Source organism: Cavia porcellus, unplaced genomic scaffold, assembly GCF_034190915.1.
Source record: "Cavia porcellus strain 051 isolate PalLab524CR breed Dunkin Hartley unplaced genomic scaffold, mCavPor4.1 scaffold_18, whole genome shotgun sequence".
NCBI classification, from domain to species: domain Eukaryota; kingdom Metazoa; phylum Chordata; class Mammalia; order Rodentia; family Caviidae; genus Cavia; species Cavia porcellus.
Window position 1 is genome coordinate 32,277,670 of NW_026947501.1, and position 72,089 is coordinate 32,349,758.

Consider the following 72,089-nt stretch of genomic DNA (forward strand, 5'->3'; position numbering starts at 1 on the left):
AGACTCGTAGGGGGAAGCACAGATACCCCTACAAGCAACACTGCGATGCAGAAGCCCAGAGCGTCATCGCATTCAGCTGAGCTGAAACTCCTTAAGAAAGCAATCTGAATAACCTTGTCACATCCATTTTTCACACCTTTCCTTTGGCAATTGCTTTATGTCCCCTTGAAGCCTCATTTCCCCATCTATTGCCAAAGGCTACCATTTCATAGCACACATCAAAGCATGAGAAATGTCGAGGTAATGAAAACTGACACCATGGCAAAAAGAAGGTGAGCCACAGCCATTGTGGAGAACGCTGGGTCAAGGGCCTTCGCAGCAGAGCACCACATCGCTCCAGCTCTTCTGCAGCTGCTCTCCTCATAGCAAGAGCTGGGTCTACAGCATGAAACACTTCTTGAGTAGCAGACACGAAAACGGAGGCTGTGATTCCAAGTGATTCGCATGGCAAGATAGGCAAAACAGTTTCTGCATTAAAAAACAAAACCACCTATGACCTTGAGGGGTGTATCAGACCTTCATAATATTCTTGCTTAATTTAATAAGCTGCTATCGAGTTTTGTGCATGCTTCTGCTCAAATAAATTTAAATCTTTGTTCAAGAAAGACATGCATTAAATCATGAGTTTGGCATATTAGCCACCATTTGCAGAAAATTGTAATAGAGTCAAACAGTCTGAGAGTGCAGAGGTTCTAGTTTCATGTGCAGATCAAATGCTGATAGACACTGGGTTTTTGGCCAAGGCATGAGATTTCTTCCTTCAGGTTTCAATTTCAAAGAGTAAAGTCCTTTTCAGACCCTGAACTTTTTCTATTTCACCTGCCAGGGATTCTCTTTTGCAAAGCGAAATGTTGGCATCTACTCAGAAGAAAGGACACTGGGACTAGTGATGTAGTTAAAGTAATGAGAGCTGTGCGTTCGGAGCGTGCTGATTTCCACAGTGCACTCCCTGCCACAGACCCTCTGGATGCCGCGCAGCCAGGCGAGGCCACTGATTAGATGCTTATGTTGCTCACAGGCAAAACAACTCTGAAAGGAGGATAATTTTAGGGCTAAGAAGGTTAATATCCTCATGTAGAGTAAGGATTAACTCCTGATTGAACATATAAAGGTCACATCTGGAATAAAATACTTTTGTAGCAAAACAGAAATGGAAACAGAAAACTTAGTTTTCAAGGTACATATGCCTGAAAAGGACAGTTCCCTAGCTTCCCTTTCATCTGCCTCTTCTTCCAATACTTAGTCCCTTATCAAATTTCCTATCCAGATATATTCCCTTGTCTTGGGATACAGCAAATCCACATTCTCAGGTCTTTAATATTGGATACAGGGCTAAAGATGAAGCTCAGCGACACAGTGCCTGGCTAGCAAGCACAGGGTCATGAGTTCAATTCTTAGTACCAAAAAAAAAAAAAAAAACAAAAAACAAACTATATATATATATACAACAAAGCACCAGATGTAGGACACTGCCTTGCAAATAACTGTATCCTAAGACCTTCAAATGAATTTGCTATTCCTAGTTCCCAACCCACTCATGGTCTATGACTTCAGCAATGGCAGGCATAGCCAAGTGCACAGAAGTTCCCAGGTCTGAGTTAGGTCCATTCCCCAGGTACCAAGGATGCTTTTTTCTTTCCTTTATATTTTCCCCTTCCTCATCCTGGGAATAGAACCCAGGGCTTTAACTATGTTCCATGTCTTAGCCAAGTAACCAAGAGCTGTATCGTAACCCATAGTAACCAATCCTCTGATTCATTCAGGATATCAAGATTGCACTTGTTATTGTACTGCCCTGGGGTCATGACGTCACTCCACACAACTTATCTCCCCTCCCACACTACCATCCACAGCAGTCTCGCTGCTGCGTGTATCACTTTTACTACACGAATTTGTTTTTCTCTCTCTCTCTCTTTTTTCTTTTTTTTTTTTTTTTTTCTTCTTGGCTCATTGAATCACCTGTGTCTCCCCTACATGGTACCTTATTCAAGTAGTTTTTATTTAGCACTGGTCAGAAAAATAAAGAGATAACCCTAAACATCTGTCCTTTAAATGAGGCCAAAGTCAGGAACTGATCCAACTGGTGAAGAGACAGATTAAGAATGAAATGAAGAATCAAAGGTGGTATCAAAGACAAGTGTTATCCTGCAGTAAAAAAAGAATGATTGATATATAAACAACCTGTGGGCATGACAAAGGGTCCTAGAGATCGAATCAAATCCATCCAAAATTATGTGTCTTTCTACTAAGGAGAATTTTACAGCTACACAAGGCATTTGCAATATGGCAAAGAACTGGGAACTGCTGAGTCATTCTGTTATCAAAAGAATGATACTTACTTCCTCACACGGAAGTAAGCACGTGTGTAGAAAAAGAAGAAACCAACACGAGAAAAAGCTCCTTGCAATGGACTTCTTTTTAGTTCACCTCCTTATTTTATAAATTTTACTAAAATGGATCTTCAGCTGCATGAGGCATGGAGCTAAGGATAGTTGGGTATTGAAGATATTTGAAGTCCACACCCTTGGACATTAAGTCCTACTTATTTGCTTCAGCTCCTTTCTCTTTTAAAGGGGTTGTGAGGGGTTGGTGAGGGAGACCTGGAATCCTTCCAGCTCTGTAGTTCCTAGCCTTCTGTTGTTGAGCATCTCCCAGGAAATGCTTTATCATCTGAGGCAATGGAGATATGTGAGGCCTCATGTTCCCCGATCACCTTCGTCATCCTGAGAATGTGCTGGAAGATACTGCTTTTCTGCAGTACACACACTTCATTCCGGGGTAGCTCTGCAAGGACTTTCTAAAACTGGCCCTGAAAAATAACAGGGGCACTGAGGTATCAGCAAGAACACATGGCAGGGAAAAAACCATCTCAGTCCCCAAAAACAAAAACCCTGAGATCAAGTACTTTACCAAACCTCCTTGGCTGTATAGGGAAAGGAACTCAGCCACTTTCCGCCTTTCCCAGAGCAAAGAAACATTTGTGCGTTACTTGTTTCCAGGCTGCATGGGGGCTTTTCATGAACAAGAAACTTCAGGGACACACTGCCACCTCCTGGTCCTATTCTTAACAGCAAAGAATGCTTTCGAAGGCCCACGCCATGGAGATTTTCTTACTCAAGCAACAAGAATATTTGGATACATCAGAAAATATTGATGTAACAGACCTATTAATTCTGTATGTCAGCTCAAATATAGAGGATTCTATAAAGTACAATTTTCAAAATAATTCCCTCTCTGTATCTTCAAACTCACACAACCAAGAGAAATCTTGACTAAAAGTAATAGATGAGGTAATTGGGGAATCCTTCACCCGCAATTTTCAATATTATGTTTATATATAATAGAATTTTTTGACAAATAGGAGTGTTTTCAATACATTATGTTATATGAGAGTGTTGAGTTTTTACAGTTGCACGTTTCACACGTGCCACGTGACAATAATGTAACCATGTTCTTGTTAAACACTTCTGACATTTGACATTGTCAGTAATTCAGATCCCCCACCCCCCGATTCGCACGATTAACTTCTCTGATTAATTTTCTACTATTGGAATGGTGCAGAGGCTAAAAGTTAATATGGATATAAATGAAACAAGCTCTGTAATTTTATCAGGAAAGTGGTTTGAGGCTAAGAGTTCAGGAGACTTTTATTTGAAATGGCTTTTGTGTTTCTCCATCACGGGCAGTGCTCTTTGGTTCTGGAACCTCTGAAAGGTTTTAACCCACTCTGTCTACTGTTCAGAATGCACGGGTGATCAGTGCATGTGTGTGTGTGTGTGTGTGTGTGTGTGTGTGTGTGTGTGTGTTGGTGAATAATGCTTGATGGTCAAGTGTCTATCTCCCCTTTTCACTTTGAAATGCAGGCCATAATAGAAATTATGTTTTAATTGCTACACAGGAAATACTTAGCTCCATTTTGCCTTGAGTTGTTCTGCGGTGAAACAAGGTTTTGGCTTGGGGATTTGCCTTTGTATCACCCAAGGGTCCATTCAAATGTTACATTTAACCCGCATATACCTTTAAAAAAACCTATCCCTAGAGCAACAAGGAAAAAAATGTATTGGCATTTCTAGCCAACAAGGCTTTTAAAAATATTGATATTCAGGCTCAGATTATGCAATTTCATAAACCTAATGGAAGAAGAAAGAGAATGTACCCATCTTCCTCTTAAACTCCCCTTGGAGTGCCCTTCTGAGTTTTGATGTACAGTACTCTCCCAAGTTACAGGGCCACAAAAAGGCCAGATTTGTAGATGGCCTTGACATGGCTAAAGATGGGACCTTCCTTCATGAAAGTCCCAGCAAGAGGAGAGCAGTCTCAGGTGATGGTCAAACTGAGCACAGGACTCAGACACAGTCTAGACCTTGCAGTCATCTCCTGTTGGATGCCAACCTCTTGTTCACAGGACAAGATAGTGTGCTCTGGTTGGGAGGTGCAGCAGCAGCAAGGGCATAGCCTTGACCTCTGGAGAGTGCACAGACAGCTCATGGACACCTCCTACCATTTCTTGTCTCTGGAGTCCTAGGAAAATCCCTTGGGACTTCGAGGTGCCATTTTGTCATTTGGAAAAGGGAAACTACCTCTCACCAGTACTAAAGCCACAAGATAACATCCCAGCACTGTGCTAAACACATTATTATCATTCTCCTCACTCTACACACAGGGCACTGAGTAAAAAGCCTGGTTTTGACATTTCCCAAGAGGTCAAGAAGCTCAGATAGAACAGGGCTGAATTCTGGGGATGAAGCTCATTTGGGGATGCAGTCCTCTTAGACTAGACAGTGCTTACCAAGTAGTATGTGCACACACACACACACACACACACACACACACACACACACACTAAGGATTATGCCAGCATATCACCTAGGTTAAGTTTCTGACTTCATATCATTCTTGACATTGCACTCTGCACACAGAAAATTTTAGGGATTATTTCTTGTTTTAATGAATATTACAAAAATACAGGTATACATGTAAGCACATTCATTTAACCCACGTCTTTCCTTGGGATATCATCAGAGTTCAAGTAACTGGGCGGCTTAAAACAAGAGAAGTGTATTTTGTCACAACTATAGCAGAGAAGTTTGAAAATAAACTGATAACAAATCCATTTCATCTCTAAAATGATTTGAGGAAACTGCTGGTGTTCTATTGTTTGTAGATTTTCTTTGCAATTCTCCATGTTCACAGGGTGCTCTCTATGTCTCTTTACATTGTTGACTTCTTGTTACGCCACCACTCACAGTGATTAGGGCTCCATCCATTTCACTATTGTGTGATCTTCTCTTACCTAATTTCACTCGCATGACTCTCCTCCCAAACAAGATCATATTCTGAGCCTCTGAACTTCAATATATCTTTTGGAAGAGACACAAATTAACCTATAAGAAGATCCATCCCTTCCTATCTATACCTAGAAGATCTTAAATGAGCAATTGCAAATAAAGAATGCAGAATCAGGTAGGACTGGGTTCACATTGTGTCCATTTCTGAATCTGCTACCCAAGGACATGAATAGCATGTACCACAGAGATTGCATGTGACTTCTAAATAACATGCATAGAAAGCTGAGCAGTGCATGTGGCACACCGTGAGCCCTCAAGCCCATTGCTTGTGTGTATTCACTGTCTGTGGTATCCCCCAAAAAGCACTTCTACAAAAATGGTTTTTATTCCCATATAGGCGAATGCCTGGAGCCTTTCGTCAGGCAATTATATCTCCAGACTTTCCTGCAACCGTCTGCTCTCCTTTGAAAGGCCATGAAACATACCCACTTACCCATCACACAGTCAGAATAATCACTCTGATTTAAAAGTTAGCAGTTTGACTTGGCATTATGGCTTGGAGATGTAGCAGCTCAGACTAAGTCGACTCTGCTTCTCATTATTGTCAAATCTGACTTCTGAGCTCCGTACCGTGTGACACAGGAATTGGCTGCAGCAAGAAGCTATCACCAGAGCAACTGCAGGGCAAGGGAAGTGAAAATCGGTGGCTTCAGACACAGCAGCTGCAGAAGCCAGCAGATGAAAATTAAGGTGCCTCCTTAATCACAATGCTGCATCCCAGAATCTGCGGCTGACAGAAATAATAATCATTTGGTTCATTGATTCTGGGATTAATCACTGAAGTTAATCTTGGCATGTATTGATTCCATTTCTGCTGGCTGTAACTAAAAGTGCTCAAATTCCTTATTCCAACTCTGACAGGAATAGGTTCCCAAAACAAAAGAAGTCAAAGATAAGCTATTACACCTGACAGCCTGCAGTACACCTAGTGACAGCACCCAATACCCATCCTTGGGCAAGAGGGGCCTCTAATAAGAAAGGATCAAGCACCTGTTCCTGCTGTTTTACACTAGTGTTCACAGAGTTGACCCATCAGTGTCTTGAAGAATTAGAAGTAGCTTGATTTTTAAAAATCTGAATTCAAAATCTGGCTGTCAAGGAAAGCGAATCATACTAGCAAAACAGTAAAACAGACCCAATGCACCAACTTGACTTCTACTGGGAAACACCAGCATCTGTTTCTTCCCGGTCCTCCGTAGTTGGCTAGTGGTGTTGACTGTTAGCCAACTTTCCTGCAAACGTACAATTTGCAAAGTGATAACAGGGATATTGCCCTTTGCATAATTTGTTTTGTGAACCTCTGGTCTGGTAAACACAACTGACTCTTTTTTAATAGGCATACTTTCCAAATGGGACATCAGACTTTTGTGTATTTTGTAAGACTGTGCTCACAAAAAAGCAGTGAAAGTCTCAATACATAATAATGCCAGACTACAGGGAAAAAATGATGGGAGGAGGAGATCTAAGAAAAAAAAAAGAGCTATAGAGTAAATAAAAAGGGAGGATGACTCTAAGCACTTCATATTGATCAGACAGAAGAGTAAATTAGTGTTTAACCCAAGGTTTATTAACCTTGGCACTGCTGACAGTCTTGGCTGGATGGTTCTTTTGTGAGGGGCTCCCCTGACCATTGTAGGGTGTTTAGCAACATTATTGTCCTCCAGTGAGTGCATATTTCTACCCTTCTTCAACATAGACAATATTCCCAGGCACTGCCAAATATCTCCTGGGGCAAAATAAAATCTAGTTGAGAAGCACTAACTGAATTTAAATTTTTCGCCTTTTAATGTTTATTCTTAGTACATATCTGTAATACATAATGATTACATGCATGGGGGGGGGGATTGGTGCATGCGTGGAACGCGTCTTCATTCTTTTCCCTTCGCCTCCCCACTTCTCCCTCCAGCCTCCCTCCAGGTCGTGGTCCCCTCATTACAAAGGATCTGACTCTTTGTGTTCTATTAGATAATTTTCATCCTTCTCTTTACTTATACTTTGGGTTTTGTCATGGTTTATGTCTGTGTCCCCAGGCCTCAGGAGTTTGCATTGTGCATTTGTTATTCATTCATTGTCTAGTGCTTGGATTGATGGTGTCAGTGCTCCACCCACATAGGGATGGAGCCAGGATGTGATGTAATGGCAGGAAGAAGGTGTGTCTTGCTATTTGCTGGTTCCAGCTTGCTGTTTGCAGCCACCATGAAAAGCAGCCCAGGCATGCCCGCCTTCCTGGGAGCCAACTGAGTGTGGACTGAAAAGTCCAAAAATTATAAGAAGTAAACCTTTCCTTTCCCAACTTTGGGCTTCAGATATTTTGTCTCATCGACGAGTAAAAAGTAACTAAGACAGGTTTCTTATGTAAAAGCGATCATGTCATATTTAAGTGTGTGTGTGTCTGATTTATTGCACTTTACATCATAGTCTGGAAGAGCATCTATTTTCATACAAAAGATAAAGATATGTAGTGAAATTTTGAGGACAACCAATAGAAGAACTACATTATAGAAGTTCAAAACAAATAGAAAGTCATAGGCTAAGAAATAAAGAACATAAGCCCCAAATGCATATAAAAATGGGACACATGTGTAAACACAAATGCTGGCAGAAAAAAATCCAAATGTGTCCACCATAATCCAGAGTTCTACTTGCAAAAGGCAACATGGGAAGTTTTATGGATTCACTTTGCCAAAATCATTTATTTTAAATTGTAAGTCTGCAATAATTGTCGCATGGAACATACCAAATACAAAATGGGTTTGTTATTTTTTTTTAATCTAGCAAATCTTGGCAAAAGTTGTGAGAGTCAGTGACACTGAAATATAAGACCTTTCCTCCTCATCCATGCCCTACAGCCAGCCTATTGGACGCATAGGAAATGGAAGCTATGCAATCAGCCACTTCCAGAGAAACTCAAAACTACAAGGTAAATGACATTATTTCTCTACTGTATGAATACAAAGGTAAAAAGAGAAAGGCAACAACCCAATTTTTTTCCTTCCTGATCCAGGTTGTTGCAAAATTTGATTTTATTCTCAACTTTCAGGATAGACTCTTTGGCTTTAGTTGAATAAGTTTATCTAGAATCCATGCTAACTCTAGTATGTGATTCTCAGATGACTGTGCAGACCAAGGATTCTAAACAAATAGGACAGAAACAAATTACTGAATTTCAGGGACACAAGAGTCAATGGCACACACCTGAAATGTCATTTGGACATTTCAGTGCAAAAATGTAAGACCTGGAACTGTGGCAAGGTTTTTAATCACAATGGAAATAAAGCTAAATACTAAGCCAATACCTGGCTGGTATCCTCTGTCTTAAGTCAGTTTCTGGGTCTTGGTTTTAGCTGCTACATTCTTGAGGTAAAAGGACATGCAGTTCTTCTGTCTTCATCCAGGAGAGTGGTATTATTAGTAATAATAAACCCAAACTAACAATAATGCAAAACTCCTTGCCATTGTCTAAAAAAAAGTGCAATTTGGATATTTATCCTAAATCTTCTATGTTCAAGAACTGTATTAATCATAACTTAATAATCACTTTCGCAGAGAATTATCATTGGATTCAGTGATAAGATTTTCTAATAATTTACTATTAGGTTTCTTTTCTGGTTTCCTCTTCTAAGTTTGCTCTACGTGCTAATTCCCACTTACTCTCTTTCAAACTTTTGAAAATTGTAATACATTATTCATTTTAATGTCGTAATTCTATACAAACACATGCATTTGAAACTAAGATATACAATTTTAGCTTTCTGATATTGGCTGTTTTAACCAATGTTTTTAAACTCTAATTACAAATCACCCAAATGATTTCTCTGCTGATAATGTTTAGACAACAAATTTCTAAGGAGTTTAATGAGCTATAATAACTGGAAATCTCTTCTATGATTTTTATTTTCAAATTTCAACTTGATTATATCTAGTCTTTAATTCTTCCTATTGACCTTGAGGAGACAGATGGGAAATTTCTCAAATAATGTTAAAACTTTTATCCAATAAAAATTGACTTTTTGTACTAGGTTTCCTTAACACAAAATGTTTTTATACAGCCTATATACATAACAAAATTTAGTTCATTATGCAATTTTATAAAAAATATTTTTGGCAATTTGCAGTCATTATTCCCAGTTGCTTACAATATTAATTCACTGTCCCTTGCTGTTTAATCATTTCAACATTGCTTGTTTTCTGCTTGCTTTTCCACGATGCCCACACATCATTAGTGACATGAGCATAAAATCCACAGGGCGATTTTCATTTCCATAATCATTGCCTACAGTTGTATAACACTGCTGCCATAAATTTAATTTACAAATATTTCAGAAGTTCTCCAATTCACCAAGTGACTGCCCTTTTCTTTTTAATTCCATCTAACTAGATGTCTATAAAACCCATAAATCTGACAAAGTGCACAAAATGAAATATTCATTAGAAACTCAAGTAGCATGCCAAACTTTGGTTTTTAGCCATATGTTCCAAAATCTCAAATTCCTTAGCATTCTAACCTTCATGCAAATTGCAGTACTGTATTCAAAGAAATCTGTCAGTCTATTTCTAAATTAAATTTTAAAATGAATCAAAAGCTTTCAACTTTTCTCCTGGAACCTAGGTCTGCAGAATAAGCAGCAATCATGCTGACTTGCTGCAGATTGGCCAAGCACTGCTTGAAGGAGTCTTACATCCACCAATAATCAGTGAGTCTAAAGACTGTTTCCTTGGTAGAGGCCAAGGAGTTTGGAGCCTCTATAGCAGATTCGGAATGACCTCCAGCTCTATCCATGCATCAGTCAGTTGTCATTGGAGAACTTCATCTTTTATTTCCAATAGTGTTGTAGTCAGGGATTTGCAAAGGAAACAAGATAGTACAGGACACATACTTTACAGAATTATTTTATAATAGTCACCCAAAGAGTTCAACACAAGAAATGCAGGAAATCTGTCCACACACTATGATCCAAGGAAACCTGCTGAGGGCCTAAATCCCACAGTAATATCCTGCATGAGTCCAGCTGAAGATCTTGAGCCCAAGATAATGCCCTCCCATGAATCCAACTGGAGGCCTAGAGTCCACGATAATATCTCATGCATGTGTGTTTCATGCGTCTGTGCTGGAAAGGACCTTAAGTGAGTCGTGGAAGCTATAAAGTTTGTTTCAGTGGGATGAATGATCTGTGCCAGTAGGCTGAGGGTCCTGCACTGAAGCCAGGAAGCAACACTTAAAGCAAGAACTTGAGCTCCTCTGAAAGGTACCACAGCCATCCTCACCGACAAGAAGGTCCTGAGGTCTTCTGGTGATGAAAACAGCTGAGTTCAAATCAGGAAGCCAGCATGACAAACTTCTCCAGGAGACTGAACAGCACACCATCTTCCCCTCTGGAACCAGGAAGTGATGCTCAAACAGCCCAGTTCACATCAGGAAAGTACCTCAACAAGTTCCTCTAGGAGAACCCGTGGCAACAGGAGAATCAACAGCCCTTCTTCAGTTCTCCTTTTATGCTGGCAACATTCTCAGGTGGGCCATCCATGCTCAGCACTGTGATGATGCAGTTCAGCTGGCCTTACAATCTGGCCACTGGTTATCAGTCCACTACCTAAGATTAACCTTTCCTTTCCAGTCCCAACTTCCCGCCTTTAATAATTCTTCACAAATTCTAGGCTTAGATTTTGCCTTCACTCTTAGTGGCAGTGAACATATATCCCAGATCTACTATCTGCTGTGAGCTGAATGCTTATGACCCCTCAAAATCCCTACGTTCAAACCCTAGTGCTTATTGTGGGGATATTCTGAGAAAGGCCCTTTGGAGAGTCATTAGTCTATGAGGAACAGTCTTTACGAGATTAATGGCCTTATTAAAAGGGGCAGGAGACAACTTGCTTCCTCTCATTTCTGCCACAGAGAGATAAACTAAGCAGGCGCCTGGCTGCAGACCAGGAGGAGGTCTTCATCAGACACCACTTGTTCTGGCACCTGAGTGCGGGACTCGGCAGCTTCTCAAACTGATGGAAACGCGTGCTTGTTTAAGTGACCCAGTCGGTAGCACAGTATTTAGCATGAAATAAGACTACATCTAAGTTTGCTTTTACACTTATTAATTCACTTAACAGCCCTAGCACGCAGAAACTCTTAGCATCTTCTTTAAAAGATGAGGAAACTGAATTGTCTTAGGGTTAACTATTCAAGACCACAGAGCCACTTTGTGGAAAACAGATAGGAACTAGAAAATGAAAATTGGGATTTTTGATAATTATATATTTTTTAAAATGCCCCTGGGTCTGAGCCTCCTTCACTTTCTGTCCTTCAAATATATATATGCCCATTCATATAGCCTCTTTTCCCCTTTTCTGAGCGTTAGCAATTTTCTCTCACTAACCCTCCCCTGTCAAATTTTAAAACTCCTGGCTTCATACCTACCTAATCCTGAACTTAGAAATGTCTTCTTTTCTCCCTTTACAACTGTGCTTCTAAAAATACAGTCTATTCCTCTAGCCTCCATAATTGCATATATTTGTCTCAAGTTTACTGTAAACATTCATGAAAGGGTGCAAAAGACCTCTTCCTGTAGATCTTACACTTATCTTCCTGTTGTAACTCTTTCACCTGTTCAGCAGAATCTGCGCTGGCTGAAGCAGCTCCTTTCATTTTTATTATCCTGTCCGGTGAATCCCTTCCCGTCTCCCAGGCAGCGTGTCACGGAGGGACCCTTTCCCTGTTTATCATCTACTTGTTCCTTGGCTGTGTGCTTAGCTTTTTCTCATCTGAACCCGCACTTTCCATAGTCCAACAGTCTCAGGTGTCAAGTTCTCAGAGAAGCATTTGTGCCTCTCATAGTTACTCAGCCCAAACCTTATTAAACATTTATTAAGCTTATTAAAGCATGCATCAGTGTTCACTACAGAAGGGAATTTAATGCAAGATATTTACATGCATAAGGATTTACACGCATTGGCTTGCAGTAGCCACCTACAGGCCAGATGTGGAGAAGTGCAAACGTGCTGTCTGTGAGCTGGAGATACGAAGGATCCATTCTTAGGTCTGCAGCTCACTCTAGGGTCCCACGTGAGTCGGTGTCAGCAGGCTGAAGGGTCTCTGATGAAGGAGCCTTCCTTCATGTCTCTATTTTTGCTTTCGGGTTACAGTCCTATCCAGGTTGGGTCTTCTGTTTTAGGAAATCCCTCCAGCCACACCCCGAATTATGCTGATCCAATTTAGCTGGGTGTTTCATGCTCAGATTGACACAATCAGTTAACTAACACAAACGTCCTGAAAAAATTCACCTGAACATTTTGGGAGCAACTCATTCTCAAAGCTAAAGTCAAGCTTCCACCCACACCAAGCCTCCTACACCTAAATTTCACATTTCAACCACGGGGTCATCGTCAGTCACCATCCACCTGAAGCCTGGAGTCTCAGACCCCTACTGCTAACAGGCTTCCTATACCAGCCCCCCTCTCACCAGAAAACTGCTAAGTGAAGCTCCTGGTGGTGCTATGTTGAATAGATCCTGAATTTCTAACTCTTGTTAAAAATTTCCCACAACTCATACCCAGGCGGAAGAGCTTCTCCCCATGTGCCAACCACTACACTGACCACTTTATACACTTTATTTCATTGAGTCCTTCCAACTACCATTTACCTCATCTTACAAAACCCCAAATAAGAGAAATTAGGGTACCCCAAATCATGTAGCATTAACATTCCTGCCTGGGGCTTATTTGACACCCAGTGCATTTTCTTAGTGCTTTTTGCTCATAGTGGTGGTTAAAGATTTCAGCCACTCTATCGCAATTATTAAAAGAGCATTTTCTACTGCCAGCCTTTGGGTCACCTCATTTCCAAACCCATTCTTGATGGTGCCCTAAGATTTCATAAAATAAATCAGTAAGAAAGGATGTCTAGTTAGGTCCTCTTGAAATGCTGTTTCTGTTGGCCCCTCCAGTCTTGTAGAACATGACCTTTCAGCATTCTCTCCCACTCTGCAAGTTTGTGCACTAAGGAATTATATCACATCACCTGTATTCCTAACAGCTATGTGTGTTTTACTCTGTGTGGTTTCTTTCATGGAAAACGGCCCACCTCAAACCTTTGCCCTCACTCTTGTATTCATATTTCAAAACCAATTAGAAGTGTCACTGCATCGTTAGGGTCAGGTCCGGCAATTAAATTACTTCCTCCCAGAGCTCTCAGGACAACTGACTTGACTTTACATCTCTGTCTTGGTTCGTGCATGACAGCTTCCTATAGTCAGTCACATATCCATCTTCTCTGACTCCTTCAGCAACTTTCTGATCTCAACTCTTAATTCATGAAGAATGTGGTCTTCATGTTGTAGAAACTAATGGATAAAACAACAAGCAAACGCCTTTAGAGAAAGGAATTAAAATAACAAATGCTGGACGTTACTGTGCCACTGGAAACATTCAAGGGATCCAAGAGCGATTACTACTTAGTCAAAATTTACAGAGAGAAAAACAGAAACAGAAGAGAAGGAGAAGTGGGGAGGGATAAAAAGGTGAGGAAGGAGGAGAAAAAGGCGAGAACTCAGAGAAAAGGGAAGCAGAGAGCGACACTGCTTGTGGCCAGCTAGTCCACACTGTCACTCTTGCAGGGTTAGTGGCTGTGCTTGCAGATACCTCAGAGAGTGTCACAGAAAGACAGTGAGCGGACAGCGGAAGAACCAGGGATCTAGTCCACCCAGCACCTCTGAGTTTTATCTCTCTAAGAAAGCCCTGGTGATCAGTGATCCACGGTTTTCTCTTCTGTATTTTCAAGCCTTCCAGCCTGTACCACGCGCTTGAAGAGTCTAGGGGAGCAGAATGGGTGGCGATGACATTCTGACCCAGTCCTCATGCGATGGACTTTGGGGGGATGTTGTGAGGAAACTGGCCAGAGCTCCCACAACTGAGGGACAGCGTGCAGAGCCCCACTCAGCAGAGGAACGCGGTGGCTACAGCCTCCCACGCAGAAAAGGGCAATCCCAGGCTGGTCTCCTCTGAGGAACCTGCTCTGCTTTCAGGGCTGAGTTCCCTCCCGGGTTTGCACCTCTATGCAGAGCCCTGTTCTCTTTGCAAGCCAGGGGGGAGCATCTGTCTCCATGGATGCTACAGAGTGCCGCTTACTGGTAGCTGGAGCCCTGGACCGTACTGCACGGTACTTGAACAGATTTATTGGAGTTCATACTAATTGTTTATCACCCAAAACTCACTTCATATGGTACACTGGGTCAGAAACAAAAGTCCTCACTCGTTTTTGCAAATGCTACAACTCAGGTATTCATTGGGGTTGGAGGGTCCAGTGACTTTTGCAACTCTTCCCGTACATTTGCTGTGTTTCTGAGCCAGTCCTACTTACTTTTTGTCTGTTTTTCTTTTTAAAAATTTGGTTCATTTCGACCAATATTCTGTGTAGAAGAATTTATCCAGCTTAGCCCAGCAGCAACAAGGCTGTGTGAGTCCTGCGAGGGGCTACCTGACACTCAACCTGAGAGTCTTCCGCCTTTTAACCTTGGAGCTAAGTGGACTTGCCTCCTCTAGACCCTTCCTCTCCCACTTTTTAAAAATCTCCACCTATTTTATCATTCTGTTTTTCCCTACCAGCACAATTCACAACACCTAAGTACTCATCACTAGATTAATATAAAATACGTGTCACACACACTGGAATATTACTCAGTCATAAAAAGAGTGGAATCATATCAATTGCTGGGAAAAATGTTTTATGTGTGGTACTGGGAATTGAATTCAAGACCTAATGCTTGCCCAGCTGCCCCTGAGCCACTGAGCTACATCCAAGGCCTTTGCTGGGAAAATTTGAGATCATAAGCAAAATAGGCCAGCATCAAACAAATACTGTGTGTTTTCTTTTATAGGAGCAACCTAAATATGAATCAATGAATCAAACAAACGAGTGATGATAGACAGCAGATAGACTCTTGGAGACAGGGAGGAGGAGCAAGGACAGGAGGAGAAAGGGGATTCAGGGAAGGAAAATGAAAAATACACGTTATATAGATGGACCAGTTTCCCAAACGACATCACTATTCTGTAATGTAAGCATATACTGGTAAAAAAAAAATTAGAAATGTAAAATATATTTTTCTCATTCAATTCCTGCCTTCTCAGGCTAGTATAAATACTTATGCAGTTCTCCAAACGGCCACGAGAGGGAGACCTAAACTCCTGTCCCTTGCTCTGGGGCTCTAAGGCCCTCCAGGGACCCTGCAGAGCTCTCACCAATTCTCTCCTGGCTCCACCCGGGAGGCCACCCCGCTGCTTCCCCCGGGGCCAGGGGGTGGACTAGGGGTGCACTCCGTCTGCTCCCTCTGCCAGGACCCTCGTTGGGCTCTGTGGAACTCTCGCCTCGGAAACCCCAGGGTCTCTGGTTTCCCCAGGCTCCCACCCGGCTTGGGATCCTCGGGGCCGCGGTGGCCTCCGCACCCTGACGTCGTGGACCCGCGCCCCGCGATCTGTGCCTTCATCTGCCAGCGCTGGGCCGCTTGGCGGCGGCGTTCGCGAGCGCTCGGACTTCGCACGATCTGGGGCGCAGGGGTGCGGAGCCTGGTTCTCTAGGACGCTGCTGGGGGTTGGGGGGGCGTGTTTCAGTGAAAACCTGGAGGAAGCTGCCTTTACTTCTCCAGAGTCCAGTCCTCAGCCTAGGAGGGTCTGCGCCTTAAAACCTTCAAGCCGTCACTTTAAAGTGTAGGTGACTGACAGTAATGCCAGTAACTTCCGTCCAACAGACCACCGAAGTCCGCTCGGAAGAAGCTTCCCTCTCAAACGTTTGTAAAAGCATCAGTTTTGCAATCATTTGCAAATTCATCGGGTATTCCTAATCGATAAACAGCCCAGCTTTGTAATTTCACCTCTACACCTCTTGTCAACTCTTCTGGGTTCTCTGATTTAATTATGAGTTAAATAAAATATTTGACAAGTTCATTTCGTGTCTGTAGTGCTTTTTAAAAAAAAAAATCTGATTTAAAGTTATTCTTTAACAAAATCTGGAGCCCAGTACTGGCTCTGATTTGGCCTGGGAACCACATCTCCTTTAATTCAGGGCTCTTGGACCCTCTCCATGTACCCCTCCTTCCCAAACCCAAGCCCCTCCTAGGCATGGGGCCCTGCTCAATGCCCTCACTAATGCCCTACCCAGCTGCTCTCCTGCTAAGGGGGAAGGGAAATCTTGCCCAGGCTCCCTGTGTCCCACACAACCCCACCGACTCCGCATTACCCCCCACCCACCTCCAAAGCTCCCAGGACTGGATCTGAGCTTCCACAAGGGGGCGCCACCACCCCTCTCTGAGCTCCTCTCTGTGGAAAGGGGCCTGCACAGTTCCCGGGCCAGCTATAGCGCCGCCCACTGGGCTTCCTTCTTGCTGCTGTCTCTGGTCCAGCCCAGCGTCTCCCAGAGCTCCTGTCTTGTCTTGTGCTTCTTACTGAGCCTCATCCTACTTTTTGCTGCTTGCACTCCCAGCTTCCAGTGGAAAGCCGCTTTTATTTGACTCCCGCTGTGCTCTGTTCCACTCTGAAATCTAAAACCAGGGCAGGATGGACTCTGAGTGGTGCAGCGCTGAGAGAGTAAATGACCACGGTAATAGCACAGTAAAACCTCAAGGGTGTAAGCGAAGGTGGCTGAGGAAGGTCACCATCCACAGGAACAAACTCAGCTTGTGCATCTTACCAGCATCTGATAATGTGTTCCCGCTCCTAAGAGTGGAGGTGGTATTTTCCCCTGGATATTCACAATTTTTATAGTTATTATTGGGACGCATACGAAATGTATTCCGCAGGGTCATTTAGATTTGAAAATATATTCTCTAAACTGTTTCTTCCCTCAGTCCCTCGGGTCCCAACTACAAACTGTTTGGAGCTGGAACAGAGAACAAATCAACCTTCCTGTGCTTCCAAGAAGAGAAAAGAAAGCGGTTATATGAGTGGTTAAAGGAGAAAAGCGCGTTGGATGCTTTCAGTTTTGGCGAACTGACTGGCTGAGCTGCCTTTGCCCATCACAGGAAGCACTGAGTGACTGCGAGCTAACGCAAAACAAGGCCTGGGTGTTCGAGGGCTGGGGAGGCTCTGACCTCGGTAATGGGCTTGTCCATCTGGGCTGAGGGACAGCGCGTTATTCTGGTATGAAACAGGAGCAATACAACATCTTGAAGCAGTGTGTCCACCCGAGGGCATCTGTACATCCTGCACGAGGGCCCTATCCCAGCTCTCCTGTCGTGGTCACCATGGTCATCACAGTCAGGGCGGCCCCATCTGGGCACCTGCTGCAGTCTCAGGGGTGAAGAATGTGATTGGCCAGCCTGAGCTCCGTGTTAGAGACCCTGCCTCCCCCATCGTACAGGGGCTCTAATTCTCATGATCTGTCTCTGCCAAATCAATAAAACCACTAGCAAATGTAAACAAAGATTTATCATTAGATTAACAATGCATAGGTGTGAGAGGAAGTTAAAGCCCCAAGGAGATAAGTCAGTGACAACATCTTCTTCATTTCTGGCCAGGTCCTTCCTTGGAAAGACAAGGATGTTATTATTACCTTCCTCTGTGCCTCACCGTGAGGCAAGAATAGAGCACCCTTGCACCCTCCGTCTAAAATGGAACAGGTGTCAGGCCAAACAGATGTCAGGCCAGTTAATCTGAGTTCCAAGCCTCTGGCCAGTTACTCTTTTCTCAGGTAATTAAAGAAACAAGACAATGTGCTGGAGTGCAGATTGGCCCTGGTAAATCCAGCTGACAGAAACCCAGTTTCCTCATGCCAGAGCAGAAGTTTGGGGAGTTAGAGACAAACGTAACCACTATATGCACAGTGTTTTGTTGAGGTGGGTATTATAAGTCACCTAGAGATGATTTGAATTATGTGGAGGGATGCACACAGATCGTGTGTGCACAGATCATGTGCAGATGTTACACTGCTTTTAAAGGGACTATAGCATTCATGGATTTGGGTATATACAAGGGAAAAGAAATTCTGAAAATAATTGCTTGAAGATAGCAGGAGTCAGCTGTACTGAGTCTGAGCTCCCTCTGCTAAACTACGCCATCTCCCTGCAGCTCTGCCTCCCACTGTCAGACTGTCCCCAGGCAGAGCGCTGGGTTCTGGCAGGGCGCTTGCCTTTCTGTGTCCTGTGTCTGGTTAGTAAGATCCCCACACTCATCAAGTCAGCGATCAGATGAGTAGAGAATGAGGTTCATGAACAAAAACAAGGTTAAAAACAGCAACAAAAAACAAAATAAGGTTCTTCATTTTAGAACTAAAAAGAAGAAGTTTTCAGGCTAGACAAAAAAAGCCCAGGAGTTAGAATTATTGCACAAGGTCAGAATCGGACTAAGGGTCAAGCTGACACGCCTGAATAGCTCCCGCCGCCCTTAACTCTTATTTTGGAGAATATTAGTGAGGCAGTTTGGCCCAGAATTCTAAGCCATCCTTAAAATTAGAAGGAAGCTTGCTAGACCTGCATTTACTTTAGTATGGGCTTATGGCGCCCTCTTGTGTTGATTTCTGAGAATTGCAGGATTCCATGTGAACTGGGAAATATTTTTTTGTTACTTTTTTTCCCAAAAAATCATTTCAGTATCTGACAAAAATGGGAAGCAAAGCATTCATAATTCCAAGTATCAATTTCCGATCTATCTTATGTGCACCTGCTATCTCATTTTATGTTTCAAATTGGCCCTCTGAAGAAGGTCACATAGGTATTGACCGTTTGGGGAACAGGGGAACAGCTCAGGGGTGCAAAGCTACCCCAGGGCACAGTGGCCAACATCAGAGCCAAGGACTCCTGGCTGCACTGACCCTAATGCTCGTCGCTTGTTATTTCACAGGAACTGACAGATGGGTCGCAAAAATCCACGGGGTCCCATCACTGCCAGGGTGAACTCATTGGCACAGCAGGTAAGGGTCAACTGCCGCATGGAATGTGGGGTGCAAAGTAGGAGCTGGCATCTGAAACATTCCTAAGCTGGAGCTCGGGGCCAGGCAGGTGGGCTTTCACATCTTTTCCACATCTGCCAGGATCTGGGTTGCAGGGTATCCCAGGGCCGGGGCCAGCATCCTGCATGCTCTATGCAGGAACAGACCTCACATCTGTAAGCCGAGTGGCCTGTGGTCCAGCAAACTTTTCCTGCACACTCTTCCCTCGTGCTGGCTCTGTTGCAGTTTCTCTTCTGATTTTCCACCACAACCAAGCACCTGTTTCCATACTTGTACTTCTTTTCACCCAACGTGGAAGATGCCTGGAAGATTCCTTTCATCCAGTATTTGAAACTGCACTCAACTCTTAAGGCCAAGTTGCAGGGCCATCTCATCCCTCTGACTCCCTTCGAATTTCTGATGTCCCCCACTACCTAGTTCCATGGACATCTCTCATGAACGGACGCATAACTCCTTTGCATCTGTTTTAAAATATACATTGTGTCCTGCATAATCTGAGGACAGAAACCACGACTTCTCTGCATTTTGTGTGATAGAAAGACACAAAGATAGGATGAGGTTGGGGCCAGACAAGGCCAGGTACCTCATGTTGTCACGCAGACCTTTCCTGCTGGATTCCTGTGTATGTACAATGTCTTAACAGCACCTGTTATGGAAATGGGGTAACAATCTGCACAAACCCCTGATACACAGAATGCACTAGATTTAACAAAATCTGGTTTGAATTGTTTGTTTAAAGAAAACAAATCTATATAGAAGTGACTCATCCAAGGTCACATGTATGGTTTCTAGGTTTCAAACTCTGAGTTTCTGATTCCTAGGTCTTTATCTTTTAAGCCAACCAAAATAATTTTCATTCCATTTCTTCTTGATCCCATAAGCAAATAAAATTGCTGCCAACACACTCTACATAGTATCCTGCCCCTGTATTAGTCAGCTTTCCATTACTGTAACAAAATACCTGAAATAATCAGTTTAAAAAGAAGATAGTTTTATTTGGGCTCAAAATTTTGAAGGTTTCGACCTATATTCACTTATTGTTGTTACGTTTGTCCCTAGAGTGAGGCCACACATCATAGTAGTGGCACATGCTAGAGGAATCTTGTTCATTTCATGATCAGGAGTGAAAGAAAAAGAGGCCAGAATTGCAAATCCTCTTTGTGGTTCACCGCAATGACTGGAAGATCTCCTACGATGTCCAGCCACTTGAAGTTTCCAATGTATCCTGATTGTGCCATCGGCTGGAGACCAAGCTTTTAACATCAAAGCTCTGGGGAATTTTTAAGGCCCAAACTAAAGAAAGCCTATTTTACATTTCTGCCCCTTGTCACTATTTTCCTTCAAAGTCAAAGACTCCCAAAGCAAAGACTCCCTTTTTGTATTCTCCACCACATGGCCTACAAGAACGGCACACAGTAGGAACTGGATACATCCTTAAGAAACGCTGAGCAATCCTGGGCACGCTGCAGTACCCAGATCCTCTCTGTGTTGTCGCCCCTAAATTCAACACACTCCCTGATTCCTCCCCTTACTCTTTCTGGTCCTTCTGGGCTCACCCAGGATGACACCATAGCAGAGCAGACACAGGGAGGTGAATCCCAAGCACAGAGCAGGACCAAGCCCCAGTCCTCGGTGTCCAGAGGATGGAAGTCACTTTCTAAAGCCAAGTCAGGGTGATACTAATGCACCTGAAGAAGGAAAGCAAAGGTGATTGGGCAAGAAACCAAGCTGCCCAAGTCTGGAGGAGGAAATGAGAGGAATGGGATACAGGGAGGCAAGGCAGTTGGTATAACCAAGCCTTAACTAATCAATGCTATGTTGCAAATGAGTGGGCTTGACCAAAGGCAAGCACATCTCTGCCCTGAACACCGTCAGCTGATTCCAAGCCAGTGAGCATCTTCAGTCCGGCTTTCCAAAGACAGAGCCTGGACCCTCCCTTGGCCATGACAGCCTGGGGTTTCGCCCCCTTGTTTTCTCTCTAAATTGTTTTTCAGTCAGGGCTGTGGGGCTGCGACTTGCTGGAGATGCAGCTGGACACTTCCTGCTCCATCTCCTCAGTGACTCTGTCTCACCAGCCAGGCGTCTCTCTTGGCACTGAGCACAAGACAGCCAGCGAGGCTGTGGGCTAAATCTAAACCATGATTTCATCCCTAAGCCAGGCTCACAGCAGGAGCCTCTGGAGGCCTAAGATAAAACCCCTGCATCCCGAGATCTCAGGGATTTTGCATATTTCTAGGGTCCAAAGAGCAAGAGAAGGAATGATCTAGAGAAGCTGCTGCAGGAGCTCCAAGTATATTTTGCCCATAAACGGCCCTGCCAGGACCGCCTTATGGCACCTGAGGGTCCAGAGCGTCACCTCTCCCCTGCCCAAGTGTCCTGTTTGCTGTGGTTCAGTCTCAGGAGGCCTGTTCTCTGCCCCAGAGAGGAACAAATCTGTGACAGGATTACAGCCTGGTATTCTGCTAAGAAAGTGTCAGGCCTCCCTTCCACTTTTTAACCTTTTGTGCATTTTTCAATTTTAAATTTTTTAAACTGACACATTAAAAGATGTGCATATTTATGAGACATCATTTGACATTTCTGTACCCTATATACATTGTATAATGTTCAAGTTAGGGTAAGCAGATCTGTCAGTTTAAATGTGTCTCATTTCTTTGCGATAAAAACTTTCCAAATTTTTATTCTAACCTTTTATTTCACTCAATTTTTTTGTCTTATTTTTTGAAAAGAACACAGTATATTATTGTTATCTCTAGTTATCCTAATGGCAATACAATGCCATAATTTCTTTCTCTTAACTATAACATAGTACTCATTGGTTGACTCTTTACCCAACTGTTTTAAAGCATATTTCCTGCTTAAATAATTAAGGGCAAAGCAAATACAGTTGTCACAAAAACCAAAGTTTGTTTTTTCAAACACTTCCTACTCCAAGAAATGATTTCTGATTTTTTTAAAGAAATACAATCCAGAATATTTCCTCAGAGCAGCTCCTCAGAGCAGCTAAGCAGTCATAGGGATTCATTCCTTATATGACAGCCCTGGGGTGTGGCAGGACGTCACCCAACATCAACGAGCTGGAGCTGAAAACCAGACGTCAACCCAGCAAGGTGTCTGATGGGCAAAGTTACCACTACAGCTGCAGGAATACGGATTAAGCAGGCCCTGTGCTTGAAACCTGACCTTTGGAGGATGCCAGAGACATGAAGGTGTTTTTTGTAACACTAGCAACAGGAAGCATATATGCTAAGATATATGATTCTGGTTTCAGCCAGCAAGAATAAGGGAGGGCAGAGAATGTTGCAGGCAGGGAGGACAGGAGGAGGGGGAAGGTGAATTCCATGCAGAAAGCAGAGTATGAGCATAAGCTCAGAGGTGCAAAGTTGTTCTGCAAATGTGCAAAGTGTCTGCAGCTTATGGGGCTGTGCAGTGAGGTCTGTGCCAAAAGCAATCACTACAAGGTTAGGATAAGATCAGATGAGAGAAGTCCAGTGGTATTTTCATAAGGAGTTTGGACTTCATCACTTAGAGTCATCCAAGTGCACTGAAGATGAAAAAATGAGCTTCAACTGGACAAGATCACACTCCCAGCCATGGGTGCTATAGACAGGACTTTGGCTCAACTGTGCAGGAGAGATCCTTGACCCTGAAGCCTGAAGGCTCCTGGTCTTTTTCTGTGCCACTTCTTTCCAAACCTGGACTCCTGACCCCCTTCCAGTGATGCAGTTTGAGTTGCTTTGTTCCTGGGGCTGAGTGGTGGCAGTTCCTGGCTCATTAATACTAAGATGGTAACGAAAAAGTACTTAGGGCTTCTCACCTGGTCCCCAGACAAAATACTTTCATTTTCCTACTCTGGAAGGAAGCAGACCAATATGCAGCTTTGGTGCATGAAATGAGAGAGTCTCTGGCTGCTCTCTGGCTGCAAAGGAAAATGTTTCCTGGACACTTAGAAGCAAAGCTGGGATGGGCACCAGGCCTGGAGCTGGGGCTGACAGTCACCAGCACAGTGGTGGGCAGGGTCTGGATTTGGAAAAGGCAAAAGCACGTCTCAGAGAGAATATGTAGGCATCTTGCAGGAAGGAAAAGAAGCAAAGATGGAGGGTGTGGAGAAAACTGATCAGTTTACGGAACTCCACTCTGCTCCACAAAGTTCTCTGCAGACAGCTTGTAACTACACCTCAGAAGTAGAAAATCATATGGATTTTCTCTTTGTTTAGGGATATTGTATCTTTAATCTTGACTTCTCATTTCCAAGGATAGCAGGAAAAAATGAAAAAGAACATCTTAATCTTGCCAATCAAAGATAGAACATTTATCTCTAGCTTAAAATATTTGCAGTCTGAAAGGCTAAAGCAGGAGGATCACAAGTTCAAGTCACTGCTGGGCAACTTAGTGTGTCCCTCTCTCGAAATAAAAGAATAATAATAAAATGATAAAAGGCTGGAGCTGTAGCTCAGTGTGAAGGCCCTGGGTTTAAGCCTCAGTACAGATAAATAGGCTAACTACTTGTGAAAAGCATTTGTTTTTAGAGAATATTCATTTCTATTACTATTACTTCTATTACTGAAGATTAATTTTAATTTGATAATAGAAATACTTTAAGTACAGATAAGGTGAGTTTACAGAATATGTAGATACTGAGTATTGATAGGAAAGAATGCAAAGAACCAAAGAAACCTAGTTCTCATTAGGTGTCCAGACACACAATCTTTGCTGTACACCAAATATTCAGACTTAGACCGAACTAAATTTATAGAGGCCCCATATATATATTCAGCTGACAGTTGGAGGCAGTCATTCTGGATCTATGTGTCCTCTGCTGAACAGAAACAAGTACAATAGAAATTAACCAGCTGTTCACCTGGAGAGTTGCCAGGGTGCAGCTGTTGACCAGGTGCACACATCCCCGCATCTTGTCCATAGAACCAGTGTGTTTTACTGGCCCAAGCTGCCTTGCAGTGGGGGCTGTTTCTCAGATGTCTGCGGTGGTGCTTGGAACCACCTGGGCTTGGGGAGGGCCAGTGTAGAAGAGCAAAGCAGCACAGAAGGGCCAGACGAGGCTCGGGATTCAGGAACTGTGCTCCTTCACCCAGCCTGCAGCTTCTCAGAAGTCGTTTTGAAGTGATAAATGATCTCATCTTCTTTCCTTTGCTTCCTTCTGTGTGCTTCAGTTGAATTAATGAAGAGTGTGATTTGATCTGTAAGCCTTTCTGCTCCATGGCCCCCGAGAGCATATCCTTGGTCGTGGAGGTCACTACAACATCAAGCTAATTAATTTCCCATGTAGTACAAGTCAAAATTTGAATTAAGCATGTGCTTTCTATTATAGCAAGAAACTGCTGTATTGATCATTCCAATATATCCCAGGTGTAGGAGAAACTGAACAGCTGCAGAACTGTAGGGAAACAGTTTCTCCTCTGCAGCCTGGTTTTGTCCCTGCCCTGCCTACCTCATGTGAGCATTGAGAATTCTGGCCACTGAAGGGATGTGGCTGCCCCAGCTTAGTCCCACTGGACTTACCTTGGTTCCTGTTCACAAAAACCTGTTTTAGATGTGACTTGTGTCTCCATTCACCAGGTGGCTAATGCTACACACAATTGTCTCAATACCAAGCCTCATTTCAGCCATGCTGAGGACTTTAAATAAATTCCACAAACATACAAAAGAGCATGCAGCTGGGTCCCTAAATGCCAGCATAGGCTATTAGCTTTGAGAGGATGAGGTGAAGTTCATCTACCTGGATGCTTTCTGTTCAGTGGGATGTGGACTCCTCCAATACCAGGTAGGTGCAGCAGGAAAGAAGCACCATGCTGGGTACTTGTCTTCTTGGTTTTTTATCAGAAATTTTGTAATCTATGTTGTCAGAGGTTGTTCAGAGAACAATTCGAATCAGGACATGGAGTTTATAATATTATTTTTATGGTGGTCACCCAGATTTAACACAAGAAAATGCAAGAAATCTATCCAAGACACTAAACACATAGAATATTTAGCCAAGGGCCTGAATCCCACAGCAATGTTCCATATGAGTCCAGATAAAAACCCAGGGCTCATGATAATGCCTCCCATGCGTCCAACTGTAGGTCTAGAGCCCACAAGAAGGATTCATGCTGGTCTGTTTTACGAATCCGTGCTGGTAAGGCCCAAAGGTCAGCGGTGGAAGCTAGAACATCTTTACCAGCAGGGTGAAGGAGCTGTGCTGGTAGGTTGAGGGTTTTACACTAGAGCTTAGAAGTTACACTCAAAATAAGAACCAAGGCTACCCTGAAAAGTACCACAGCCATCCTCAGTAACACGGAGGTCCTGAGCTCCTCCAATGATAAGAAGAATAGAGTACATGCCAGAAAGCCAGCGTGACAAGTTTTTCCTGGAGACTAAACAGCACACATCTTCCCCTCTAGAGCCATAAAGCAATGTTCAATGTAAGGACAGAGGTCCCCCAAAGTGAACCACAGCCACTCTCATCAACAAGGTCTTCAGCTCCTCCGATGACAATGTCAAACTCACACTGGGGAAGCTAGTCATGAAGAGCTCCTCCAAGAGGACCAGCGACTCAAACAGCAACATTTAGAGAATCTCACAATGCCTAGCTTTTCCTTTTCCAATTCTCTATTTATGCTGGCAACTTTCCCCAAGTGGGCCATCTACACTCAGCACCACGCTGATTTAACTCAGTTGGTGTTAAGTTTACCACCAGTTTTTAATCCATAACAACCTGTGTTATTTAGATTTCCATTACTGTAACAAATACCTGAGCTAGTCATCTGATAGAGTGAAAAAGTAATTCTGAATCAGTTATACAGGTCTCACCCCATGGTCAGTTGGCCTCATTATTTTTAGGCCTGTGAGGAGGCAAACAGCAGTGGGAACATGTGGTGATGCAAAGCTCTTCACTTGTTTTCATCTGTGCCTTTCATGTGAACTTTGAGTTAAATAAACAAGGAATTCAGCAGAGAGTAGCTAGGAGCAGAGTCTAAGTGCCAGTCAATACAAGAGAGGGCTGAGAATCTTTCCTCAAGTAAGCCACTATATCTAAGTGCAGACCTAAAGGAAAGAAGAATCAAGTGATGCAGATAGCAAGAGGCAGGCCTGTCACCCCAAGGGATGAGCAGCTGGCAAGGTCCACAGGTGGGAACAAACCTGGATCAAGGTCTAGATCAGGTATAGTTTGCTTGGGTATAAGCAAACTAAACCGTGCAAGTATTTCATTGGTGTATTGCCTGATATTGTTTATCCGGAATGCAAACATCATCCACAGAAAGAAGATAGGCAGAGGAGGCTGCCACACTGTCCTCTGAGCTGCTCTGTAAAGAACACATGGGGTATAAGAAGGAAACAAAGTCCTGGTGCACTGTTAAAATCCAGGTTCAAAGTGATGTTAGCCTGGGCCAATACAGTGGTATTGGAGGTCAAGAGTTGCAGGCTAAGGACGGAACCAATGGAAGGCAGAGTTGACAGTGACAAAAATAATGGACACTGAGAACCCCTGCTGGGCTTTGCCCTGTGAAATCAGGTGGATGGTCATGCAGCTTATGGAAATGAGGGCTGAGGAGGGACATTTTGAAAGCTTCAGGAAGATGAGTAATCTAGGTGTTTTGGATGTGCCACCTTTATGATGACCTTTGGACATCCCTGTTCTTAGGAGAGATTGTTGAGAGAGTTTATTAAGTTGTGATTCCTAAAGACCCTTATATATATGCAGGAGCGCATTCGCCCTGGCCAGTGATGGCCCCTCCTATCACAGTACTTACTCGCCCTGACACCAAAAGTCATTCAACAGTTTTCGCAGATGCAATTTCCTGCCAAGACTTCTCTTGAACTTAACTATTTCCTTCTTGTCTCAGACTTCTTCCTGTCTGCCTGAGAGCCACCCGACATCCAGCTTCTGACGCACAGGACAGGCAGACCTTGCATCTTCAGACCCACACCTGAAAGCAGAGGCAGACAGCAGCAGTCCAGTGGACAGCCATTCCTCATCCTCCAGAAGTTGACATCTTCCATCCATGGAGCAGGGGCCTTGGGGCTGGCCAGCTGCCCTCCCTTCCTTGCTTGCCCTATCTAGGAAGTTCTGCCAGCAGAAAACAGAGTACTTATTCCAAGTCAAGGGCTGTATTCTTTGTGTCTTTTCAGGACCTGAGCAAAGAGCAATTCAATGATGCGAATATACTGTACACACCTTGTATTTTACATCAGCTTCCTGTTGCCAGGAATTTTACTAGAATGTTCTCTCCTCCTTTGGAGTGACACTCCAGCCTTTATACTTACAATCTGAGTAGCCCAAAAGGGGCCATTCACTTGTGCCAGGAAATGTGTTCCTAACTGCTCTTTGATTTTTGAAGCCAGTCCTGTCTGCTTTTCTGCTTATAATTACTGATGTGAACAGGATCAAGGCTCAGCAGGTCACACAGATGGCATGACTGTCAGACGCACAAATCAGCTCCAATTTTGTGGAGCTCAGACAGTAAACATGAAATCAAATAGTGATACAGACAGCAAAAAAGATTACAAAATGTAGTGGGGCGGAGGCAAATTACTTAGAGAGTTTCAAGGGAGGTTTGCTGGAGAAGTGAAATTCAAGTTAAGAAGAAATTCATCAGTACAACTGCCAGGAAATAGTGTTGCAAGTCATAGGACAGCCAAGGCAGTAGTTTTCAGACACGGTTATGCCCAGACCATGGTCAACAAACTTCAGGTTGCTGGAAAAAGAAGGCCACGGCTGGTTCAGAGCTGGGCAGGCCCCATCTGACCTTGACTCTGATTGCACTCCGAGCACGTAGGCTCAAGATCACAGCTCATATATGCACTGCTTTCCTCTCAGGACCTTACAAAGCTTTAGGTAAATAGAAAGCAAAAAGGACACATCTGGGATAGTTAAACCAGGTTTAAATGGAACTGAAGAAGAGAGTTAGGTTTGAGCGCCAAATGACTCAAAAGTCTTCTGCCCTGCTTCCTGATCTGTATTTCAGCTTCGCCAGATAGCTTGTTGCTACCTGCGCATATGTGCCTGAGGCCCTGTGCTTGGAACGCTTTCCTCTCTTGTCCCTGTCTGGATGACTAGCTTCTCCGTATTCTTGTGCCTCCTCTCAATATCCTCTTCTGCAGGAAACTCTGATAGCATCCATCCTGCACTAATGACTCATATCAATGTGCCACTTGTCAAATGTTCGTGTGGTAGTGGAGGCATTGTTCTCCCAGTGGAAAATCACTTCTTTTTTTCTTATCTCCCTGCATATACATACACAGTTCTCTCCAGTTAGGAGAGATGAGAGGCAGGAGGAAGCTACATGTTGCTGACCATCAGCAGCCCACAGTGATTTTTGTCTGATTATTACAAAACCGTTCTAGTTTAATCCCAACATAAATTCATGCAGCGAGCACCATTTCAGCCACATGGAAAGTACAGCTAACAAAATAATAAAATACTAGAAAGACCAGTAAGCCCAATCGGAGATTTAGATATTGTTTTACACCTGTACTCCAATGAAATTTGATGTGGATAATGTCAAATCTACACTAACATTATCTTTAATTATTTCTCATATTTTAATGATTATTAATATTATTTTCATCTTGATTATGTGAGTGGATTTCCTACAAAAGAAATGAACTTTGCACATGCCTGTAATCCCAGCCCTTGAATGGTTGTGAGGCAGGAGGATTACAAGTTCAAACCCAAGCCGGGTAATTTAAAAGCCTATCTCAATATAAATCTACAAAATAGGGCTGAGGATGTAGCTCACTGTGGCCCTGGGTTCAATCTCCAGTAACACACACACACACACACACACACACACACACACACACACACACACGCACACACATGCCCACACACGCACACACACACACACACACACACACACACACACACACACACACACAAAGTTAGAGAAGGAAAAAGGGCTTTGCCACTTGGCCTGATAATATTTTTATGTTTATAATGTCACATCACCTAGGCAGAAATTTTTCACCCTCATCCCCAGAATTGGTGCCATCACCCCAGAAGCAGCCTTAAATGTGCCTGATGATGCAGAGGGAAAGAGAGCCGGGGCAGACCCCAGGAGCTGCAAAGGGCTCCAGAGGTCTGTCCTGATGATTGGGTGAGAAATGGCATATGACTGAAGTCTCACAGGTACTCTCAGCAGCAAGGACTTCAGAGACACTGTCCAAGGCCCAGCTGTTTATTTCCTCCTGCTGCTCCTTTCCTAAATAAGTGTTCAGCAAAAGGCACCTGCATCTTCACCGGGCATGTACGCCTCGTGGAAAACCCCGCAGATACTTCTCACTGCTGCAATGTTGCAAGCTCTTTTCTGGGCCTCCAGCCTGTCTTGTTTGTCTCTTTATGCCACTTCCTGGCTTTTTTGTCATCCACAGTTTTAAACTCATTTTCGCTTAGCTTGACATTTCTGTCCATTAAAACCCAACTGGAGACAAAACTCTGACACACCATTCCTTAGGAAACTAAGAGCTGATCATAATTTAATGTGCTGTTCCTCGCAAGAAAAGCACAAATTATTTTATTGTGGTAAAATATATCATCTCCTGGGCATAGGACATATTTCCTTTCTTTTAATTTTAAATATCTACATGATTTTGGCAGCCTTGCATCTCTTTGTAAATCCTCAATATGCTTTTTAAAAAGGAACATTATTGATTATTTTAGGAAACTGAGCTGTGCAATTCTGTAGCCACCAGGTACACATCTGTTGGGAAACTCACTGTGGCTGCTTTGTGTGGTTAGTAGTAAACCTAAGCTCAATTATAAGACAGCATGAACAAGCTATAAAGTAGCTCAGTAGAAATTTTCGTATTGACTTCACATTGAAATATTTTTGATATATTAGATAAACAAAATATGCTACTGAAACTAATTCCACCAGTTTTCTTTTGCTTTTTATATTATTTGCTTTTTATATTATATTTGCTTTTTATTATATTATATTATTTGTCTTTTACACTATATTATATTTGCTTTTTATATTATATTATATATTTATTTTTGATTTTCATATTATATTATATTTCCTTTTTATTGTATTATATTATATTATATTATTTGCTTTTTGTGTTATATTATTTTTTATCTTACTAGAAAAATTTGAAGTGATACATGTGATTTGCCTCACATTACATTTCTATTGCTCCTTGGTATGGTATAGAAACTTGTATGTATGTGACTTATATATTTTCACAGTCATTTAATGTCTAAGGGATTAATCATTACCTGATCTCATTTTAAAAATGGAGGCTTAAGGCAGGGGAGGTGGCTCAGTGGTATAAGTGCCTGCCTGGCAAGTGCAAGGTTATGAGTTTGATTCCCGGTACCAAAAGAAAACAAAAAAATCATGGAGGCTTTTAGTTTGCTCAGCATCACAAAGCTAGCAGCAAAAATTAGATCCTCAGATTACTACCCCAAAACCTGGTCCCTGTGCAAAAATTCTAGGACACTTTCATTGCTTTTGATATAACAATGAACTTAGGTCTCAGGCAAACTTTCAACTGCCTTTCAAGTAACATTTCAATTTTTAAGTCAGAAAAATAAGGCCAGATAGATACCTTAAGAACTTATGAGAGTTCTTTATGCCCAGTAAATGATATTGCACAATGAAACACAAAACTGTTAAAGAAAGCTCTGCTTTAATAGACAAAAAGTCTCTTTTTCCAAGGGAAATAAATTACTAACCTTTGGCCTTTTGTTTTATGCTCTCTGAGCAAAGATACACTTTGCTTTCTTCTCCCTCAAACATCCATCCCATTGACCATTCATCGACCATGACGAATCTTACATTAGGCTGTTGCCACTCCATCCAAATGTCATCCTCATGTCCCTCTTCCTGGCCCAAATCCATGATGTCTGCTTTCACTGCAATGGGTGGATCCAATGTGGGGTCACTAAAATGTTGGACTGGGGATCAAGTCAGTCAGTGGGTTCATAGTCCCTGAAAGTATTCAAGCTTTAGAAACAACTCCTTGGGATGATAGTTAGGATATCTTCCAACAATAACTGTCAACAGATCAAAAAGATATTAAAGAGGCAAATCCTTCGGAATGTTTACCATTGGATGGACTCAAATGTTTCTTCCTTTCCCCACTGCTTTGGTTTAGATCTACTGTTTCCCTGAGCGTTCACCCATTTGGATGATGATCGGATCATGAATGGATCGTGCTTATCAGTAGATTTATCCATTGGTGAGCTCAGTAGCCAAATATGCCATTACGAGGTGGACCCTGGGTGGAGGTGGTCACTGGGATGTGACCTAGAAGGCTATGTTCTTGTTCCCAACTCCTCCCTTCTCTCTGTCTCTTGAATATCATGATACAAAGAACTTTCATTTACTAAGCTCTTCCTCCCTTTTTTTTTTCTGCCTTGGAGTCAGCTGACCAGGCACAGAGTAAGGCCTCTGAAACTTGGGGCTAAAATACACCTCTCTTTCTTGGAGTTAAATATTCAAAGCACTTTTGTCTCAGCAAAGACAAAGTGACCAATACAGCCACTGCTATTGAGATTACCTGCTTCACTGCTGCAGAGACATCCTTTATATTCCAGAATAACTGAGTCTCAAATGCTGAAGATAAATTCAACAGTCCAAGCTGATAAAGAAGCATGCTTGATGATAAAGTTCAATGAAGACGGTTGTGTTAGAAATTATTTAGGCATGTGAATGTAATTTCAAAGATCAATAAATGTGCCAAGCAAATGTAGCCTGAAGTTAAACTACTGACAGAGAGGGACTTAGGACTGATTTTCCACCTTCTTGTTAAAAAAAGCTTAACAGTTTACCTTGCCTTTATCTTAGTAAATTGCTATTTTTAGAGCAAGAAAACATTCTTTTTTTTCTGAGGGTTGTATGTGTGTATGTGTTTTTTTTTTATAAACAGAAACATTCTTTACAAAATGGCAATAGGAATAAATGATATATCTTTGTTTCTATTTATATTATTTTACAAGGAATTGAATGTATTTCCTCCTCTCTGTATTCAGCCCTGTGCTAGGCACTGCAGCATATTAAAAGTCAAGTGCACAGCCACTGCTCTTGAAGAGTGTAGACATACTCAGAGAGACATTCAAGGGTGATGGTATAAAAAACATAATGCGAGCTGCAGGGGTGCTGTACAAGCACTGCTTCCACTATGAAGACGAGGTAGAAGACTGTTGTATGCCTTGTCACTGACTCTAGACTCTGCCTACATCACTCCTGTCATTTGGTCACCCCACATCAATGGATTCAGGGATCTCCTCCAATACGTAACTCCCCTGTCAAAGTCTAAACCTGGCCTGGCTCCTGAGCGTCATTCTGCATTTTCTCCTGGAATTTTTTAAAAAATCGTTTAAAAAAGAAAACATTAGCTAAAATATACCCATCACAAGTCCCTTCCATTTACCATGATCAGAATTTGTCCTGTGGGTGCACATTTGCACATTTTACTGTTACTTAAAATCTAACTTGTCATTTTATCTTACTAAATGCTTCCTCTTGGACAGAACATGTCTCCTCCAAGAGACTCAGTTTTATTGCATGCCATCTGATTACTAACACCGGGGAACCAATTTTTAAATAAAAACTGATGAAATTTTTGCAAAGATAAAGTACCATTTATATCATTTTGATTGTCACTTGAGAATACCATCTCTCTTGCTTATATGTTCATCTCCTAACTTGTCTCCCCACCTCCATCAGCTCTCTTTGCATCTAAATTCTTGTTTACTTCATGTCTCTACCTAAGGATGTACAGAAACCTTATGCTGGATTCTGGATCTTAGCTTTAGCACAGAAAACACTGGAATGAGACTAAAATCTGTCCGTACTTCTAGTTCTGATGCATCTCAACATCCACCTGGGACTGCTCCAGCCTGTCTGAACTTCATAAGTAGCAGAGTCTTTTGTCAAAGAACTCAACAATAAAAGAGCAGACAGAAAAGCCTGTTGTTAAGAGGTCTGGACTGTAAAAGAAGATAAGTAACTCTGAGCACAGGGTGGTGACTGGTACACAAAACTCTCAGCCTCTTCACTTGAATCAATGTCTTTTCCTCAGGAAAGGTAGAAAGATTGTGGGTAACCACAAATAGAAATGGGATTTTATTGCTCCAGAACAAGGGGCTCAAATGCGAGAGATAAAAGAGCATCAAGAGACCTTAACACTGCTCTGGAAATCCTCTGAGTAACATGAAAGAGGAACCCCGCCTCTCCCCCATCAGCCCAAGGCACATCCTTGCATGGTCCACAGCTGAACCCCAGGAGGCTCTTATGAGAGCAGGGGTGGTGAAGGGGCTCCCATGCAAACTAGCAGCAGTGCTGGTGCCAGTGGGCGACTAAGTGGGGAGACACTGTCAGAAATTGGAAATGGACCACCAGAAGAACTACCCATGGATCTCTGTCAAATAATCTTGCAAATTTGAAGAAACACTTGAGATGGAAGGCAGGGAAATTTTGTGCAATTCTTAGGAAAGAGACAGGACCTATCCAGCATTAGCAACAGTGATGAAAAACCAATAAAACTCTAATTTTTAGTGCTAAGGTGCCTCATTTAAGCCCACAATCAGGGCAATATATATATATTCCAAATATCCTAAGAAATCCCCAAATAAAACATCAAGTGAATGTGATATACGTCACTTAACTAAACACTGAGTTATATCCAAGTCTCTGTTATGCTGACATGTTATATGACCTATTTTGAACATTCATAGAAAACAGTCCATTATGTAGTATCTGTCTCAATCACTTTGCTAATTGCTGAGACGAAATACTTCCCAAAGTTAAGGGAAGAAATATTTATTTAGCTCACAGTTTGTAGAAGTTTCAGTCCATAGTCAGATTTTTTCAAGGCAGGATGGCTTAGCAGAGAACAGTTCATGGTGGGCAGAAGGCAGCAAAGCAACAAGAGACCTTAACAGGGTTTTCTGTCCCTTTTATGCTCTATTTAGGATACTGGAATTAGGGCAATGCCTAACCAGTCAGTGAATCAATTTAGTAATCATCCACCCTTAATCCCAGCCTTGTACCATGAATCAATCATACACTCTAGATCCAACCCCCTCTGAAAAAGCCCTTCTATGACTGCATGAAGCTTCAGGGGGAACATCTAAACACAAGTGATAGCAATATCTTCATCATATTCCTTGCTGGACAATATACCTGATACCTACAATGTTAAAGAGGGGAGATTTAGTTTGGCTTATACTTAACAGTTTGTGATTGACTGCCTTGAAGACAGAAATGACAGGGTAGAAAAGCCTGATATAAGGGAAGCTTCTCAGTTCATGGCAACCAGGAAGCAGCAGGTCAAGGGAGGGGCCTGGGAGTATAAACCTGTGCAGGTCACACAACGCATGTGCCACCACTCCGACCAGGCGTGCCTCTCACCAGCACATTCAGCTATGAATTCCGCACTGGTTAACCCACTGAGGAGCATGGCACTCCTATGATCCAGTCAATCCCCTTCCAAAAACCCCACCTCTGAACAGAAGAGGTTTTGTGGGACATTCTATCTAAACCATAACACTTAGGTAACCAAACAAACATACATAACACCACCCACATACATATTTACATCTTGTACTGGGAATCAAACTCATGATGTTGCACTTACCAAGCAGGCATTGTGTTGCTAAGCTATATCCCCAGTCCCCATATGCTTTTATATACACATGCATACACACACAAGAACACAGAAAAATCTTCCCTTGTATATGGAGTGGGTACGCTTCGAACCTGCTCTTTATTTTCAAAGAAAGATGTTGCCAAGGAAATCTATTTTTCTAGTTTTTTCTCACTAATACTTAATTTGAAATATTTTGTAATTTTTATCTTAAAAACGAAAATGTGTTTATAGTGCTAAGTCAAAAATAAACACATTCATTTGGCACACGGAATAAATAAAACAGACCTGTATGCAGACATTGGCTGGAGAAGGCTAAACCTGACCAGACTGTGACTGTAAACTGTCAGGTGGTTGTGTGTCTCCTTTGTACAGCACAGGCACCTTATACTGATAGGTAAAGGATTGTGGGGTGGGAGAGTGGGTGCAGAAATGTGGACAGTGGGTCATGATTCAGAAATTATTAACTCTTTGCCAATATTTTCTTATCCTAGAAGGACCTGGATGGTAGATATTATCAATGTCATATTTTAAAATGACATACACAGAATGCAGACCTGCCATCAGTAAAAATGAATTAAACTATGAAGTTTGGACTGAGTGGATCCAAAGACCCCACTCCAGCCTCCTTTCCCTCATGCTTTTCTGCGAGGGCCAATGTCTTTTTATTTTTATTTTATTTTATTTTATTTTTGTCTTTTTTGTTTTTATCGGTACCAGGGATTGAACTCACGACTGCCTGCTTGCAAGGCAGGCGCTTATGCCGCTGAGCTAAATTCCCAGCCCCAAGGGCCAATGTCTTTGATTCTTAAAAGAATCTTAAAAGATTGTCTCTATCTCATCACTGATGTTAACAGATTCAGAAGAGTTAAATTATACTTTTTCTCTCATAGAATCAGAAAGTGTCTGCACTGACATTTATACTTAGTCTTTTTCAAAACTATAGTGGGTTTAGAACCTGGGATGGATCAGGTTGCTTCTGCATAAAATGCCATCATTTCCATGGCGGTCACTTGCTGATGGGGAATGTGTGGTCAACACTGTTAGACAAGCAACTCTCTATGCTTGTTGCATTACTGCAGTTATTAAGTAAAAGAAAGCATTTTAAGACACTGTTTTAAGAACATTTAATGTGTATGAGCAGAGGGACAAAACTGCTTAAGTTACCATTAACCATCTCCCTTTACAGGATTAAAGCTGACTGTAGAAAGTCTCCCTGAGACATCGCTTATGGTGGGGCAAAGGGTGATTATGGTTATAATCAATGATTTGAGGTTTTGTGTTTTTGCTTTAAGCTTAAGCCAAGAACACCAAGGTAAGCACATTCTGGTAATAATTCAAACACTTGAATAATTCAAACACTTTTCCTGTTGCTTCTCAATTTGAAAGCAGTAGCCCCTGGCTACCACTTAGTCCCCATCAGTTATGCTGAACTGTGAGTCATCTCTGCCAAAAAGAAAAAGCTTTTTTAAGTCAAGCATATTCTCTGTGAGCTTAGTTCATGCAAACATGAGCCACCTGGTGGAGTAAAAGATTAAATTCTTGACGTTTCTCAAAACAGATGTGCTAAGCCATAGGCTATGAAAAAGCACTCAAGTTCCTACCATTATTTCCTTTAGAATAAGTAAATATGTCCACTTGTTTCTCTTGATAGGAAATTGTAAATATTCATCATAAGAAGCTCCATTTAAAATTTCAAAAGGAAAAATTATTTTGAGAACATGTAGAGTCAATTTCAGTGCTTTGGCTAGACTTGAATTATGCAGCATTTAGAAAAATAGATACAACCATATTTTTTAAAAGTACAAAACTTCAAATGACTAAATAATAATACAGTGAAACTTGTTATGTAAATCATTATGAAAAGACTAATGTTAATATCATCCTTATGTTTTTCATGGTATTCTATCGTCTGCCAACATATTTGTTATATCATTGTTCTTACTAAATTCATTCACCATGTCTTAAAAACCAGAGAATACGAATCGCAATTAGAGTACACCACTGGGACCATCACATCCCTGAGACAAATTTTTTTCCAATGTTGTTAGGCTATTTAGAATTCATGAGTTTCAGTCTTTATTTCAGGATTTGCAGAAACGTTTTGCAGGGTAATAGTTCAGCTTTGAAATATCTACCCTTTATGACTCTGATGATACCTTTCCTAAAGCTGTTGCTATTTCTTTGTATTATTTTACAGACTTCTAAGTCAATACCAGTTCCCAGGGTCTAGAATAACTGCAGCTTTCAAGCTCTCCTCAATCTATGCCATTGGATGAAGATACCTATGTCTCATGGACTTTGTTTTGTACCCTCTAACTCATTTGATTTACTGTAAGAAGTTTGGAACTCTGCTTTCTTCTTAGTAAATTTCCTTTGCACCTTTTAGGCATATTGATTTTATCTCCTCAGTCCTGAGAGAGCTCTCAAAATACACTTCAAGGTGTTAAACTACATAGATGGAGCTGGTATGACTGTAGAAAAAGATGACATCTGTTAAAATCCACTTGGAACACTTGTTAGTGGTTGCAAAAACCCAGAGACATCATTCTGAACATATATTCGCAAGCACATACTTTTAAATTCACACACATGGGCACCTAAATATAACATAAAAATGTCAATGGCTTTATCAAGTCCCAAAATTCATCCATAATGACTTAGAATAGTTTGTATGTTTTCTTGAATGGACTAGACCAATCTTCCATGAAGCAAATATGTTTGTATAAAATGACATTTAACTCTACACAACACTCAGAAAAGGTAGCTAACCAATCTCTTGCAGAAAATTCCACTAGCAGAAGTCAAATAAGATGTTCTAAAATTAATGAATTGATCGACTGGGGTGAAATATGTCAAAAACCTTCCAAGTCACACAGCACCTAATTGGGTCTTTTCAAAATTTAATTCATTGTTGCTTAATGTCTCTAAAATGTCAGTTAAAAGGAAATGGTGTGTAGTCTGCTATCCAGAAAGAGAAATGTAAGGGAAAAATATGTTCTCAACTGACAAGGTCTCTAACATGCCATGTGACCTAGTATAAATCACGGCCCCTTTTTATTTCTAAATCTGCTTATTGTAATATGGAATTAATTAGCACCTGTCCTTTCTAACCTACAGGATAATTTTGAAGATAAAAGGAGCTAATAGACAGTACTGAGCTTTAGACAACTGTATAAACTAAAGAGAATTTGGAGCTTGCAGTATTTGCATTACTTATGGAGATCAGGGAGGGGGTCAGTATCAGTCCCTTTCTTAAAACAAGGAATTGGTAGCATTGTATTTAGTATACATTAAGGGAATGTAGCAACTCCACTGAGCACATTCTTTTTCTTAGCATCCTTTAGGTTAATGAAGCTTTGCAAATAACCACACAGAGCTATTGGTTACAGAATTTCCCTAGTGCTTTCAATTCTCTCCATGTATAACAGAAATCCGATTTTCCTGGCTTAGGTCTTCTAAATGTCAGTTCCTTCCCAGTGGTAAATTGACACCTTCAGAAAACCATTTCCTTCCTCCTGATGTGGAAATAAATAGTCTTGCAGCAAATTCCAATACAATATTTCTTTATTTTCTAATCCCTTCCTTCCAGAAGAAGCTGTTAGTGATGATAAAGAACATTGCTTTGATATTTGGTGTCAACCTCTATGAAACTATGACCAAGTCCTTCAGCCTCTTCAAATTTTTATTGCCCTGTGTAAAAAATGATACTATGTATACGTGTACCATCATAGTCCACTGGATATTGTATATAATAACTTGCATGTAAATTGGTAACCTCACGTCTGACACAAAATTTAAAACTAACTATATAGGAGTTGTAATTGGATTGGCTTCTGCACTGACTGGTCTAGTAACTGTTTGATAATACTGAATTTATGAGTAAGATGAATTCCTAAATTACATACCATTTTTAAAGTAAATATACTTTTATTGCATTTAAGCAAATACACAGAATAAGGAGTTTCACAAGCACTGGTTGCTCAAGGTTCCCAGAGAAGATAACACTGCTAAAAGTTAAAGAATAACTCAAGCTGAATGCAACTAATAGATCAGCTGCATAAGACTCAGAGGAGTTATTTCTCTACAGCTTCCATCTTGTTCTTCCCTTCACTCTTTCCTAAGATCACATTTCTGTCTTTCTATTGAAAATTACTAAGCATCTCCTATGACATTACAAGGTATCAAAGGTAATATTATTAGCTGTTTTTTACCATGTAATCCTATGTGCTGGCACTGTGATTAATGATGCCCATGCATTGCTTCATTTAACTCCTGCCACATGAGATGGTCTAATTTTAGAGCCCATCGCCTCAATCACTTTGTTCATTGCTAGCTCACTGTCTGAGCTGGCATGGGACAAGTGTGCCCAAGAATGCTTATGTAAAAGGTACCAGGGGACATGGTGATCAGTAGAGGGAACCACAGCATTAAAGCATCCATGCGCTTTGAGATAATTTCTCAGCTAGAAATCTGATTGGGAATTCCAATCTCCTATTTCCTTTCCTTCCACCTACCTGACCTTTTTACTGTATTCATGTCACCTAATTCCAAACTTTCCTTGAGTGCTGGGGCTGGCATTTCTCCCTGTATCCTTAGAGGGCAGGAGTATTCTGCTCCTGGTGACACAGAGTTCTGTACCATGATAAACCCCATTTTCCCTGGGTCACTCTCAGTTTTGAGACACACCATTCCCTTTCTTCCTCAAGTTTAGATAGGCATTTCTGGTTCCTTTCTCATTCTTTTATTTATTAATTAATTTATGTATTTTAATACCGGGAATCGAACTCATGACTGGGTGCTTGCAAAGCAGGAGCTTATGCAGCTGAGCTAAATCCGAACCCCCTATGTTTATATTTTTACATTTTATTTATTTATTTCTCATTCTTATTTAATTCTCGGGCTGGTCCCCAATTGGTTCCTGTCCTAACCCATGAATATTGTTTGCTGGTTGTTTTTTCTGGGTTTCTTTTCTTTTCTTTTTTTCTTGTTTGTTTGTTTTGTTTTGAGACAGAATCTCACTGTGTAGTGCGGGCCAATCTTGAACTTGATATGTACCCCAGCCTAGCCTTGAACTAATGGTAACCCTCCTGCCTCAGCCTCCTGAGTGCTGGGATTATAAGAATTCACCACCATATCTGATTTATAATGGAAATTTAATCCCTCCCTCTAGATTGTCATAAACCACAGACAAATGTATAAAACACAAAGAAAAGAGAGGCAGATTAGTACGAAATAAAAAAGTTTGGGATACTACATACACACTGACTTGAATGGTATATTCTATAACATTCCTTGTTTTAGCTGAGGACAAGCAAATGCTTGTAATCTCAGTTAGTAGGAAGGCTGAGAAGTACAAGGATAGAAAATTCTAGGTAAGCCTGGGACTTAGCAAGACCTTGTCTCAAAAACTCAGTCCATGATCAGATGGCTTTAAGGCAGAAGCAGCTTGTAGAAAAATATTACCATGAAAAGCTGCTCAACCCATGACTGCCAGAAGAGAAGTCCCAAACAAGAACTCAGCCTTCTAGGTCACACCAGCACTGACCTGCTTTCAACAGGCCCCAGCTCCCAGCAGCAGGTTAATGCACTGCTAAGTGTGACACTGCCCCAACTTACCCACCTCGCACAAACCTGACCTCTAAATACACGAGAGCTTGGGGTCACATTTTAGATGTAAACTAGAAGAGATTGGGAATATATAGCTCAGTTGTAGTGTGACCTGGGTTGGCTTTCCAGGATTGAAAAATAAATATTCCCTTCTTTCTCTGCTGTTCTCACCTCAGGCCATGAAAATGTGAGGATTGTGAAAAAAAATTTCTTTTGCTCTGAGTTCCTAACTCTAACTTGCAATATCATGTATCTGAAGAGATCTCAGATTAGCTCGTCTTTCTTTTTCTGGTCTTGTCCCCTCATCCTTTCTCCTTTTGATAAATTTGTCTCTAGAAATTGACCACCAGAATACTTTCCTTCATAGAACATATTTCCACATGGACCCTGTAATGCTCCTTGATTTAGCTCAAATATATGCATGCTATTGTCTTGCTATATCCTTGATGCAATATACACTTTCTTGCATATCCAAACAGAAAAGGAGCTCAAGAGCTTATGAATCTTTTAATAAAGTTATTTAATCTAAACTATATGATGATTATTTAAATATATTCTGTCTAAGAAAGTATAGGACAGCCCAGTGGGTGAATGTTTCCATTCTAGAACTAAATTATTACTAATTTTTAATAAAAATAAAAGAGTAGAAGTTCTCTCTCATGGCTACATGTCCAGACTGGAGTTTTAATAGTTTACTTTTTCTGAAAATTATTTACAAATGATGTCTCTGATGCAGTAAGGCAATGTTTTTCTCTAGGATGGAGATCTTAATATTGAAGCAGTAATTCCACTTTTCAGGGGGGTCTCCTGACTTCCTGGATACTCCAGCATTCCAAGTAGCAACAGAGAAACCACTGACTGTCCCTCAGAGACTTTTCTTGGTCAACATTTCATTGGAAAATTGAGAAACATAGGTCAAGGTTGTTAAAATCACTTACTCAAAATTTATATGAACGTTTATAAACACATTTATAAGGAAAATAAGATTAAAATTGCAGTCTTCTCAATTTATATAGCATATTCCTGCCAAAGCATAAGAAAATGCCAGTATTCCTGAAGGATGCTACTGTTACAGGCAGCTGAGCTAGTTAAAAATACTATAGGCAGTCAGACAGGGCTAGGCCCTCAAAGAAGCCAGTACAGAGGACCAGATGTTTGATGACTCTGGAGGAGACACACATCTCTTTCCGTGGGACAGAAGGCAAAAAAAATGTAACTACACCCTTAAATATAATCCTTAGGCATTAAGTCTGGATGCACTGCTCTCTAAGAATGCCTACCTTCTACATGACTTGCTTCCCCATTTGTTCCCAATTTGATCAATTTTACCTGAGCTATGAATCTTATTGGCTAAACATATCTCTGTCCTACCTCATGCCCGTCTACCTCAGGAGTTCCCGGTTTTCTCCGAATTTAGACCAGCCTTACCTCTTGGTTTTACTCTGTAAAAATCCCTAGAAAAGACAGAATCTTTAGCACTTGGGATCCCTTGGATCCTTTCTGTCTCTTTCTGTTTATTTCTCTCAATAAGTATTTCTACCTTTAACCTCCATTGTTCCTAAAATTCATTTTAGAGAACACACACTTGTTCCAGACATACAGTAGGTCGAGAGTTTCATTCCCCTATATCAGTAACACCAATTTGTACCTCTACCAGCAGCAATATAGATTCATTGACTCAAATTCTCATGAAAACATTGGACAGTTAAATGCTTTCATTTTAGTTCCCAGTCTCGTAGGTGTGAAGTTATATTTCATTTTTATTTAATCTCACTGATTGCTGAGGTGGACAGCTTGATTAATGTGTTGCCTCTTCATTGAAACATATTCTCATATTTTTGTTCATTTATAAAAATATATTCTTCATTTTCTCATTGATTTTAGGGCCTTTATTACATTCTAGATCATTATTCCTTATCAGTTACAAGCATGAAAAGCATTTTCTCTCATTTGTGGTGTACATTTTTTAAAAATTTAATGTCACATTTAGCAGTATTTTATTTTATAATTTGTGCATTTTTGTTTTTAAGAAATATACCTAAACCAAAGGCAGAAATATTTTTATTCTATTCTTTTTAAATTTTTAGCATTTTAAATAAGTCAATTTTAGATGTTATCTTTTGGATTCTTGGATAACCAATTAACTCAAAATATATCATTCTATCTAACTTGGAAATACTTTCCATTTTTAGATTCTATATAACACGTTCCTGGTCTCAGTCTTTGTATATACTGTAAAAGTTTGTTAAGCCTTAACCACGTACCTTGGGTTAAAAAATCTTGATGAAAACTAAAATCTTTACTCCATTTTTTTCAGAATATGTTGAATATTCTTGATTCTTTATTACTTTACAAAGTTTTTCACTCATTCATCAAGTTAAATGGGAAAAATCTGTTTTTGAAGAGGAAAAGAAGCAGCCTCCCAGAATATCAAGTCTTTCTCCTATAAACATGTTTGTAATCTCCGTATATTTTGTTTTTATGTTTGTTTTTGTACTGGGGATCAACTCAGGACCTCTAAGCACTTGAGCCCCTGAGTTAAATCCCTGGCTCAAAATCTCTGTATTTTTAATATTTGTTTATAGGTTAAATTTAACAAATGAGATTTTAGTATTATATATATATTTTTTTTTTTCCTAATTAAGTTGTGTTTCTAATAGTTGGTAAATTGAGTAGAATATCAGTATTCAATTAGAATTTATATCTTTGATAACTAAGTTATTTTTAAGTCTAATAATTTGAAAAATCTTTGTTTTTATAGTGATAACACATTATACATAAATAATGATATCTCATTTACTATTTTTCCTTGTTTAGATTTTTCTTTCTTATAGCATAGTACTGTTAAATGGAATTAAGAAGAGGAAGAAGAAACTTGTAAATTCTTGGTTTTAAAGGAAAATGATTTTGTACTTTTTGAGTTCTCATAAATTTCTTCAAGTTTTACATATTTTCTTAGTCCATCTTTGTTAAGAATTTTTATCACTGAATTATTAAATATAACAATATTTTTAGATGATCATAAGCTTTTTTATTCTTAAATATCAGAATAGGACAATAACAATAATGATTTCTCAAGATAAACCATCTTCACACTCCTAGGGTTAAATCTTTCCCTTAGTGTATTATACATATAAGTGAACATGATTTATTTAGTATTTTGTTCAGGAATTTTGTCTTTATGGTCCTGGGTAATCTTGGCCTTTAAATTTCTTTCCCTTGTTAGCTATTGATTTTTTGAAACTTCTTCATATCCCCTTTCCCAAAATATTATGAAAGAAATTCAGGCTAACCTAAAAAGAATATTACTATGAATCTCTGTGTATATTAATGGTTCCTCTTCTTTCATTCATATTCCCTTTTCTTTGTCACTAACACACTGAGTATATTGAAATAAATTCTGAAAAAATGCATCTGTATTATGTTATCTTTGAATGATAACTATGCTTTATATAATTTCAATATCATATTGAGCCCCCATATATAACCATTTATCTTCATACACGATCACTTTAAATAAATAACCTTATAGCTAGTATTTTCCTGTTTGTTCAAATCAAACTACACATATTAGAATTGGCAGATGTTTCTTTGAGAAGCTGAGTGATATTTTCTTAATTCATTGTTGAGAAAGAAGAGTCATTTGCCTGATGGGATTTCATACTTTCTGGACTTTGCTGTTTTATCTTTTTGCTGTGACATAAAACCTGTTTTTCATCTTATATATTTCCTGGATATTGTTACCTAAATATTGATCAGATGTTTTCATAATTAATTAATGATTTTTCATCTCAGAACATTTTTACACTCATAAAAATATTTAGAAACCCAAAGAATTACAGCTAATGCAGTTGTTGATCTCTATAAGCCATTTAAAGCAGAAATTTAAGAATATTTATGAGTTTTCTATGATCATTTTTAAAACATTTCATAAAATTCTTTTATGTGAAATACTGAAGAAAATCTAGCAGCCTATGTCTCAAGTAAAATTGTGTTACACAAAAGCACTGAATTAGAACTCAGTGTACACCATGGTTTTCCTCATAAAACCCACTGAATTTTAGGTTGGAGGCTTCCCATTTAGTCATGTATATTATTAAATTATATGGGCTCAAGGGTGTGATTTACTAACACTTGTTCATTATGTTCACTGTTTCATCCACTTCTGCCCACCCTCAATCAAGAATTTCTTAGCACAATGCAGTTCCCTCCATATCCAGAATCAATTCAAAATCTCTGCCTTTGATGATCATTTTGACTGCAATGTCACATGGTGAGAGGTGAGAGGGTAGATGAGGACACAATGTAATGTTTTTACAACCCTGCCTTTGCAGGGAAAGACTAAGGAAAGACTCCCAGAAACTCTCCAGAAAGTGCCAAGAACGATGGGGTAAGTGTGTTTGAAGCAAGGGAGGGTATTTTAAAGGGGAATCAATGGTCATGTGTCTTTTACTGGAATACATTTTTTAATTAAAACATTCACCATAGCTTTTGGTAACTCCTACTTTTTCTGTCTTCAGCTGTGTTCCTGTAGAGCTTCACTCCTGTAGAGCTTAACTCACAAAATCTCTTGAGATTCTTTCACTTACTACAAAGTTGAAGCAACAACTTTCAAGCTTTGCTTCTTCCCTTGGATTACATTCACTGGTATCCTTCAATAATACATTTTTTTTCTTCACCAATACATATAATTTCTGACCAGTACACTTTTCATTTAATAATTTTCCTTAAAAATTATTTAAACTGCTTAAATACACCTGAAAAAAGACAGTTATTCCAATCTTACCCAAAGCATGATACTAACATTAATTTTTCTTAATGTTCAAGGCCACAGTATTTGCACAAGCAACTGGAACATCACTATTAATGCCACAGGGCTGCCTTCATTCCCTTCAGTTTCTCAGAACAGGGTATCTGGGAGATTTGGGGGAAAGTTGATACTTCACCTGTTCTTGGGAACAGACCTGACCTGCTAACAGGAAAGTAGCAACAGCTGTGGTGATTCCCAGTCTTTGGCAGGAAAAGTCTCCTCCCACTGATGGGAATCTCCTGGAATCCATGCCAAGACCAACACCTGACCACCCCGTCCTGCTTTTGAATTCCAGGTATTCATCATGCCATCTCCCTCAGAACCTCTTATAAAAGCCCAGGCTTTATTGCCTTAACGTTCATCAGATTCTTGAAAGAGACAAAAGAGGTAAGTAGGAGCTGAAATAAATGGAAGAAGTGGAGAAGGTGAGGAAATGCCTCTGGCTCCAAGAATGCAGGAGCTTAAACTTAGCAGAGGCTGCCCTGGAAGCTATCAAGGGAAGTGAGGAATGTAGATTTCCCAAGTCCTTCCAAATTACCCAGGGACATGGGTATGACCAAGATCACTGCATCTCTATGGAGCCAGACACAGGAGAAGAAAGAAGAAAGTGATACTGTCTCTGCATGCCCTCTATCTGACCATGTCACCTTCTAGCCTGATTACCTTCTTGACTGCAGGCATCGTGCTGCCTTCCATGGCTCTCAGCATGTCCTGGGTGTTGCTGTCCTGCCTGATGCTCCTGTGTCAGGTTCGAGGTAAGTTTTCTGTGCCCCTGACACAGGGTTCCCTGTGAGTGTCAGAGCCACAAAGGGGAGGAATGTGCCTGTGTTTTCCCTTGGTAATGGTGATGTCCTCCACACAAGGGATCTACCAATAAGTCCTTCACTGCGCTGCCTTTCTTGTGATTACCATCAATGGAAGTGCCAGAATGGCCCAAGCCCAATGGAATGAGATGGCTTCTGATTTGGTCAGGAACCTGTGTTTTATATTAGGATTGAAGACAGAAAATGCGAAAGTTCAGTAATTAAAGTACGACAAGGCAAGGATTGAAGCACCAAAGCATGCCTGTCTCTCCAGAGTTAGAGGATAGGAGAACACATGGAATATCAGATGAGGGAGAAGTTCAAAATAAAAACAGTTGTTCCTCATGTAAGAGGACTAGTTTAAGATAAAAATAATCCCTTTAATTGTAGAAAAAAGAGGTAAAAATTCAGGATTATGGACTTAGCATCCAAGGACAGGTCTTATAATTATTCTCAGGGTTATCTACATTTTGCTCATACTTTTTTTGCCCCGCCCCCCACAAAAGGTGAAGTTTCCCAGGAGGAGCTGCCCTCTCCACGCATCAGCTGTCCAAAAGGTTCCAAGGCCTATGGCTCCCACTGCTATGCCGTGTATAGGACCCCAAAATCCTGGATTGATGCAGATGTGAGTGCTTGTATGTGGAGCTGTGCATTACAGGAAAGGTTGATAGGAGGGGTTCTCCAATGTTTCTTGTGAAAGAGAATGAAGAGCCTTGATTTTCTTATAAGGTCTCCACTTGAGTATTAATGCTGTATTATTCCCCACTGAGATCTCATTCTCTTTTCCCATGCAGCTGGCCTGCCAGAAGCGGCCCTCAGGTCACCTTGTGTCTGTGCTCAGTGAGGCTGAGGCGTCCTTCGTGTCCGCACTGGTCAGGAGCAGTGGGAGCTCCTCCCCATACATCTGGATTGGGCTCCATGACCCCACACTGGTGTGAATCTAACTATTTTCTCCCTTATGTTACCTGTCAAGTATTGTTGTCACCTCTCATGTGAAAGACCAGAAATAGTGCCGGGGAAGTAGACCTCAGGTTTTAGATGACATGGGAAATCCAGGAGATCCACTAAAGAGCTGAGTACTGTGATGTGCCTCACCTTCAGATTGTTTTAATCTGCCTATTTTCAAGAATTACTTAAACCACTCATGATGCCTTGGAAATAATTTGTCTGAGTTTCAAACAAGTACACAAATTAGGGGACCCTAAATGAGAATAAGTCCATATTTATTGATTATATAATAGATACTGCTTTGAATTTCTGAGGATAATCACACATATACTACAAATTATGCTCAGCAAGCAACTTTCAACTTTGAGTGTGTCCAAAGCTCTTCTGATAATTGACTGGTATTTGCTAATGGGAAAGAGGCATTCAAAGAGAAAGTTTAGTAGAGCGATACGGTCAGTATGTGGAGAAGTGCACCACATTCCATGAGGTACTTAGAAAAGAGATAATGCAAACAAAGAGACAATGACCATTCCATTCACCTGGCCGCATTTTCTACTTCACAGGGTCTAGAACCCAATGCAGGTGGATGGGAGTGGAGCAGCACTGACGTGCTGGATTTCTTCAACTGGGACAGGAATCCTTCCACTGCCTCTGACCGTGGTTTCTGTGGAAGCCTGTCACAAACCTCTGGTAAGAAACACTGGGGCAATCTCTACCCAGACTTCTACATCTCTTTTGCATATCCGCAGGCCTGACCTTCCAGCAATCCTGCTGAGATAGAAATCCATTGTCAGCTTCTATTCTGCCATCTTCTCTTACCTTCCCTGTCTCTGCATCTCCTTCTTTGGTTCTGTGACCCTGGTGAAGATGGGAGTGCTGCTTTGAAGCCTCTATTGCACTCTATAATGTCTTTTCTTTAAGTTTATGTGATTCACCAGACCTGTTTCCTTTACCTGTTCTGTCTCTCCAGGATTTCTGAAGTGGAGAGATTATAGTTGCAATGCACAGTTACCCTATGTCTGCAAGTTTAGAGACTAGGGTGAGTAGAGAGGAATCTGAAGTTGTATGTTACTCATCGCCAATGGAAGAGTCTGGGTGTGAAGATTCACCCAGGAAGACAACATTTTCACCCCTTCACCCCAAGTGTGACCCTCCTTATGATCTTTTCTCTTACGCTTTTCCCCTCACCCACATTTCAGACTCTTCCATGTTAAGCCATGCCTCAGAGAGCAATAATAAACATTTTTACTTTATACGTGTATGTTTTCATGTTTTCTCCTTATATGGTCGAAATATACTAATGAAATGCAAGGGATTAACAGAGCAAATTATTGTTAAGTAGGCTGGATAACCATCACAAAATGATAAAAGACGTTGATTCTCAGAAAAGATGTGAAAACACTTAACAACTATGCACTTAACAAGAGAATATCAGATATAAGAGAAATTAACTTATAGATAGAAAACTTTATTGTACAGATGTTATTTGACTTTTGGGGGGTTGTCCTTTGATAAACACTTGGTAAAAGTGATAATATTTTAAGACAGAAAATTACATCTAACTTACAAATATCACAGCAGAGCAGCGCAGAACCCCAATACATCACTTATTTACTAGCTGTAAAAGCAGATAGCTGGTGCCTTTCAACGTCGTGAAGAGTATCATATCAGAGTCACAGTCCAAGAAAATATTAGAATTTAAAATTTGAGGTAGAGTATCTAATGGATGAATATTTTGTACCATCATAAAATTGAAAAATCATAAACTGAACCATAGCAGTGATGACCACCCATGCTTATACACTTAACATCTCTTTTAGATAGATCAAGCAAGCAGAAAATTGGACAGATTAATGTTTACCTAAACAGTACTATTGATCACCTTGATCTAACTGGCATTTAAAGAATATTCCATACAGTGGAATGATGAACCGTCTTCTAAATTTAAAGGAAATGTTCTCCAAGATCTGCCACATCATGGGACCTAACATATATCTGAATAAATTTAAAAGAGTAGAAATCATGTAGAGTATTTCATCGAATTACAGTGAAATTAAACCAGAAATCAGAAACATAGAGAAGAGATCCTAAAACATTTGAAGGTTAAACAACACACTTCCAAATAACATATGGAGAAAAGAAGTCACAGGAGAACTTAAAAAATAGTTTGAACATAGTGAAAATGCAAATTACTTAAAGCAATACTTAGAGAGAAATTGATAATATTAAGTTAATGTATTGGAAAAAGAATGACCTAAAACCAACAATCTTTAGGAAACTAAAGAAAAAAATGTATTTTAAACACAAAGCAAATAGAAAAAGAGAAATAATAATAATAGAAAAATTTTAAAAATTATTTTAAAAATTCATAAATTCTATAATGAATCTCTAGTAAGGAAGGAAAAAAAAGGACATCAATTACATTGGAAATTAAAAAATGATTTCAGTAGACTGAAAAATGCCCTCTTCTCAAAAGTGTCCAGAGCCAGGGATGTAGCTCAGTGACACAATGCCTGCCTGTTTGATTCCTAGTACCAAAGAAAAAAGTCCATCTCCTTTATTTTTTTTAGAGAAAAAAAATTCTAAGCATGATAATTATAGGGTAACAATGGTTAATACATTGTGTATGGTCACCTTTAAATTAGTTACCCAGAGCACAAGATGTCTGCATTTAGTTATCCAAACAATATTTGCACAAATATTTCTTCTTAATGACATAAGAGAAATTAGTATTATAACTATCTTAACTATCACATATATGATAGTTATACATAATTATATATATATATATATATATATATATATATATATATATATATAATTTATTTCAGCTTTTCACACCAGGAAGACAATACAACATTTATATATGAGAGTCTGATTTAGTTCACTTAAAGAGTATGATCTCAAGTTGCATTCATTTACCTATTAAGATCTCAAATTTATCCTTCATTATGTCTGAGTAGTACTCTGTTGTTCAAAAAATGCCAAATCTTTCTTATTAATTCTTTGGTTGATAGGCATTTGTGTTGTTTCCAAGATTTAACTATTACAAATTGTGCTGCTATAAATATGGACGTTCATATACGGCTGTGGTATGATGTTTTTTAATTCTTCTGGAAAGATACCCAGAAGGAAAATAGCTGGATCAAACGGGACTTCCAATCCTAATTTTTTGAAGAATCTCCACACTGATTTTCAGAGTGATTGCACCAGGCTACATGCCCACCAACAGTAGACATTGGTTTTGTTTTTCCCCAAAGCCCCTCCAGCATTTGATATTGGTTGATTTCTTTTTTGTATTTTTTATTGTTTATTATTTTGAAGGTAGTAAAATACAACAGAACAAGACAGAACAAATCCAATTGAGAGAATACAATGAAATAGGTACAGAATGTCAAAATAGGTTACCGAGATAACAGTAATAGGTGTCATAGTATAGCTCATTATCTTCACAATAGTTGTTCTTTCAATCAGTTATAGCAAAATCAAACCAAATACAGAATAGTATAGAACTTATCAAAACAGAATATTGAATAGAGCAATACAATTAATCAGAACAAAGCAAAACAGTGATAATTTCATTCAAAGAGATGTTAGAAGAACATCCCCCTATTTGCTATATTGCATGTGGTCAACCTCCCAAGAGATGCTCAGACCTCTGACCCCCATTTGCTAAGGCAGGGCAGGCGAAGATGGGATGTTTAATTTTCAGCCTGCGCCGGTAGACTCACTGCTGCTTACCAGGGAGGCAAGCGGGTTGCTTTCTTTTCCAGCACCCTGAGTTCCAACATGGCAGGATCTCAGGAGAGGCTGGCTGATTCTCCCCCTGGGCTGCTTGCCGCTTGCTCGGGCCATGGCTGCTTACAATATTGGTTGATTTCTTGATGATGGCCATACTTTCTGGGGGGAGATGGAATCTCAGTGTTGTTTTAATTTGCATCTCTCAAACGATCAGTGATGTTGAACATTTTTGCATATATTTATTTACTGTTTGTGTTTCTTAATCTAAGAAGTATATTCATCTCAGATGCCCATTTTTAGATTTTGCTTTTAAATTAGGCAGGTCTGATTTTTTTTTTTTTGGTTCTTTATAAGTTCTCAATAGTAATCCTCTGCCTGAAGAACAGCTGGCAAGCATTTTTTCCCACATTATGGGTTGTCTTTTCACTCTGTTGGTGGTTTTGCTGTGTTAATCATTTTTAATAAGACACAACCCCAGCCAGGGATTTAGTTCAGTGGCATAAGCTCTTGCCTTGCAGGTACATGGTCTTGAGTTTGATCCCCGTACCAAAAAAAAAAAAAAAAAAAAAAAAAAAAAAAAAAAAAAAAGACGCATCCCCAGTTGTTGATTTTTTGTGATAATTCCTTTGTGATTGGGGTTTTGTTCATAAAGTCTGTGGCTGCACCAATGTTTTTAAGGGTATTACCTGTTCTATTTTGCAGAAGATTTAATGTTTCTGTTTTAGTATCTAGATCTTTGATTCATTCCAAATTTATTTTAGTGCATGGTGAAAGATACTGGTCCAATTTAAATTTCAGCATGTGTAGAGCCTATTTTTCCAGCACCATTTATTAAATAGGATATCTTTTTTTTTCCCAGTGAATGTGTTTGCACCACATTCAAAGACAAGGTGGCTGAGTATGTCTGAAGTTGTTTCTTCATCTTTTAATCTGTTCCATTGATCTTTGGGTGTGGGTTGTTTGTTTGTTTGTTGCCAGAACCATACTCTTTTTATTACAGTAGGTTTATAGTATAATTTCAAGTCAAGGATTGTGTTGCTTCCTGTCTTGCCTTTGTTGCCCAGAATTTCCTTTGCTATTATAGATGTCTTCTGGTTCCATATGAATGTTAGTACTGTTCTCTCTAAAGAAATATCCATATCTTAGTTCCTGTAATTTGTCAAAATGTTATTACATGGCAAAGAATATTTTACAAATGTGATTAATTTAGAGATACTGAGACATGTAAATTATCAAGGGATAAGTTGGTGCAAACACAGGTCCTTATGAGACCCTGTGATTATACAATCTCTGCTCCTTTATACCCATACCATCCTATTGAACCCTGTATAGTTTAATGACTCAAACAGAGCTCTGTGTCTTTTGGCAAAGTTGATGAAAATACCTGTCCTCTTTAGAATTATGTTTTGATTTTTATCTCTAGAAAATTCTCCTCCAGAATTCTTGGAAAAGAGGGTAGAACTGGCTCATTTTGTGTATTAGCCCCTAACGCCTACAATTTGTGCAAGCACTTTACATTATATCTAGTATCTGAATTCCTCATAATTTCCACTTCTAATTAGAATGTTGACAACTCAAAGGTGTCTGTCTGACCTAGGGCATAGGCTTCTTTTATACCAGCTTAATTAAGGTTATCTTCATATAATACATTGAAGTAAAAAGAATGATTTGAAAGGGCACAGATTTATCTCATGATTAAAGAATATTGGCAAGTCTCTTGAGAGACTAGAAAGAAAAAAGAACAAAGTCATAAAGCGAGGTTACTCTTTCCTTTCTTTTGTCTTTTGTCTCTATTTCACTGGGATATAATCATAATTTTACTGGCCTTGGACTATACACATAGTGATCAAACAGCGACTTAAAGTCCTGCTTTACATGTCACTCCAAGAATGCGAAACTTTGTGTTCTCAGTTGACAAATGCCATTTCCAGAGAATGTCTAACTGGTCCTTCTACAACTGGGCAGTCTCCTCAATCCAGTCCATTAGAACCAGCAATGCAGTCCACTGGGGCCAGAAATTTTAGCTGCCTGTTATAATTATGAGCATCAGTCTTTCCTCCTAAGGAGAATCTGCTAATGAGATCCATTTTTTTTATTTTAAAAAGAGGAAAAGAGAACAGTAAAATGAAACAAAACAAAACAATAATAGGATGGTAGGAAATCCACAAACCTTACTATATTACATATTTTTAAAAAGTTGGTACCGGAGATCGAACTCACAACTGTGTGCTTGCAAGGGACTATATTGCATATTTTTATCCTCTAACTAGTTACCCAGACCGAGATCTATTTTTTAAAGAAGAGAAATGAGATAGCTCAGATTTTTTCCTCTGTCACCCCCTTTTAGTGACCGTGGCTTACTTTCTGACACACACATCCTTTCTTGGATACTGATATGTTGTCCCAAGTATTGTATTTGCTTCTAGTCTTGGACCAACTCCACACTCTTAGGAGTTATACAGCTGCCTTTGAGTTTACTATTCTCATTGGCCTTACACTATTATTCATTACTCATTTCCAAATGATGCATTTAACCTGTTGTGATTTGAATTTCTATTGGTCACTGTCTATGAGCCCGTGAAGTGGAGAAATATTTTCCAGGCTACATCATCAGATTCTCAACCTTTTTGGGCCGTGGGTGGTTTTCTCTGTCAGTGACTTTACTCATTGGACTGTACAACACAATACCATTTGATAGCAACTGTAGGTTCACAAGACCTCAGATTAAGGTAGTTGAATGAAATGACCCCATTTTCTAGCATTCCTAAATGTAAGGTGAAAATGTACCCCTTTTATATTAAACAGATTCTTCTTTCTTTACTTCTATATCTCCTACAAGCCAACCATTTTTGTCCATTCATCCTTAGTGGCTTTAAAGTACACCTCTGGGAAGTCACCATGCACTAACTGTGCAGATCTCTGCTGTAATTTATAGTTCTCCCCACATCCTAAGCAGGAGTCTATATATACATAATCTCATTCTTTGGAATAATCTTTTTTTGAACTGCTTATAGATTTCATTTTGCTAAGTGTTCATATTTTAGAAATATTCCTTTTATGGTGAAAGACAGAAAACAATGAGTTATGAAAATATAGACAGGTTTCTTTACCCTAAAGCTTCTCCAACCCACTGTGTGAAAATATATCATGAAATAAAAGAAAATAACATGTCTTGGCAGATCATTAAGTACTTGATCACAAAAAAAAAAAAAAAACATTTTGTATGTACATCTACATTTCCTTATTTAGAAAAATATCCATCAATAAATCACAAGTTTAACACAATTTAAAATTCTTTTACAAAGGGCAGTTTGCAACTTAGCAGTCATTGGAATTAATTTGCCATCATAATTTTTAAATAAATAGAAAATACCCCAGTACATTTAATTTTAGAGAAAATAATATTGCATATGACCTTCTTATTATGATTATATGCACATGTGAATGGTGCTGATGGAGGATATATTTCTTTTTTTATTTTAAAGAGAAAAACACAGAAAAATCTAAAAGCAAACAACAAAACCAAAACAAAATAAGAAAGAATAGCAATATAAGATTTCAAAATCAAATGACAGGAATTTAACAATGATTGTTATATTGCATAATGTTATTTCAAAATGGTTGCTCAGATTACCAGTCAGAAACATACAAAGTCAATTAAGCAATATGAGCACTAACTTTCCTTTCCATAACCTATTAGAATTAGTGGTACAGTTATTGTTTCTACCTTGTGTATATATACAGATATTTTTCTTTTCCTTTTTTCCCCTCATTCCTTTAAGCAATTTCTTTCCTTCTCACTGTACCCATTATAACTTTTGCATCTTATTTACTTTTTCAGTTTCTAACACTAGGGAGTGAACACAAATGACATATTTCTTATTCTGAATAGCAGGCAAACTTACGGAATGCCAGTATGCCTGTAGGTAACTATAGGATATTAAACAAGTCACCACTAGAGGGAGAGTTGGCACAGAGTACAATCCTAGGGCTGATGCAAAGGAATTGGCTGCTTCTGAGAACACAGGGAGTTAGGAAAAAGGTATCAGAGGAATAAACTTGTGGAATCTGCGTTTAGACCCTTTAAGACAAAATGCCTGCTACAACTCATTCCATGGAACTGGAGGACAGAATCTTGCAAACAAGAATGCACAGTGTATAAATAATAGAGGAAATAGAACTCAGTAGTGTACCTGTGCCCTTAGCTCTCTGAGAATCCTGGAGTGTGTATTGCAGAAGAGATTTGCAAGATTAAGTGAATAACCTAGAACTGTACACCTACATAAATTGAATCATGTTAATTCCTTCTCTTGGCTACTCAGAAAAACATTTCTTGTGTGTTGAACTGGGGAATTGTTCAATAGTGACAAAAAGATTCCAATTGTTGTAGATTATATCAAGCTTCATAATCAAATTGCCCTAGCTACATGATCTCATCCATAATTCTAGGCATCCATGAATCAGGCCAGTTTATTTTGCCAATCTGTTAGTACTCTAATTATCTTAAACTTTAATTTGCATTTATATCCCCTAGGGATCTTGTTAAATTGCACATTATGACTCAATTTTGTCTCTCGAACAACCATCTCAAATTTAAAATAGCAAAGGCCTCTAGAGACTTTATTTCTCAAAATTTGAGGTTTAATGGTAGAAGACCAAGAAAGGACAGAAATTCTTGCTCCTTGAGTTTTAGATCTTCTCCTAAGCTATGATTTCCAGCTCTTAGGCTCAACTCTAACCTAGTACAGTTCATGGATGCCTTTCCCCACCCTAAAGAGATGCATAGGAGTGTAATGCACAAAACTGTGGCATACATGAGCATTATTCACTCTTAAATGATTCTTTCACCTTTCAACTGTCCATTTCTGATTTTGGTGACCCAAAGAATTAATCAAAATCTCACAAACAGCAGGCGACAATGGGCAAGTGTGGAAATAGTTTCAAAGCAAAAGAGTGTACTGCAAACTAGGACAGAGCTGACTGTGAATGATGACGAGTTCTTTTGGGATTTATATTATTTTCATTTTACCATTTTCCTATTTCAAGATGTACCACATCCTCCTCTTTCATATTTATAATTCAACTTAGTCTTACATTCAATTTTGAATTGTGCATTGGTTTTCCCATCACTTGTCAGTAATTAATGGCATGCATGAGAGGCAATGCATATGGAAGAGGCCTTAAGCATATGAAAATGAGGATAAGTTAACCCAAGGACACCCAAGCGCATCTCCTATTGGGTGGAAAGTTGTCCTTAATTCTGATTTGTGGTTAGTTCATAGCCACCTCCCCACTTAGGCTCTTGTTTTTCACCTTGGATCACCTCCCATTGGCAGAAAAAAAGAACTGGCATAGCTCAGCCAGCCTTCACCACCCACAGAAACAACTTGTACCAACTCAACAGTTCAAGACCACTGCATCCGCTCATGTCTGACTACCTGCCTACAACCTCAGGCAAAAGAGACATTCATTTCTTTTTCTTTTTCTTTTTTTGTCTTTTTCCTTTGTATCGGTACTGGGGATCGAACTCACGACTGCCTGCTTTCAAGGCAGGCGCTTATGCCACTGAGCTAAACCCCCAGCCCCAAGACATTCATTTTTTGATCTGGGTTATTTGTCCAGTTCTGAGCCAGTCTTTGTTCACACCACTTTAAAGTGAAGATTAGCTATTGACATTCTTGAACAAACACCTCACCCAAGAGGTCTCATGCATATACCTATAGAAACATACATACATTGTACACACAAGGAATCTTTTATGTTGTAAAGAAATAAGGAACAGACATAGGATAATCAAAGCCAAGCATTCATCAACAAATATATGCCTGTATTAAAAAGCAAATCAAAGAGCAAAGGAAAATATTTACTACAACATGTGATCAATTTATGTGAACAAACAGAACACCCTTGTTCAATTTAAAACTCTTGAATTCAAATTCAGTAATAGCTAGTGGCTTTTATCTGCATAGCTAAACATATAATTTAGTGTATTCCTAGAAAACTATTTGCCTCAAAGATGAGTACTTGTTTGCCTTTTTATTGTACTAATGAAATACTGTGTTAGTTTTTCTTTGCTGCATGACATTTTCCCCAAAATGTAGTGGCTTAAAAGCAACACTTACTCCTTAGTCATTACAAGTATCAGGAAAGATAGAAAAGTATCTTTTGATAGTATGCTCTGATGGATTTTCTACTCATAAAATTCACCAAGTCATCATGGCAGTTGTGCAACATGAAGAACCCAGAGACAATAGCGTATCAATCTCCTCTTTCTTCTCCCCTCAGCTCAAAATAAGCTTCCTCTTTCATTTGGTGAAAGTCTTAATGCTCCTCTAATCAGCTACTAATATGTCACCTTGTCCACCTCTCAAACTTTACCCCTAATAAAGTCCAACCACCTCTTTTCTGCCTCAGAGGATTCCCGCAATCTCCCACAGCCCTCCCATGCCAGCAATAAAGGCTTTTCTTACCTCTATCTTGATCTCTCAACTTTTTTGAAAACCTAACAAGCCCTGATAGGAGCCTCTGTCCATTTTTCACTGAATGTCCACTGTCTACTTTCCCCCACCATCAATCAAGTCTTTGAAACATAGCATTAATCCAGCAACTACTGGGATCCTTTAACAAATTCTGCCAGTAATTTTAATAATCCACATAGAAAGGCATAAGAGAAATCTAGAAGAAGCTGATCCAAAAAATATTTTGGAGGTGGTTCATGATAGAAATGGTTAAGCAATACACATGCAGCAGTTGACTGAAGAGGTAAGTAATCCTGGGAGTTTCTGTGGAACATGCAGGTATCCCTTGTGGATTCCCAGAACAGCGTAACTCCCCATGCATGGACACTGTGTACACTTGGGTTCCAAAGAGTCACACTTGACCAGTGCTTGATTCTCACTGATATGGACATTGTCACCTCATTTGTAGGAACACACTAGTGCAACACTGAGAGTTTAGGAGCAGAGACAAGGAGACTCTGCCTCAAGCACTTCAACTCAGCATCATGTGTAATAACTGCTACTCACATCCTTGTGGATTTTCTTCTCTTTTTGCCTAATTCTCTATATTCCTCTAAACTGCTGTTACCCATTCCATTGTGAACCTCAGGTCTACGTTGCATCTTTTATCAGAAGGTACACTGTGTCACTGATTCTAGAGCTGTGTTGCCTTCTTTGGGTCCTCAATCCTGCTGCATTCCATAATGGAGCTCACAGCAGAATCTGGGTCAACCTTTCCTTTCTGTTTTTGCCCAAAGCCTCTTTGAGGATCCTTCTGAGCAGGGTGGTGAAGGGTGGTGGGCACATGCAGGAAGGACTGGGGATAGCATATGGTGCTGAGTTGCTGATTATAAGCAAAACTCACTCAAAAAAGACATAAGATTTCACTTAAGTATATAATAGCTAACCATTAAAACAACAAGAAGTGACAAAGCATATGCTTGTGACTTACAAAAACTGCTAATTAAACAAAATGCACATGCCAGCAGCTTACTAAATGTAGTATGCCACCACTTAGATTCCTGGCACCCATAGCACCCCTACACCCCCGTCTGCCAACATAATCCAATTTCTGCAGACCATATATTCCATCTGTTTTTCCTCTAAGCAGTGCCAGCTCTTCCTTGAGTAAAACTCAGAGATGCTGACCAAAAAACTGGAGTGGGAGATCTTCCCGGGAGATCCCAACCACTCTCTGAAACTCCAGTTGAAGTGAAAGCAGCTGGCCACAAACTCCTGCCAGATTTGAGCTGAACACCCAACACCATTGGGCTCCAAATAAACTGTCCTCTGACATAGAAGAAGTGATAATTGGAAGTGTTTCCAAGTAGACACAAGCTGTTTATTCTTCTCTAGATCTGAAAGCATCCGTGTTCAACTGCCAAGTTTTTAAGGTGTTTGGAAACCTACAGATTCTCTCAGGTAGGAAACTGTTTTCTGTAATCAACAAAAGTCTTTCAGGGCGGGGATCACTCATGTTTGCAGTGTTTTCAAGAATTTTTTTGTCTGTTTGTTTCCCTCATTTTGCTTCTTGCATTATAAAGCTCTTCAGCTTAAACATTTTTTTTTTTTGTAGTAAAAATCCAATTCTCTTCTCTAGTTAAAGGGATCTCATGTTCAAAGGAATTGAAGAGTGGGTCATGGTCCTTAGCCAGGGAAAGATCTCTAAAAGTAATTTTTTAAACTCTGAAGGTCTCAGAACAATGAGATCAAAGGCAGTGGCTATAACCAATGCAAACACTGAAAGATAAACTTTCACTCTGCTTTAAGGAGGAAACCACCAGGAGATCGTCTTCCCTGGGTGGCCCTTCAGAAATTACTTTTGATTCACCTCTAGGAGATAAAAATCTGTGATCTTGAAACTCTCCTTTCCAAGAAGATCCAGTAACATGATCAGTGGCCCCTCTCCCTCATGCTCTGCTTTTTTTTTTTTTTTAATTTTATATTGAAAGTAGTAAAATTGCAACAGCACAAGACAGAACAAAGCCAAATGAGACGATGCAGTGAAATTGGTACAGAATTTCACAGTAGGATACTGGGATGGTAGTAATAGGTACTATTCTTCACAATAATTATCAGTCAATTAGGTATCGCAAAATCAAACCCAAAACAGAACATTATAAAACCAATTGAAAGTATTGAATAGAGCAAAAGAAACATAACATAACAAAACAAAACGGTGAAAACAACCTTTGCCTTCAAACAGAAGATAGAAGGAAATCCCCCATATTTGCTATACTGCATACAGTCATCCTCCCAAGAGATGCTGAGACATCTATACCCAGTATCTATGAGGGCGGCGTGTGCAAGGGGGAAGGGTGTTTGATTTTCAGCCCTCGCACTAGTAGGCTCACTGGAACCAGTGGTTCTCCTCCTAGCCCTCATGGGGGGTGCTTACCAAGAGGGCTGACGAATAAGCTGCCTGAGTCCCACCATGGCCAGATTTCCCACGTGCTCTGCTTTTCAGGCTTAAAACATCTTGAATTACAGAAGACAAAAATCCCTGTAATGTTGATACTTTATCCTCTGTGTGACAGAAGTGTTTAATTAATCATCCTGAAGCAAACCACTCAAGTAATTATTCACAAAGAACTGTCCCCAAACCTTCCCCTATAGACACAAACAAATCGCATCAAATTCAGCCTCAACTGTCATCTTCATTCCATCGATGTGCTTATCCTAGGGATGCACTGCCCTGCAGATTGCTGCAGGCTTTGCAAACACACAACTCATAATTTATGAAGAGGCATTCATTTGGTTATTACTTCAGAAAGGACACTTCTCTTATCCAAATAATAATGATCAACATTTATTAAAGGTTGACCCAGTTCCAGGCATTTTATTTAGCCTCTGCATGTATTAGATTATTTAACCATCAAACCAATCTTATGAAGCAAGTATTATTACTATCTCACTTTTACACATGAAAGAACAGAAGGTCACAGCACAATCAAGTAGCTTATCCAGGGGAATCTGTATAGTGGTTTTAGATCTGACTTTATATTATGAGGCGGAGGATCTCAAGGTAACCTCCAGACACCTTTCAAAGAGCAGTCCTTAAAAAAAATTAACCATATAAAAGAAAAACATTAGGAATTTAAATATATAATGAGTTTTTGTAAGGTTTTTTTTTTTTAAATTACAGATTTGAACTAATATGATAAATATCTACATTGCTTATTTGGACTGGTGAGTTCATTGTAGATTTTTAAAAAATGATCCAACTTATTTCTTCCTTTGCTAAAAATTATGTTTTTTCTAAAAGCTTATAATCAGTCAAAGAATATTTTCTTTTTCTACAAATGAGACTCAGTCATATTCTGCAATGAAATAAAGGAAATAACAGAGAAGCGTCCAGTATTCTTGGAACCATGTCAGAATTACCACAGAAAAAGCATTTTAAAAAATGCAAGAAAAATTACTTAGTTGTATAGATTTTTTAAAATGAGAGTTTCTGATTACTTCAAAACTTCAAATACACAATGACTTTCAGTCATAATGATGCAGGAGAAAATATATCTCCCAACCTGCTAGATGCCAGATATGCCAAGTTCAGGTCCCCTGATATCAATTAATGAGTTCCAAAGAACAAAGGAGGTTAAGAGGAGGAAAGGAACTAAAGTCCACTTCTCTGAATGATTTAGAGAAAAAATCAAAAAGTAGGTAGAAAATCATTAGGTGAGTACAGTGAGGTTCCAACTATAATCAACCAATGAGATTTCAGGTGTTGTCTCTTAGGTAATATTGATCCAATAGTGATGCAGTTCATGTAACCAGGGTAATGGAAAGAAGAAAGGCATTTTTGGAAAGGGATAGGTCTGGACACTCTGGTAACTAATACGGGTGATTGATGTCTATCTGGATTTTACTGGACCAGCTTATACCAATTACAGTATAATTCCACATTACTGTTCATCCCTGAGGGGAGCATCTTTATCTTGAGGCCTGGCTTTCTTCAGATGTGCCTCCAGTGACAAATCTGTTTTATTTTTTTTGCTGACTTCCTTGACAGCCCAGTCCCTCTCTGACTGTATATAATTTTCTGTCCAAAATATCTACCTATAATAATAAGTTCTAAAATATATAAAACATATATGTAGCACAACATGACAGTGATTTAAAGCAAAAAAAAAAACTTAACACATTTCAGGAATAAAGTTTTTATTCCCCCAATACCTGCATTCCCATTAATATAGTTACACTTATTACTTCAAAAACACGGTTGACCGGATCCACAGGAAAGGTCATATAACTGATGACTTTCACCAGCAGCTATTTTGATTGCAAAGTGGTATCTATTTCAGGAAAGCCATATCTCTCATTCTTGCAAGATCTACCTTGCTATTCTCAGAATCATCAAGATCCTAATTGTGACCTAATTTTACAAGGTTCCCAATAGCACATTTCAGGCCATTGTCATCATACTGTCTCAGGAATTTTCTGAGGATGGAAAGCAGTGTCCTGACCATCTGGAGTTAATGTTCTGTAAATAGGAAATTTCTTGATTAGCCTCTTACAAGATTTAGGACATTTCAATGTATAGCTGATGTTTGGTTATGTTTGCTATCTTCCAATAGTTATTCCTTACTTTCCAAACTTTCGATAGAGGTTTAAAACTTATTAGAGAGATCAAATCTCTTTCTTGTTTTATGAATCACAACCTACATGCAAAAATTAGGCTGAAAATAGATGCTGAAGAAGCAATGATATATGGAAGTCTTTCTGCTTTTGCTTGTGCTTACAGGCCTAGAAAAAGCTTGCTTACAATTTAAATTTGCTTTAAAGACAACTTTTAGTTTATTTAACACCCTTTTTTTTTCTCATGACGTACTGAGCACTATCCTAAATGCTTTGCAAAAATGCACACATTTAATGTTTGTGTAAACAGAAACGTGGCTGAATAGAGGAGGAGCCATGTTGGAGTTATTCAGACAAAATCAACTAAAGTCACAGGTAATTAAAAGAAGTAGACTACATCCTGATGCCAAAATCACTCCAAAGTAAGAGACTTCTACAAGTCTACACCAAACAAAGCATAGGCATACAGGATTTAGAAAATGGTGAAAGAGTTCATAGGGCTGCTTGAGGGACCTCCGCCTGTGTGCAGAGCAAGACTTGCCCTTCTAGGAAGTTCCCCTCAAAAAACTGATGGATTGCAATAACTTGGTAAACTCAAGCCATATAAGAAAGATTTGTGATACAGAGCCCCTCACCTCTTTTGTCTTCCTCCAAACAGAGGACATTGCAGCTGGCACACACAGTGGTGACCAAGAAGTTGCTTCTTGCCAAATGGGTTTCTGTTTTTGTTTGTTTGTTTGTTTTGTGTTGTGTTTTCATGCATCATAATGGCTAACTTGAACTTCTAGTGATAACAAGATTAGGGACCCCAGCTGTGGTGATGAAGGTAGTGGGTGGAATAGCATCAGTGCTGCCCTTCTCCCAGGAATGTGAGAGAGGAGAGGGGTGCAGACCTGAGCAACTTTGGGCTGTGATGCAGCAATGAGTGGGAAGTCAGCAGCCCCTCCACCCTGCTCCCAACAGCCGGAGAAGGAGAGAGAAATGCCAGCAGGGTGGAATACAGGAAGCTTGCAAGATACATAAGGGGCCAACTATGCACAGGACTGGGAGCAGCCCTGGCTGTCTGTGTCTGAAGGTGCCATAGCAGCTAGGAGAGCAACACAGATACAACAGGGCAAGGAGATGTGGGCAGGCTGCTGAGGGACATCCAGAGAGTTGCTGGCTGAAGACTCTGGCCCCAGCATTCACATCCAGAGACCGAGATCAGCCCAGCACACAGCACTAACCCTACTGCAGACTGGACGTGGTTTGCCAGCACGGATATGGACTCTGACTTGGACACTACCACAGGACTGTGGGCAACAGAGTGGTTTTTTTCTTTTTTTATATATAATTGTTTATTTGCTTGTTTTGTTTTCCTTTTTCTGTCTGGCATTTATTTTTATTTATTGGTTGTTTAAATTTAAATTTTATTGTTTGTTTTGTTCTGTTCATATTTATTCTCTTTTTCCTCATGTATCTTTCTTGATTTTTTTTTGATATTTCCATGGCAGTGAACATTGTCTCTGGTCTCTTTGGTGTACTTCAATATTCTTCTGTTTCTCCTTCATTATACTCTCTTGTCCTCTTCAGTTTCTCAAAACTTGGGATGATGATCCTTAGTCCTTCAGCCTTGTTTCTATTATATTCCTCTTCACTTATCTCCATTTTCTCCCATCCTTCTTAAATCCCTTCCCCACAGTGTAAAGTCATCTTACTTGGGGAAACTCATAGAATACCAATCCATGGCTCACATTGAGTTTTGTTATACAACTGTATATCTTGCTTCTGTAGTTAAAGATACCAATGAATAGTTACCACAGTTTGTCAGTTTATAGACTGCTTCATGATATTGTTATTGCTAACTGTGATACTGTAGCCAGGGTGTCATTCCTTTTGTAATCATTCATTCTCCCAAGTCTGACAACACTGTGATTGTCTGGTGTCATCATCATCACCATAGTGCAGTACCAAAGGATTGAATGCTGAGCCAAATAGCAACTTCACATCTCAAATAAATTGGGAAGGTAGGACAGATACAAAAGCCAAGAGCCAACTGCACCTAGATGATATCTCTGAGGAATAGACATTGCATAGGGAAGCCTCAGTACTACAGGCAAAGCTATCTACCACAAGCAATTTACAAACATCAACAAATGAAACAAGTTAAATGTTTTAAAATATAGAAAATGACAAGACACAGAAGAAAAATGCAAACCTAGACTTCCAGCCCACCCAGGACAAATCCAGGGAAAACAAGATAGAGGAAATCAGGAGCCACCCACTTGAATTTTCTAAAATAGTAGCAGAAGCAAAAAAGAAAAAACAGATAAATGAAGCTACAGGAAAATCAGAACAGAAATAGCCTCTCAGGTAAAAAGAGAGATGATGACAAAAAAGTAAAGGATTTGCTCAGTGAACCTAGAGTAGACACAGATTTAAAAAATAGTAGAACTTAGGAAAATGACAGAAACCATTAATGCCCACCGAAGAGAAATGGAGTCCATGAAGTAGTTTGAAACAGAATTCCAGGAGACTAAATATTCCATTGAAAGTGTGTGCAACTGAAAAAACCAAGACAAGGACAGAATATCAGATCTACAACACAGGATTATGATTAGTGTTCATGAAAAGAAGGATTTCTTAAAAATAGCAAGGCACCATGAAAAACCAATCCAAGAGCTTCAAAACGATGCAAAGAATAACAACGTAACATGGATCAGAGTTTGTGAAAAAGCAGGAGACAATGCAAATGACATTAAAAAAAAAACTGTTAACGGAATGGCAGTAAACTTCTCAAGAATGGAAAAAGAATTTGACATACAGATAAGTGAGGCTTATAGAATTTCAAATGACCATAACCAAAATAAATCTCCACTATGGCATATCAAGACCATAACCAAAATAAATCTCCACTATGGCAATCAAGAATCCAGAAATTCAGCAAAAAACTAATATTGTCTTATGATTTGTGCTAAAGCCTCACACAGTGAGAGGTGGGGAGTTTTCAGTGATGGCTAGACCTAGAATGAGTAACACCGCAAGTGATTCATGGTGCAATGCTAGGCTCCAGGGCAATAGGATTAAAGCTGAAAGTGCTTCTTTCCCTAAGGAGTCTGGATCAAATATAAAGCCTACAAAGTGTTGTGGCTGTCCTGTGGTTGCTATCTCACTTTTCGTGTGTTCCATGAATTCTTTCTCCTCTGTGAGCCTGTCTGCCATCCGCCCTTCCTTGTAGCCAGCTGCTTATGGACCGAAACCTCTACAAACTGAGAGCTGAATAAATACCTTTTCTATTTTAACTTTTTGTGCCAGGTATTTTGTCTCAGCAAGGAGAAAAGTAATTAAGACAAAGTGTTAAAGAAAAGACACAAATCACCTATAATGGAAAGGTCATGAGGGACACTGAACAATTGTGAACACAATGCTTAAGGCAAGAAGAGCTTGGAGTGAAGTATTTAAGTCCTGAAACAAAACAACCTATGGGTCAGATTGATATACCTTGAAAATCAGTGCAGAAATAAGATACTTCCATTACAAAGAACAACTGAAGAAATGTATGATCGTTAAACCAGCTTTCTAAAAATATCCTGAAGGGTATTTTAAAAAGAGATAATGAAGATTGTAATTCCAAGAATGCCAATAGAAAGAATCCACCAGGCAAGGTAAACAATTAAGCAGAGGGGAAAGATAGGGAACCAACAACAGGAAAATAGTATGACAAAGATAAGCCAATGCAAGTCAGTTATAACCATCAGTGTAAATTGTCTTCATTCACCAGTCAAAAAAATACAGACTTGCGGAATAGATCAAGAATTAATATGCAACAGTATGTTGCATATACGAAACACATTTAACTCAAAAAGAAATTGATACTAAGCTCCAGGGCAATAGGATTAAAACTGAAAGTGCTACTTATCTAAGTAGTCTGGATAAAATACAAAGCTTATAAAGAGTATGAAAGTCAAACAATGAAAACCCATATTTATGAGAGAGAAACTTATAAAAAAAAAGGGGTAGTTATCCCATGTGCAGAGTAAATGATCTTCATGTTAAGACTTATGAGGAGAGACAACATACTTATTAAGGGAAAACTTCAAGAAAAAGAGATAATAACCTTAAATATATATGCATAAAATATCAGTGCACCCAACTACATAAAAATATTAATGGATGGAGAAAATCGAATAAGCACTAACACACTTGTAATGGGAGACCACAATACTCCATTGTCACAAATAGATTAACTAGACAAAATTTCCGCAAAAAATATCAGACCTGAATTGTAGAAGACCACCTGGATGATTCTTCTTGAACAAAGAACAGTTACCTCTACTTTGGCTAAACCTAGTCCTGTGTTCATGTACAGATGTGTACAGGGCTGTTAGGACATTTCCTTTTCTCTTCAATTGTATCCAAGCAACGTAAACAGGGCTGGATGCAGTGATGATATGTAATCTTTGAAGCTAGGCAGCTGTTACTGTTTCCCTGCCCTGTGACTCCCAAAACATGTATGAGTTGGGTGGGGTAAAGATCCATGACTCCAGGGCTGTCAACTGTGCTGGCGCCTTGAGATAAAAGGCTATAACTTCCCAGAGCAGAAAAGTTTGCACATCAGAGTTGAAGCACCAGCTCCCTAAACATTAAATTCTACCTCACTTGCATTATACAGCATGATGATTTTTCTTCATATCCTTCTCTCTGCAAACTGCAGAGGTGCATTCAGCCCTCCTTCATGGCCCAGCTCACAGTACTAACACATTTCCCACCATTCACATAGTCATACATCTTCAAACTACTTCCTTCCTCATGAATTAATAAAATCTAAGTTACACCCTGGATCGAGGCCTTTGCTCCAATAAAGCTTCATCCTGACTGGACTTAGGAGCCCTTGACTTCTCATAACTATGTCTTAGTGTCTTTATTCTCACTGAGAGTGGACGATTGGAATTAACTTTGTAGAATTCAATAACATTTCCACGGGATTACCGATAAAAACTGCTCAGACCACAAAAAGGATGAGAAAGAACTCACTATATTGGACCAAACCTGTAAACAAATGGACTCAGTAAATGTCTACACAGTGTTCCTCTCACATCAAAATACACATTCTTCTTGGCTGCATATGGGACATTCTCCAAAACAGACTACATACTAATTCATAAAACATACTTAAGTAAATGCAGAAGAATTGCAATCATTCCATGCATATTATCAGACCATAGTGTAATGAAATTGGAAATCAATGGCAAAAGCAATCACAAAAACTACACAAACAAATGAAAATGAAATAATATCCTCCTGAACAACCAATGGATCATAGATAAGATTGTAGAGACATTAGATAATTTCCACAATTAAATGATAATGCTGACACACATATACAATGAAAGTAATCCTAGGAGGGTAAGTTGTAGTGGTAAATTCCCACATCAGGAAAACAGAGAAAGATCAAATAAAAAACCAAATTTTCAACTTCAACCTTTCAGAAAAAAATAACAAGCCAAGCCCAAAGCTTGTACAAGAAAGGAAATTATAAACATCAGAACAGAAATTAATGTAACTGAGACTAAAATAATACAAAAAGTCAATGAATTTAAAAATTGGTTCTTTGAATGATTAGATAAAATAGATAAAATTTTAGCCAACCTTATTAAATAGAAAAGGAAAGAAAAGGCTCAAATCTATGCAATTAAGAATTAAGACCACACTATATTCTGCAGTAATCCAGAAAATCATCCATACATACTTCAAGCACTCATATTCTAATAAAATGGAAAACACACAAGAGATGGGCAGATTCCTAAATACATACAAATTGCTAAATATGAGTCAAGATGATACAAAAATTCTAAATAAACCAGTATCAGTCAGTGATTTGGAAAAGGTGATTAAAAACCTACCAACAAATAAAAGGTCAGGTCCTGATGGACTTACTACTAAGTTCTACAAGAAATTTATAGAAGATATAATATCAATGCTCCTCAAACTGTTTAATGGAGTTGAGAGGTAAATAATACTCCCAAAGTATCTCCTAAAAACAAGTATTACCGTGATTCCAAAGGCAGAGAAGAATACAACCCAAAAAAAGGTAACTATGGGCTAATTTCCCTCATGAACATAGAAGAAAATATTCTCAATATGATACTGACAAACAGAAGGGAGAAAGTCATAAAAACATTACACATCATGACCAAGTAGGATTCATCCCAGAGATGCAGAGATGATTGAATATACACAAGTCAGTGGGTGTAGCACACCAGAGTATAAGACAATAATCACATGATTATCTCAATAGAAGCAAAAAGAGCATTTGGCAAATCCCAACTCCCCTTCACGATTAAAAAAAAAAAAAACTCTACAGAAAACTGAGAGTCTTTATTTAATCTGATAAAAGTCATCTGTGACAAACCAACAGCCAACATCACAGTAAATGTTCAAAACTGAAAGCTTATGCTTTAAAATCAGGAACAAGACAAAGATGTCCACTATTACTACTCCTATTTAATATAGTTCTGTAAATATTAACGGGAGCAACTAGATAAGAGAAAGAAATAATAAAGATAGGAAGGGAAGAGATTGTTATTTGCAGATGACATGGTACTTTCCATAGAAGACACCAAAAAATGTAATAATCAGATCCAGTAGTGTAGCTGGATACAGTCAACATTCAAAAATCAATAGCATTCTATTGTACACAAGTAAAAAACTCACTGAGAGAGAATTACACAATAGCACTGAAAATAAAATACTTAGGAATCAAGGCAAGCAAAAGATCTCTACATTTAAAACAATGTTACTCTGAAAAAGGAAATCAAAAAGGTATCAGACCATGGAAAGGTATCTTTTGCTCTGAGTAGCAAGAATCAAACATAACAGAAGATGTAGAAACAACCATAAACACATTTAGCTATCTTATATTTGACAAAGTGGCCAAACACTTTCACTAAATTGGTATTGTGATTGTATCTGTGTAACAATTTTGAAAGTATGGTCATTTTCATTGTTATACTAATACAACTAAATACCAATTTCGTAGAATTAGAGCAAACAATACTGAAATTTGTTTTGGACTAGAAGAACCCTATGGTTCCAGGATGGCAAAAGGACAACAAAGGCAAGGCAGGAGGCATCATATTCCCTGACTTGAAATTAGATACAAAGTTATTGTGATAAACACAGCATGGTACTGGCAAAAAAAAAAATCAGAGTTGATGATCAATGGAACTTATCAGAAGATGTAGACACAACCATAAATACACTCAGCTATCTTATTTTTGACAAAGCGGCCAAACACCTTCACTGGAAGAAAAACTTCTTTAATAAACTGTGCTTTCTACATACCAAAGACTAAAACTAGAACCATGTGTCTCTCTATGCACTAAACTGAAATCAAAATAATTCACAGATCTAAATACTGAAACAGAAACAGTAAATCTGCTGGAAGAGAAAATAGGTAGAAGGGTAGGGGAATAGGGAAAAAATAAAGTTATATCATTTAGGAGATCAAATTCCCCTGGATGAATATGGTCATTATGTATATCTAAATGTACCAGTGAACTTAATAAATTAGCAAAAATCTTGAACATATAGATGTAGGCAAAGACATTAAGAATACAATCTGCACTGCATGGGAAATGCTAGAAAAAAATAAACAACTGCAATATCATCTTGTTAAAAAGATTTTTGCACTAGCAAAGAAATTGCATGCTTGTTATTCCAGCATTCAAGAGGATTAGGCAGAAGGGTCACTACAATTTGGAGATCAGCCTAAGCTGCAAAGTGAGCTCAAGGCCGGCCTGATCTGAAAAACAAGACCCTGTGTCGAAAAGACAAGAAAAATGACAAAAACAAAAAATAAAAAACATAAACAATGACAAAAGAAATCACCAAAGAATGAAGAAAGTGGGAAAAATTTGCCAACTGTTTATGATACAAAGGACTTGTATCTAGAATATATAAAGAACAAAAATATACCAGATCATCCAAATGTAAAGACCCAATCCTAAAATGAGCATCAAAGATGCATACACACTTCTCACATGAACAGCAAATAAGTATATGAAAAAATGTTCAACATCACTAGTCATTCAAGAGATGCAAATTTAAAAATGGTGAGATTCCATCTCATGCCAGAAAAATGGATATTATTAAAAAATATCAAACAGTGACAAGTACTATCGGAGCTGTGGGGCAAAAGGAACCATTCACTGTTGGTGGGAGTGTAGACTACTGCAACTGATGTGAAATTTAGGGTAAATACTCCTCAAAAAATAAAACTAGAAGCTCCACTTGACCCAGGTATCCCCCTTCTTAGGTTCCTCCCAAAAGAATAAAAGGCATCCTACTACAGTGAGGTGCGCATCTAAAGAACATGACCTCCAGTTATAACACCATTTATAAAAGCTAAATCACTGACTCTTGGAAAAGCCCTAATGTCTGTTCCCTGATGAATATGTAAGGTGAGTTTCCTTATAAGATGGAGTACTATTCTGCCATAAAGGAGGATAAACTTTAAACATTTCAAGGTAAATGAATGTGTATCCTTTAGTGAAATAACGTGCACACATGAGTAAACATGACATTGTTTCTCATGTGTGAGAAACTGAATGTATAAATAAGGACCAAAATGTATAACAGATATTGTGATGGGGGAAAAGGGGGGACTAGGAAGGAGGTAGGGGGAAAGGCAAGAAAGGGAAAGCAAAAATGTGAAATTGAAAAAAAAAATGGAAACAGCTTTTGTAAATAAAGAGGGAAGAGAGATTGAAAGGAAAAGAAAGGAGTAAGAATAAAAGAAGAATCAAGATATATATTCACTAGTACTAATTCCCTAAGATGAACATGATCATCTTGTATATCTAAAAGTACCAGTGAACTTAATTATTAAAAAAAAAAAAAAAAGAAAAAAAAAAAAAACTTTAGTTAAAACAGAAAAAAAGTAGTCTTTGAAAACTGTGCATAGGTCCTGTGAGGAACCATAGTAAACCAATGAAGAAACGCGAAGTCAAAGCATGAAATTATCTGAGGTCATCAGCTACTGTGCGTTAGATTTAAAGTGCCGCCTCAGGCTCATTTCATTATCTGAAAAAAAGAAAGAAAAAGAAAACATACCCTTGCAGACTTCCATCTATTTATCTCTATTTTCAACCCACTGGACTGCAAAGGCTGATGTTAGTACAAGAAACACTGAGTTGGTTTTAGCACAGAATCTCACAATAGAGCTTAAGAATAAATGTGCAACACCAAGCACCCAGTCCTTAAGCTGCGACTCTTGTGTTTTTGTATACAAGTAACACAACTATGTGCGTACCTTTTTGAGGCAGGAGGAGTTGCTCTTCTCCTGCTCAGTATAAGGATCAGTAAACTCTACTTCTGGTGAAAAATACAAGGGGTCAGACAATGTGAAATTTCATGGCACTTTGGAAAGACAATGATTGCATCAGCTTCCCACCTTGTGTCTCTGTATGTCCATGAGAAGAAAGGGCACAAAATATTAAGTTCAAAAAGCTATTTAGAAAACTTCATAATTTATCCCTCTTTTGAATTCTATATCCTGGAAAAATTGGATACACACATTCTATAAAGTCAGGAGTTCTTTAATGGCTCATTTGACTTTGGAGTTCCAGAATACTTGTGAATTCTTCAGATTCGGAAGTCGATGCTGTTTTCCTCTAGATACCTCCTCTGTAAGGAAATCGTGAATAGAACTCCATGGGGAAAGGCAAAGATCCAAGTCCAGAGTTCCTAGTGAGGGCACTAACCAAAAAAAAAAAAAAAAAAAAAAAAAAAAATCCAGGAATGAGAAGTCGCTTTTAACTAAATACCCTTGGAATGGACAGATGAGGTCCCCTTCTCACAAACAGATTGGCAAACTTTCCAAAGTCGAAGGTAGGCTTTGCCATTCCCAGCAGCAACCAGATGCTTACTTCCCATGACCCTGAGCTTCCAGGGCTGGTGCAGAGACCTTGTAACATTGGCCAAGGAGGTAAGAAGGGAACAGGAGAGGTGCCAAGTGTGTACACCTGGAGCACCCAGTCTCTGGGACTCAAGAGCTGGGGAGTCCCCAGGACAAGGTGTGGTGCACCCTTGCTTGTGGCAGCGAGGACAGGGAAAACCAGTCTTTCCTGGCCTCCCCGAATCATTGACTACGGAGGCCTTCTGTCCCAGCCATGCACCCTCTGGAAGGAGCCTGTGAAAAGAGAAACACATGAGGAGGGGGCTGAAGGGGGCCAGGAGCTCTGCCCC

At 39.5% G+C, this 72,089-nt stretch overlaps 1 protein-coding gene and 1 long non-coding RNA gene across 2 annotated transcripts; both read left to right on the top strand.

Moving 5' to 3' along the window:
* The first annotated feature begins 8,129 nt into the window (after positions 1 to 8,129).
* LOC134471493 (uncharacterized) lies at positions 8,130 to 27,405 on the top strand. Its single transcript, XR_010040942.1, has 3 exons — positions 8,130 to 8,268; positions 19,170 to 19,239; positions 27,123 to 27,405. It is a non-coding gene; the product is annotated as an uncharacterized LOC134471493 (long non-coding RNA).
* Positions 27,406 to 45,615: 18,210 nt separating this feature from the next.
* Positions 45,616 to 48,299, top strand: LOC100733597 (regenerating islet-derived protein 3-gamma-like). Its single transcript, XM_003468904.5, has 6 exons — positions 45,616 to 45,682; positions 45,973 to 46,050; positions 46,605 to 46,723; positions 46,893 to 47,030; positions 47,610 to 47,736; positions 48,017 to 48,299. Exons 2-6 carry the CDS (start codon positions 45,990 to 45,992, stop codon positions 48,082 to 48,084), a joined length of 513 nt encoding a protein of 170 aa, XP_003468952.2. The 5' UTR covers positions 45,616 to 45,682; positions 45,973 to 45,989; the 3' UTR covers positions 48,085 to 48,299.
* The last annotated feature ends 23,790 nt before the right edge of the window (positions 48,300 to 72,089 follow it).

Bases quoted from the DNA above. Each gene is read 5' to 3' on its own strand.
- LOC100733597 (XM_003468904.5), top strand. From the start codon at position 45,990: ATGGCTCTCAGCATGTCCTGGGTGTTGCTGTCCTGCCTGATGCTCCTG. The intron at 46,051-46,604 runs GTAAGTTTTCTG...CCCCCACAAAAG, and splicing joins GCTCCTGTGTCAGGTTCGAG to GTGAAGTTTCCCAGGAGGAG. The intron at 47,737-48,016 runs GTAAGAAACACT...CTGTCTCTCCAG, and splicing joins AAGCCTGTCACAAACCTCTG to GATTTCTGAAGTGGAGAGAT.